The sequence below is a fragment of the Amphiprion ocellaris genome, chromosome 1 (assembly GCF_022539595.1).
Source record: "Amphiprion ocellaris isolate individual 3 ecotype Okinawa chromosome 1, ASM2253959v1, whole genome shotgun sequence".
Taxonomy (NCBI): Eukaryota; Metazoa; Chordata; class Actinopteri; family Pomacentridae; genus Amphiprion; species Amphiprion ocellaris.
The window spans coordinates 1,529,104-1,592,471 of NC_072766.1; the positions used below are offsets into that span (position 1 = coordinate 1,529,104).

Below are 63,368 nucleotides of genomic sequence, written 5' to 3' on the forward strand. Positions count from 1 at the left end.
ACACTTTTGAGTGTTATGGGAAGAGACCTTGTTTGTCAATTGAATAGTGGTATTAATTGTAGTGCAGATTAGTTGTTTGTAGAAAAGAATAAAATTAGTTTAGTGTTTGAAATTAGGTAATGATGTTAAATGGTTAGATTGTGGAAAGTTTTAATATGAAAGACAGTTTTAGTGGTAATGACATAAAAGTATACTCTTTTTGAGTTTGTTGTGTGCTATGAAGTCTGTGTTGCAGTGGTGTTGTTTTTCATAGTCCATGTTTAGAGTATTAAATAATAAGTGTTCCAGTTACACTTATATTTATGCAAAACATGATAAGGTTATGTGAATGGATTTTACTGGATTATGGTAGAGATTGTGTGTATGTTATCAGAGGGATGCAATTGTGTGCAAATAGAGCATATTCATACAAATGGTTTACAGGTATTATATGTTTGTGATATTTACATTGTGCTTATGAATTTTGTTTGGATGTTAGTTAGCAATTGTTTCTGGGATTCATGAATAATATGATAGCAAGTGTGGTTGGGTAGTAGATGAAGTTGTTATTCAGATTTGTTGTCATGAATTTGGTAGGAAATGTTTGGAGCAGTTCATTTTTGTTTCTATGTGTATAAATGTTTGTGCTACAGAGTGTGTTAGTTTGGTTCCACCATCTGTTGTGTGATTAAAATTGTTTTAATTGAATGTAAGTAATGGTATTTTGATTTACAGAAGGAGACCTGATCAGTATTTTTATAGATTTCTTACATTTAGTTTACCATAGAGTTTCTATTGAAGAATGAGTTGAGTTGAGTTGAGTTGAGTTGAGTTGAGTTGAGTTGAGTTGAGTTGAGTTGAGTTGAGTTGAGTTGAGTTGAGTTGAGTTGAGTTGAGTTGAGTTGAGTTGAGTTGAGTTGAGTTGAGTTGAGTTGAGTTGAGTTGAGTTGAGTTGAGTTGAGTTGAGTTGAGTTGAGTTGAGTTGAGTTGAGTTGAGTTGAGTTGAGTTGAGTTGAGTTGAGTTGAGTTGAGTTGAGTTGAGTTGAGTTGAGTTGAGTTGAGTTGAGTTGAGTTGAGTTGAGTTGAGTTGAGTTGAGTTGAGTTGAGTTGAGTTGAGTTGAGTTGAGTTGAGTTGAGTTGAGTTGAGTTGAGTTGAGTTGAGTTGAGTTGAGTTGAGTTGAGTTGAGTTGAGTTGAGTTGAGTTGAGTTGAGTTGAGTTGAGTTGAGTTGAGTTGAGTTGAGTTGAGTTGAGTTGAGTTGAGTTGAGTTGAGTTGAGTTGAGTTGAGTTGAGTTGAGTTGAGTTGAGTTGAGTTGAGTTGAGTTGAGTTGAGTTGAGTTGAGTTGAGTTGAGTTGAGTTGAGTTGAGTTGAGTTGAGTTGAGTTGAGTTGAGTTGAGTTGAGTTGAGTTGAGTTGAGTTGAGTTGAGTTGAGTTGAGTTGAGTTGAGTTGAGTTGAGTTGAGTTGAGTTGAGTTGAGTTGAGTTGAGTTGAGTTGAGTTGAGTTGAGTTGAGTTGAGTTGAGTTGAGTTGAGTTGAGTTGAGTTGAGTTGAGTTGAGTTGAGTTGAGTTGAGTTGAGTTGAGTTGAGTTGAGTTGAGTTGAGTTGAGTTGAGTTGAGTTGAGTTGAGTTGAGTTGAGTTGAGTTGAGTTGAGTTGAGTTGAGTTGAGTTGAGTTGAGTTGAGTTGAGTTGAGTTGAGTTGAGTTGAGTTGAGTTGAGTTGAGTTGAGTTGAGTTGAGTTGAGTTGAGTTGAGTTGAGTTGAGTTGAGTTGAGTTGAGTTGAGTTGAGTTGAGTTGAGTTGAGTTGAGTTGAGTTGAGTTGAGTTGAGTTGAGTTGAGTTGAGTTGAGTTGAGTTGAGTTGAGTTGAGTTGAGTTGAGTTGAGTTGAGTTGAGTTGAGTTGAGTTGAGTTGAGTTGAGTTGAGTTGAGTTGAGTTGAGTTGAGTTGAGTTGAGTTGAGTTGAGTTGAGTTGAGTTGAGTTGAGTTGAGTTGAGTTGAGTTGAGTTGAGTTGAGTTGAGTTGAGTTGAGTTGAGTTGAGTTGAGTTGAGTTGAGTTGAGTTGAGTTGAGTTGAGTTGAGTTGAGTTGAGTTGAGTTGAGTTGAGTTGAGTTGAGTTGAGTTGAGTTGAGTTGAGTTGAGTTGAGTTGAGTTGAGTTGAGTTGAGTTGAGTTGAGTTGAGTTGAGTTGAGTTGAGTTGAGTTGAGTTGAGTTGAGTTGAGTTGAGTTGAGTTGAGTTGAGTTGAGTTGAGTTGAGTTGAGTTGAGTTGAGTTGAGTTGAGTTGAGTTGAGTTGAGTTGAGTTGAGTTGAGTTGAGTTGAGTTGAGTTGAGTTGAGTTGAGTTGAGTTGAGTTGAGTTGAGTTGAGTTGAGTTGAGTTGAGTTGAGTTGAGTTGAGTTGAGTTGAGTTGAGTTGAGTTGAGTTGAGTTGAGTTGAGTTGAGTTGAGTTGAGTTGAGTTGAGTTGAGTTGAGTTGAGTTGAGTTGAGTTGAGTTGAGTTGAGTTGAGTTGAGTTGAGTTGAGTTGAGTTGAGTTGAGTTGAGTTGAGTTGAGTTGAGTTGAGTTGAGTTGAGTTGAGTTGAGTTGAGTTGAGTTGAGTTGAGTTGAGTTGAGTTGAGTTGAGTTGAGTTGAGTTGAGTTGAGTTGAGTTGAGTTGAGTTGAGTTGAGTTGCGCAGCGCTTCGCAGAGTGACGCAGCGCTTCGCAGAGTGACGCAGCGCTTCTTCCTGCAACAATAACAGAGCAACAACTTGCAGCGACTGACGTTCTTCCTGCAACAATAACAGAGAACCAAGTTGCAGCGACCGACGTTCTTCCTGCAACAATAACAGAGCAACACCTTGCAGCGCCCGACATTCTTCCTGCAACAATAACAGAGAACCAAGTTGCAGTGACAGAGGTTCTTCCTGTGACAATGGTTCACAATCCAAACAATTTTTTCAGTAAAGGTTTTTGTTTTTATTGACAACAAACTTGTACAAAACATAAAAAAAAAAAAAAGAATCAATTCTTGCAATTTCTCACAATAATCTATAAATACAAAAGGCAATCAATGCAGTCAAATGGAGTCGAGTGGAGACCAGAATGTGGCAACAATGACAAAACTCCTTGTGCAACATCCTCCAGGAAGGTCCGTGTCGCCTTTGAAACATTCATCAGTAGGTCAGTTCAAAATCCAGCCAGTCACGCTTAAGCAGGTGATGTATTTTACGCAGCAATAAATAAAAGCACAGATGCAATAAATAAAAGCACAGATGTCAGCACAAATGATGGTCTAGACTAAACAGTGTGTGCTTTCATTTCTTACCCATTTTCAAATTGTCTTTGAAGGTTGTTAGGTCTTCATGGCAGAATGATTTCCACCTTCGTGGAAGCTGAAGGTTTCTGCTTGAATATTTCTGATCTTCATCAGGTGTATTTGTTACCCGGTAATGCTTTGTAGCAGATGGTCTGGGGGAGGAAAACATCAAAAAAAAAAAATGTGTTGAAGTATAGAAAGCTGAAAGCCACACACTAGTGCATGTATATGAAGCACTGCATTTTATCCATGAGGAAATTCACCTGTGTGGGTTTTAAACGTTTATGAGGATTTATACATGAATAACCTAAACTAATCCATCAAAACCGGATACTTACCACGGGAAGAAACTCAGCTGAAGGGGTAGGTAGGAAACCCAAACAGGAACCGGCAGGGGTACGAGGGCAGCGTCGTGTCCAAGAAGCTCTGGTGGTCACGAGTCGACGCAGGATGTGCGCGTCCGTGGTGGAGCAGGGAGTGAATGACAGAGCTGGCTTATATGCTGGGAGGTGGAATTGCAAACAGGTGACTGGTGTGAGCCAATTACGGCAGCTGATTCTCATTGCTGCAATCAGACTGCAGGCAGGTGGAACAGTCAGGGAGGAAGGGCCTGAAAGCGGACAAGCAAAATCTGATTAGGAAAACAGACAAGACTACAAAATTCAACAAAGACTCTAAACTAACAACAGAGGGGAAATTTAAGAAAACCATAAATGAATAACCTAAACTAATCCATCAAAACCGGATACTTACCACGGGAAGAAACTCAGCTGAAGGGGTAGGTAGGAAACCCAAACAGGAACCGGCAGGGGTACGAGGGCAGCGTCGTGTCCAAGAAGCTCTGGTGGTCACGAGTCGACGCAGGATGTGCGCGTCCGTGGTGGAGCAGGGAGTGAATGACAGAGCTGGCTTATATGCTGGGAGGTGGAATTGCAAACAGGTGACTGGTGTGAGCCAATTACGGCAGCTGATTCTCATTGCTGCAATCAGACTGCAGGCAGGTGGAACAGTCAGGGAGGAAGGGCTGAAAGCGGACAAGCAAAATCTGATTAGGAAAACAGACAAGACTACAAAATTCAACAAAGACTCTAAACTAACAACAGAGGGGAAATTTAAGAAAACCATAAATGAATAACCTAAACTAATCCATCAAAACCGGATACTTACAACGGGAAGAAACTCAGCTGAAGGGGTAGGTAGGAAACCCATACAGGAACCGGCAGGGGTACGAGGGCAGAGTCGTGTCCAAGAAGCTCTGGTGGTCACGAGTCGACGCAGGAAGTGCGCGTCCGTGGTGGAGCAGGGAGTGAATGACAGAGCTGGCTTATATGCTGGGAGGTGGAATTGCAAACAGGTGACTGGTGTGAGCCAATTACGGCAGCTGATTCTCATTGCTGCAATCAGACTGAAGGCAGGTGGAACAGTCAGGGAGGAAGGGCCTGAAAGCGGACAAGCAAAATCTGATTAGGAAAACAGACAAGACTACAAAATTCAACAAAGACTCTAAAGTAACAACAGAGGGGAAATTTAAGAAAACCATAAATGAATAACCTAAACTAATCCATCAAAACCGGATACTTACAATGGGAAGAAACTCAGCTGAAGGGGTAGGTAGGAAACCCATACAGGAACCGGCAGGGGTACGAGGGCAGCGTCGTGTCCAAGAAGCTCTGGTGGTCACGAGTCGACGCAGGATGTGCGCGTCCGTGGTGGAGCAGGGAGGGACTGACAGAGCTGGCTTATATGCTGGGAGGTGGAATTGCAAACAGGTGACTGGTGTGAGCCAATTACGGCAGCTGATTCTCATTGCTGCAATCAGACTGCAGGCAGGTGGAAGATTCAGGAAGCAGAGAGACACAGTAGAAAGTTTTAATCACAGATTAAAGTGTGGCTAAATGCAAAGAAGAAAAAAAAACAGCAGGAGAAAGAGGTGAAACACTTAATCAGTCATTTACTATGGAAGTCTAAAAACAACAGAGTTAAAGCTTTATTAAACAGGATGATAAAACAAGGCTGAGTATTGAAAGATTTGATTTCACAGATTCAACTCTATAATCAGTCCTATCAGTTCTCAAATCTCTGAAAATGTGGTTTCTTACTCATTTCATTAACAAAACAGAATGAATTAAGACTCCAATAACTCTTCATTAACAAATCTGAATGTCCCTTGAGCTACTTCCTCCCCGTTTTAGACAGCAAAAAGCCTTTTTAAAAAAAATAAAAATAAAAAAGAATCCTGAACATTGGACATGTTCTTAACACATTTTTAGTCTGACTCACCAAATGTGCTGTTGCAGGTAGGTGCCTGCCATTTCCAGCAGCATTTCATGTAATATTCTTTTCCCCTTTTGCTATTCGAGCGTTACTGTTTTCCCATTTACTTTGGAAAAAGCAACAATCACAGTGCTAGTCACCGTGCTGAAAATGGCAGGCAGGTCCGCTTGGTTCTTTCAGTGAATTAGCCATTTTAATGAAGGTGCTCACTTCTATATGTACAAATGTTCCACCAAAACAAATTCCCTCAGAGGTGATTTTGCAGGGACACCATTGCTGCATGCCTAATATGATTTTGACTGACAGGGGTAAAGACATACAAAGAAACCGGGACGTATTTCCACCCACAGCAGAATAGCAATAGGTGCACATAGACCGTTCTTCAATGCTGACACATTCATCCATCCATTCATTTCCCTCCACATAACCAGTTCCAGCAGGCTAAGCAGGTCATTCCATCTGCAATTCCATTTCAAGAGAATTTCTTGCTTTTGTTTTTCAGCCCTCCTTCAAGGACTGTTTTCTGGCTCAGCTCAGTCATTCTTACACAGTGAAAGGAAAATACATTATATTAAAATATACAAAAATACATCTATTAAATAGATGTAGAATACATTACTGATTACTCATCAGACGTTCTATTCAAAGTTGATGATAAAAATGCAGAAGAAGATTTTTTTTAACCCCTTTTTCTGGATTTAAAAACATATTCACACTGCTTCTGACCACCAATCTGTACAAACAGCAGCTCCATTCTCCTCTTTTTTATCTACTTCATTGCATGATTGCCATCTCGGTAACTTCAGAGCTGCCGTTAATCGCCACCCCACCGGCCTACACTGCTGAGTTTTCACGACTCTGCCTATCTTTGGTGGAAGTCAGCCGCCCACCCACTGCAGACACTCTTCATTAAGTCTCGCTGTATATGTACAGACAGATACCAGTTCTTCTTCAGCAACACTCATAGCTCTCAGGGCTATGCATTGCATTGCACCATGAATACAAACTACATTTGTGAACAAAGATTTACATAGACTTGCAAAGAACACGTATGTCATGGTGGTCCTGAGTTTCCAGTGACTCCCGTAACTCTGAATTTATTGTCATGGAATCATTAAAACACACTCTGTCACAAAAAACAATCATGCATGTTGTTTTTTCATCGATGACAGGTACTTTGGAAATATGACAAAATCCACTGCTTCAAAAAGAATGTGCAAACAGCAATGGTAATATTTGGTTAAACATCCCTTGGTCATTTTCACCTCAGCTAGATGCTTTCAGTAGCCATCTCCAAGTTTCTGGCTGTGTCCTTGACCACCCATCTTGACAGAATCGGTGCAGTCCAACTAAATTTGTTGACTCACACAGACTTGTTTCTTCAGCACAGTCCACAGGTTCTCAATGGGGTTAAAGTCAGGAGTTAAAACCAGTCTAAAACCTTAATTCTTGCCTGATTTAACCATTCCTTTACCATGTTTTTGGTCATTGTCTTGTTGGATCACTTAACTCCATCCAAGACTCCTTCTGGCTGATGATTTGAGGTTTTCCCGAAGAATGTGGAGATAATCATCCACAAGAACCAACATGCATGAATGTTTTTTGGGACAAAGACACGTGTTTCGTTCATTCCAGCATAGAAAATTAAGAGCTATAGCAGTCACTGAAAATTCAAGATTGCCACAATATGCACGGTCTTTACAAGTGTATGTAAGCTTTTTTTCACTACTGTACATACTAACATCAGCATGATAACAAGCTTACCCTGACATTTCTCATGGTTGTTAGCGTGTCCCAGAAATGACAGATCATATATTTTCTACATTTGTTTTTGATGGTTCAATACAGTGCCAGTTTGTATTCAGATTTAAATATTTTTGTCCTCATAATTTGCCATATTTTTGTCAAAACACTCAAAGTTCTTAACATATAAGTATTTGAGAAATTCACATTTTGCTTTGATAATGGAGCTACATGGAAGCTTAGGTTTGCCCAAGCTTATTTCATTCAGAGGCCAATTTTCCAAACTACTGTTGGCACAAAGAATCACCACAGTTTTTTGGAATCATCCTCTGGGAACCATAAATGCTTTTACAAAATTTCACTGGACAATCTATCCAATGGGATTTCAGACAAGACCAAAATGGAGCGACTGAAAGAGCAACATTTTAATCCATAGAATCATATTGAATGCATGGCTAAAAAAAACACAGACTACAGCCTGGACATCAGTGTAGATTAGTTTAAACCTGGAGATCGTGCTGTTATCTTTATATTCAAATGGAATCAGGAATTAAAACGATGCAAGAAATAGGCAGAAAAGCGTGAGAGCTGGATGTGTGTTTGACCAAGAGGAGTTTTAATAAGCTGAACAAAACATACTCCTACAACAGCCTTTTCATATTCAACCCAACACTTAACTGAATGGAAGACAGTTATCATGCACACTACTTCTGGCTCTAGGCTCATCTCACCAGAATACTTGTCACTCTTTGTTTGTATAGTACTCTTTTGTATGTTATGCCTTTTATCCTTCACCGCCAGTGTTTGCTAAATAATGAAAGGATATCATCTGTACGTTCTTGTTACATGTTGCCACATTGTGAATTGAATTATGAGTAATTATGTATTGTAAGTTATCATGAACACTTTTCTGCTCCTGACAGGGATCTTAAAATAGTAGAATGTATAACAGGGGTATATTATAGCAAAACAATAGACAGATGATGCAGCTGCGTTGTGTTTAACTGATGCCACATTAAAACAACAGCTCCAGGGCAAAGATGTCTCATTTAAATGAAATGCCTGTTGCCTTGACTCCTCAGATTGCGGACGTACAAACTGGGAAATGAGATGAGGCATCAAATTGTTCTGATCAACCTCCACAAAATCATTCAGCAAAATGTGAGTGCAGTCCATGTTGTTGGCAGCATGTAAACAGTAAGTTAATGCCCTGAATCGGTCCTGTAGCTTGCTACATTAGAATAGCATGCTAACATTTCTGTTATTCTAGCTCACTCCTTGTTTTTGTTAGTTTTTTGAATTACGTTAAGTATGTCCACGTCGCAAGGTCTGGATAGCTTTCAGCGCATGTGTTTTTTTCTGCCCACATTTTGGTGATTTCAGCCTCCAGGCTTCAGCCTACTATCCCACCACCTGCTCTGTAGTTGGTTACCAAGCAAGTCCAAAGAATTTGTGCTTGTCCTCCTTGGTTTTTTTGTTTTTGTTTCTTTTTGTAGATTTTTCTGCATTGTTAAATCCTTCTCCACCTGTTATTCAGCTCTTGGGTTGATCATTATTATTGTTATTATTATTATTATTATTATTATTATTATTATTATTATTATTATTATTATTATTATTATTATTATTATTATTATTATTATTATTATTATTATTATAACAAAGCCTATATTTTGCTGAGAGAAAAACTTCCTTTGTTTGTCAAATGGAAAGGGATGCATTCATTTTGAAATGGCAATAAACTGTTTGTTTGATGTCAAACCAAAGCGACTGATGGAACAGTTCATATGCAAGTTAAATGCATTCATTTAACATTAAGAGACAGTTTGTACAGAAAAATACTTTTTACTGAGAGAGGAGTCAAACCTGGGTTATTTCATCTTTAGCTCTATTCCTGGCTGATAAGTGCAATGCATACAAATATCCCACCTCTGTTTGGTGGGATGAAAAACACATTAAAAGTCATCTCCCATGGGTATAAAGCTTTAAAACATTGACACCGCTTTGAAAAACAAAGTTATACAATAACACTGAATAAACCGTTAAAAAACATGACAAAAAAAATAGCAGAGGTAAAACAGGGAGTGATAATGAAAAACTTTGAGGGGCCCACATAGGTGAGTCCTTGGACTTTATTTACTTATTTTTCCAAACCAATGCTCAGGTAAGAAGCTTCAGCACCAGGAGGCTTAGCAGAGCCTAACGGAAGACAGAAGGGGAGCATGCTGTGCTTTAAAGCTAAATCAGCTAAATCAATAGTAAATCACAGGGAGACGTGAATGGGAGTAATGTATGTTCTTCTCCTGGAATTTGTTGAAAACCAGCAGCAGCAGAAACTGCAGTGTTAGTAGAGAATGACTAACGGGGTAAAGCAAACAGTAGATCATGCAGTAGAGCTGCAAGGATTAATCACAAAGGTGCCGGTCAGTAGAAGAAACCGTGACTTTAAAGGTCAAACACTCCCGTTGTGGGAGAATGTTAGGGGAAAAAGCGAGCCTCGATAATGAAAATCAGGGTAGGGATGCAAAAATTCATCTCCAGCCAGCTAAGAAAACCAGGAAAATATCATCAGTATAGAGTTGGAAATTAGTGATTGTGATGTTTATGAAATATGCAAGCAAATGGTGACACATGGAAGACAAATGTAGTTTTAAAACAACTGCCCCCTGTAGGACAATGCTGGGGCAACAACTTTCTCAAATAAAACCACAGAATGATTTGTCAAAATCATTGGCAATGTTTTAGAAATAAAAGCATATCCTGTTCTAATATGGCAGTGGAGGTTTGGTTACAATAGTTAAAAATACGATTGATTTAGTTTCACTTTACTAACTAAGGGTAGTTTATTGGAATGTCTGTTGTTCTCAGGCCTCTTTTGAAAAAGAGACTAGATTAAATAACGTTTAAGGAGGGCTTTTATTTCACATTTAAGATAATAACCACTTTGTCAAACATGAGGACATATCACAGTGAAAAACTAATTTCTTCCGTGTGGATGAGCATATGACGTTTCAAATAACTTGACTGCCTGAAAGATTTCCCACACTGGTTACAACAATGTGTTTGTAGACTGATCCAGCTCTCCTTTACTGAAACCACTCCCACCCTCATCAAGACATCTGTACAGATCCCAGCAGGTCTGGTCCTATGGAGCAAAAAACAAAGTGTCAGTCACAGCAGTGCAAGAGGACAATAAATGGCAAATGCTACTGAATTACACAGGAAGAGGTAAGGGTGTAGCAGTACACAAAAATCACTGTTGGGCACACACACACTCAGCTTTGAGATCACGGTTCATTATGTTCAGAGCGTAAAATGGGAACAAGAAATACAAAGCATTACAGTGCTTCTTTTATCCTTTATTCAAATTAAACACGGGTGTGATGAACAGACTATGACTGCATTTTCTCAAAAAAGCCTGTCAACACTGCTGTAAGTGGCAGCAACTTACGAACAACAAAGTAAAATTTACAAAAGTAAATTCAAATTTTTTTTTACGCTATTTTTTTGGCTTTTTATCGGCTTTATTTAGGCACAGTGAGATAAAGACAGGAAACAGGGGAGAAGAGTTGGGGGAAGACATGCAGCAAAGGGCCGCGAGCGGGAATCGAACCCGGGCCGCTGCGTCGGGGGCCAGCTCTGTACATGCGTCACCCGCGTAACACGTTGAGCCATACGGGTGTTACAGCAGGGCCTTGAAGCATTTGGAAGATTATGGAAGTGCATATTGTGCTGACCTCAATATCATCCAAAATAACCAACACAAATGTGTGTAAAATGTTGATAGCTGTTTTATACAGCTAAAACAAAGGACACCGATGCGTATAATATGTGTACAGGACATTGAAAACATATCATCATGTTCATTTTATGTTTACCCAGTCGTCCTCATCAAATTAAGAAACGTCATTAAATATGAAGCAAAAAAAAAAAAAAACCGTCAATCATTTATTTAGAGACTTTAAAGATTGAATGGAGTCAAATTGACCCCAAAAGTAATAGGAGGGCTAACTATATAGAGCAGTGATCATCAACTGGCAGCCTGTGGGCCGAATCCGGCCCGCCGAACCGTCCAATCCGGCCCCCGACTGGATTCCAAAATTGTGAGGATCAAAGAGAAAATATCATGCGGTCCACACTATTAAAGCAACTGAAAACAACAATAACTGAGACTCTTAACTATCAGTAATCCCCACCATTTATGACTCTATTTAGGCTACATTCCGAAATGAGGACAGACTCGCTGCACTGTTTAACATTTATTGTTTCACACAGTTCTTTTTTTTAACATAACTTTTCCTCATGCCCTTACTTAACATTTGGTTTTTATTTCAAAGTCTCAACAACAAGCTTCAAACTAGTAGACTTCTCAGGACAAAAAAAGGAGGAAAAACCAACTGGCATAACTTAAAATAGCATGGTAAATAAATACTAACCTGGTACCAGAACAAAACAGGTCACAAATAATGTTCGCACATCAAATAAAACGTTAAGTGGGCTATAGCGATTTCAGATCACAAGGCTGAAATGGGCTCCTCACACTGCTTAATGGCTGAAGTTACATTTCCCCTCTGACACCAACTTTTTCACATCAGGCTTGGCCGCTGTCAGACTTATGCGCAAACAGTCCTCCAAAGACTGGTTTGACAGTCGGTTCCTCTCGTGTGTTTTTATCGAGTTCATCTTGGAGAACGCAGCCTCGCAGGTGTAGGTTGAACCCAACATGGTGAGCACATACATAGCCAGCGTCTTCAATGTGCCATAGTCCTCGGGACAAGACATCCAGAATGCGCTCAGGCTTTCAGCACCATGGAGAGCAGCCTGGATTTCAGCCAGCTCGCTCTGAATGGACGCCTCGTCCAACGGCATCATTTTCACTACGTTTTCCGCGGTGTTTGTTTTTCAAGTGCTCTATAAATAAAGTTGACTTAATTGAGTTGAGGCAAAATATCTCTATCACTCCTGGCTCTGGCTGGAAATAGTTTGGTCATCTACATAATTACGAAGAAACGCGCTATCCAGACGGCCACGGATATTTTCATCTGCTCCCTGGCTGTCAGCGACCTGCTCATCACTTTCTTCTGCATCCCCTTCACTCTGCTGCAGAACATCTCGTCTGAGTGGTTCGGAGGTGAGTTGACTTTTTCAAAACCATGTCACGGAGGAAAAGGGGGGACGGAAAAAATATCTGACTAATGAAAATGAATGCAAAAGCTACTGTGGTGAAACAGACAGACTCACATTTAAACTGGAAAATCGGACTTTTATTGAAATTCACTGTGGAGAAAATACAAAAACAAACAAACAAAAAATGACCTTTTTTGCTGTTTGCATTAGATTAAACACTCAAATGCATAAGTTCACAGAGCACATGGATTTAGAATAATAATGCATGCAAAAGTAGAAGTCTGTCACCCATATTAGTTACGCAACTTGGTGCAACTCATATCCAAATAATGAGTGAAAGCCTCAGAGCCATAAGCAAACAGGTTGAATGATCTCAGCCAGAAAGCAAACACAGCATATTGATTCCTTCAAGGAATGAACTTTAAACGAAAACCCAGAATGCCTCAGCAGGAACTAATGCATCTAAATGACACATGAGCTCTTGTGTCTCCTTAGGGCTAAACTATGGAGAGAGAGAAGAGAAAAAAAGATCAGAATGCCTATTTTGAGGCAGAAATCTATGGGGACAGACGACAGGAGGGAGCTGCTTAAGTGCTTCTGGCTCCAACCGAGCATCCAATCATGTTTTTCCCCTCAACTGTATGGAATTTGAGATGAGGAGAGAAGTGATATGTAACCTCTATTTACGGAAAAATGAGTAAACTGGCATGACAGGAAAAGTCTTTAACATTGGCATATTACAGGCAGCTTTTCTTGATAGAATCAGTCTTCTAGCATGATGAAAGATGTGGATGAGGGACAACTGTGATGCTCGTATCGAACTTTGAACACTATCATCATCATAAAAACTGCAAAATGAAATATCAGGACCAGCTCAGAAAGAACCCTTTCAGGCCATAAGTTGACAGATTTGATTACAAATGTTAATTTCAAAGTGTATTTCACATGTTTTAAGTGTAGACTGAATGTGAATTCTGCCTAGTGAGTGCAAACATCAGCATGCATAGAACATGATACATGATAAGAGTAGGAATAGTATTATGCTAATTCCACTACAGCAGTGTTTCTCAACTGGTGGGTCGCGACCCAAAAGTGGGTTGCGGGGCCGTTTTTGGTGGGTCGCGAGCCTTTTTCTAAAAAGAGAGAAAAATAAAGATAATCCAATTTAGTGGCGAGTCATTGTAGTTCCCCTCCGCACCCGCAGGGGGTCGTCGTGTCAGCAGCGACCGGTGAGGACACTCGTATTACTGTAGAAGAAACTGCATGTTTTCATAGCAACAGCAGCATGGCTAAACGCAAGTACGACAGCGAGTACATTAAATATGGATTTTCCTACATCGAAGACAAAGGAGTCCAAAAGCACGCATCTGAATAAACTTTTCGAGCGGTTTAGCGACTACTTTCCCGATAAACAACCCGAGGACGACTGGGTGCGCGACCCGTTTGGAATAAACATGGAAAGCATCACGTTGCCTAGCAGCGATGAATGTCAGCTGGTGGAGCTATCATGTGACCGCACTCTCAGAAAGAAATTCACAGAGGTAAGCCTTTCCCAGTTCTGGTGCAACGATGTGATGAGAGAGTATCCCTCCATTGCTAGTCGAGCTGTAAAAATCCTCCTACCATTCAGCACCACATACCTCTGTGAATGTGGCTTCTCAGCTCTTGTTCAGCTGAAAACAAAATACCGAAATAAACTGAACATTGAGCATGACCTCAGAGTTGCTTTATCATGCATACAGCCAGATTTTGAGACTCTTGTAAAGGCCAAAAAGCATCCTCAGCTAAGCCATTAGAACTTCATGTAGTTCTGCAGTACTTTTATTGTGACTTGTGACTTTTGTTTATTTGTAAGTGCTTAAAAACACTTTTCTTTCAATATTGCACACTATTTTTTTCCCCAAATATTGGCTTTCAAATATAGTTAAGCCCTTTGAAAAATGTTTTATTGTGTTTACATTTTGAGATTGATCAGAACATTAAGCATTTCTTCACTTTAGTAATTTGTTGAATGCACTTCATCAGTTTTCATGTTTTGGACTCTTTTGCACATATTTCTATACATCGTTTCTCCAGCTACAACAGCAATGTTGCAGACTTGTGCAGTATTATGAGAAGCTACTGGTTTTGTTGAATTGCCCTTTTTTTGTAGAAAAAAAAATGCACTTTTATATATCCTGAGAACTACTTGAGGCTATTGTTCTACTTGTTTCAAAGTCCTCAGTACTTGAATTAGTATTGCTGCTTGATTTTGAGTTGTTGTGAAGTACTTGAGTTCAGGTTTAAAAGTTTTGTCTTCGAACGCTCAATCAATAAATTGTTGATTTTTGGAGAAATATTGTTTGGGTCACGACTTGTCATTTCAGTTTTATGGTGGGTCCCAGGCCCAGACCAGTTGAGAACCACTGCACTACAGGAGAGACCTAATGTTCTCTCTGCAGTTGGGTGGAAGAAATCTGCATATATATACATATATATATACATATATATATATATATATATATACATATATATATATATATATATATATGTATATATATATATATATATATATACACGTATATATATATATATATATATATACATATATATATATATATATACATATATATATATATATATATATATATATATATATATATATATATATATATATATATATATACATATATACATATATACATATATATATATATATATATATATATATATATATATATATATATGCTGAAGCATTAATGACACAGCTTTTTCCCCAGTGATTCTAATTGGAGGTTGGAGACCCTCCAGTTAGAACAACAGGTGCTGTCATCTCACCATGTAACAGGTTGTTACTATTGCAAATTATTGGATCTCATCACACTTGGCAGCCTTTCGGTTACTGTTTCAACACCTGACAACATGTAGCATCTTCTGTGAACAGCAAGTGATAATTACCAGCCTTACACTGCAAATGACTGCATGTCTGCTTAACACTTCTCATCATTATGACTAGCAGCGGGTATTCAGTGTATCATGGCAAAACCAAAGCAAGCTCGAAGCATGTGCCTCTATTGAGAGGCAGTCACAATTAGTTCACAGTGCACCATGGTGGGCTTGTGTGTTTCTGCTCTGTGCTTCATTATGTGTGCAACATGTGATTGCTCTATTCTGTAATCAGCTATGATTGCACCGTGATTTTAATTCAATTCCCCACAGGAAGATTAAAAAGGATCAGGAGGAGCTCATGTCTGAGTCCATTCTTCAACCCGACAACATGAGTGATGCAAACTGTTAATAGAAATGTATGTTTTGTGTCGTTTCTCAGTAGGCCACTGTTTAATCCCTGTGTCTATTTCCTGTAGGAGTCCTGGTTTGCAAGACAGTTCCCTTTGTGCAAACCACAGCCATAGTGACAGGAATCCTCACAATGACCTGCATCGCCATTGAGAGGTACCAGGGCATTGTATTCCCGCTGAAAATGAGGCGGCAGTACTCGTCCCAAAGAGCATTCAAGATGCTAGGTATGTTTGCAGGAGTGGCTTATTACGCTTTTAAGAGCGCAACCTCTGCTCTGTGAACAAACGAAACAAATGAAAGATGGAGTCGATTCACTGAAAGTAAATAAACAGGTGTTAGGCCTCTGGTGTACTCGCATCGAGCGACATCACGTGTGCACGTTGGCCATTTTGCTCCTTTTATGTGTTCTGCACCCAGCACGAACACTGTACTTACACAAAATTCAATTAACAAAAGAATAATCCTGCAGAATAAACCATGTCTGTGGACGTTCGAGGAAAAAGCCTTCAACGAAAGCTGAAATATGCTTCTCCTGGTTGCATAAAAACAAACATACACAGGCTGCTTTGATGTTTGTCTTACACTTATATGGATTCATAAAAACGATGCTTGCATGCTTTTCATTTTACACTTTAAAGCCGCATTCCTAAATGGAGATAAATTAACTGATCAACTTGTCTTATGAGCAGACCTGATGCATTGTTGAGGTGGTAATTGTGTGTTTCAGTTGCTTTGCAACCTAGAGTTACTCATGGCAACCTTGAAACAGAGATGTTAAGATTGCAAAAAGCCATGCAAGTAGACCACAGACAACAACAATGCAAATGCCTCTGTGCACATCTTTAGTTCCGCTGTAATCCCTCAAACAATCCAGGTGCCACATTTGTGTGTTAATTAAGCAACAATTATGTGAAGTCGAGGTTGTCCATTAAGATGTCGCTTCAGCTTTCTATGCTGTAATTTCAACCAAAGCAACATATTCACCTCCCAGATTCTTACCACGTTTACTTATGTTGATGCTGTGCAAAACTGGAATCCACAAAAATGCTATTTTTTTGTTTACCCACAGATGACAGGGCCCAGTTCTGCCCAGTAGAGGATTTAGTTTTTTTAATCCTCCATGCACATAAACCACTTTTACCTTCTTACTGGTACACAAGCAAGCATGTAAATTATGCAGCTTGCAAACACCTCAAGTGCTGATAACAATTAGTAGTCAGTATTGGTGTCTGTGTGTTGTTGGTTGATATGTAAAGAGAAATGAGTAAGCAAATGTTACTCACGCTGACTTTCATTAAAGAATATGAGTATAATTTTGAGGAAAAAAGGTACACTACTGTTCAAAAGTTTGGGGTCACCCAGAAAACTGAAAATGTTTTCCATGAAAACTCACTTTTACTCATGTGCTAACATAACTGCACAAGGGTTTTATAATCATTAGTTAGCCTTTCAACACCATTAGTTAACACAATGTAGCATTAGAACACAGGAGTGATGGTTGCTGGAAATGTTCCTCTGTACCCCTATGGAGATATTCCATTAAAAATCACCCATTTCCAGCTACAATAATCATTTACCACATTAACGATGTTTAGACTGGATTTATGACTCATTTAATGTTATTTTGATTGAAAAAAAGTTTTTCTTTCAAAAATAAGGACTTTTCTAAGTGACCCCAAATTTTTGAACGGTAGTGCATATATTTCTCACATCTCATTAATAATGACATTTGAGACTTCCATGCCAAGCGTGTTGATCATCTACCTTTTGGTCTTTAGTTAAAGTAAGAGTTAAACCATATTCCTTCACAAGAGAATGAAAAATTTGTGCACTTAAAGCGTTTTTGTATGTGAAATGGTGAGACAAAACTTATATTCATATTTCAGATAGCAAAGCAAAAGAGCAAAATTATGCCTTAGTATTTTGGGTTTGCACTGTTGGAGTTCATAACAAAGATCTGTGGAGGAGAAGAGACGACGCTCCAAATGACTGACAGGTTCTTAATTATCCAAGAGAGGAATTTAATTTTGTAGCTGCTGCGGCTCCGGTTTGGCATTAATCACACAGAGGTTGCTCTCCTTGATGGTCCTTGGCAGCCACTGCATTTATCAAATTGTACATCCTGTATACTCAGTGTATTGGACCCTGCAGATTGTATCTGACCATATTACATATATGTCTGCCTCCTGCACGCAGGGATTGTATGGATTGCCTCAGTGATAGTGGGTTCACCAATGCTGTTTGTACAACAGCTAAAGGTAAGTGCCTTTCAGAGCAATGACAAAATTGCTTTCTATAGCCTCCTTCAGCTGTGACTGCACAGCATAAAAACCACATTCTTGATACGAGTGAATGTCAGAAGCTTGATTCAGCTCCAAAGAGCTTAGAATTATTTTCAGTATCAAGACTGATAATCTCACATTACTGTATCTTGCACAGAAGAATACAGAAATTTCTTCAGAGGAGTTCACATTCCTGATAGTAGTCCCTCTGCACAGAATGGAGGAGGTTCAAATAGGCAGTAACTGAACATTCAAGCCTTAAGCTTACAGCAATGGGTGAATGCCTCTGCAGGATATAAGAGTTTTAAAATGTGGCTCCATTCCTGCAGTGGTACACTGTTAGTGATGTGTTTTTGTCAGCTAGCACTGATTAATAGCCAGAGCTCAGGAGGGGTGCCAGCGTTGGCGGAGCATATGGCGGAAAAACCTAGAAAGTGTCCAAGAAAAGTTTCTGATGCTGCAGATTAAAAAGAAACATAACGTTCAATGGAAGAATTACAATCTAAAGTAGAAAGTTATGAAAAGCCCAATCCTGTTCTTTGAAATTTCAGCCTGTAAAAATATCCTCATACTGAGTCAGCAACAGCTCTACATTTTTTACTTCCAACTAATCAAAACTGCAAATTACAGCATAAATAACAGTATAGTAGTGGGTTACTGATGATCAGAAAATTCTTCACTGGAGCATAAATTTGATGAGACAGAAATGAAACACATCAGTGCCACATTTATATTAGCCATAGCAGTATTGGGCAGCCTGTTCAGTGAATCCTTGGCAGTGAGTTGTGATTTAATAATAGATAAAGTCCAGCCTTGGTGGAGACACTACTGAATGACTATTGTTGCATTTCTATTCATAGACACACTCCTACATGTAGAAGGCAGTGAGTGCACAGTCATGTAGATTACATTCACACATGCATGCGTGCATCGAAACCCACTTTAACCCTTTATGGGGCAAGTGATCATATTTGGTAACTTCCACACACATTAAATATCTGCTTCTCGGTGAGGTCGAGAAGCATGTGGTCTTCACCCAGCCAATCTTCGAAGATCACTCTACATTACAGAACACGATATTGTGGCATTTGACCAATCAGCAGAGGCCTGGAACATATCAAACTTTCTTTTTTCTCTGAAGTTGGAAAAAGACAGACTTGCGGTTCGATCCTCTTCCATATTTTCGGTTGAAATGTCAAAACTAACCATGGTTGGTTGATGAAATTCACACATTTTATGACTGAGTAGTTGTGCTAAGTGATGACATGCATTTCTTGGAATTTTTGATTTTTGATTTTTTAACCACTAACAGGCAAGGAACCATATATGGTAACTTCACTGATTTTGAGTTTCAACATGAAAATTAAAAATTTTGAAAAATATCACAAAAGTGAAAAAGTCTTATATCCACCAATAACACTCCAGGGTTGAAATTTTGAATTTCAAAGTATTTCAATGACTGCTCTTTAAAGGGTTAAGAGGAATTTGCCATGGGCTTTGTGAGCTGCTCTACCACCTCCTATTGGCTGTCTGGACGTGTCTATCTAAACCCTCCTGAGGCACTCCAGATTTTGTAAGAAACAAACAAACTGTCCATCATATGGGTCCCAAAATATCATGTTAATACCCCCCTGTAAATCAGAGCATTCATCTGTTTTAGTTGTTCTCGCAGGGCTAAAAGCTGTTCCTCCTCCCTCTGTCAGGTGAAGTACGACTTCCTGTATGATCACTACCACGTCTGCTGCCAGGAGAGTTGGACATCTCTCACCCATCAGCAGGTTTACACCACCTTCATCATGGTGGCTCTCTTCCTGCTGCCTCTGGCCGCCATGCTGTTCCTCTACACGCGCATCGGCATCGAGTTGTGGATCCGCAAGAGGGTTGGCGACACCTCGGTCCTCAACACCATGAACCACAGGGAGATCAACAAGATCTCAAGGTGGGTTAGGAAACCGAGGTGACCACGCAGAAGTGTTTTATCTAATCATCCTGTCTCTTGATAGATAGAATATCTTTTTATTTTGGTTTGCATTGCAGTTAGCAAAATTGCCGATGCTTTTGGGTGGGAACCCAAAAAATGGGTCAGTGGTCCATGTTGTTACATTGGTGAATCCACTGGTTGGACAGGTCAAGTGTCCAAAGAAGTTACACGTTCTGCACAGTTTGAACAGTATTGTCACTTAATAGTGAAGCAAAAAGTAAAGTTCATCCTAGTTTAGCTGAAAAGTCCCAGAATTCTTGTCACGTGCAGGTTGGTCACAGCTGAGTCTCTAATGGCTTCTTGGTTGCACAGAGTAGTGAAGAATTTTATAGAGGTTTTATTTTTAGTGAATTTTTAAATTATGTAAATTAATTTAAATATTCTGATTTTCAGCTTAGATTTAGATGCAAACCTGCTCTCCACTGTTTAACACATATGCTGTACATCAGGGGTCACCAACTATATTTGTCAGAGGGCCAGAATTTTACCGGACAGTCACCTTGGGGGCCGGACCCTCAAACAAAAACTAAGTAAAAATCAAATTTTGGCATAACATTATTATTTGATGTTTATTGTTTATATTTTTTTCCATTTCATTACAAAACTGAAGGCATTTTTAGCCTTTATGAGTCAGGCTCCTATCACCTATACCACAGTCAACCACCAGGAGTGATAGAGATATTTTGCCTCAACTCAATTAAGTCAACTTTATTTATAGAGCACTTGAAAAACAAACACCGCGGAAGTGAAAGGAAAAGGCCTCTTAACACAGGTAAAATGGCACTCTCAAAGGCCATGAAAGGAAAAGTTGATGTGGAAAACAGATCCTTTAATAATGACTGGACTGAAAAGTAGGCATTTATCATGCCAACCTTCCGAAATGCGTCACCTGTATGCCTCATTTGCTACGAAACTGTTGCTGTTGCAAAAGAATATAATCTGCGCCGTCACCACAACACTAAACATACAAATTTCAAGGATTCATATCCTGAGCAGTCAGAGGCCCGTCAGAGAAAAATGGCCACATTGAAATCTGCCTGCACCCGTGCAAATGGCATTATTACTGGAACTTTAACTGATCAAGAGAGAGTAAGGTGTGCATCTCTGCAGGCTGCCTGGGTGCTTTGCAAACATAACCGGCCTTTCACAGAAAGTGAGCTATTAAAGGAGAGCATGGTCACCGTTCTGGAGGAACGGTGCCCCCGACAAATCCATGGACAGAGTTATTGCATCTGTCAAACAAATGCCTCTCTCTGCTTCAACTGCTGCACGTCGTGTCCACGTCTTGGCAGAGCATGTCCAGCCAGCTGTCATTGACGGGATCAAGGAAGCCAAATACATTTCACTGGCTATTGATGAGTCCACTGACAACACGGATAGTTCACAGTTGTGCGTTTTTGTCAGATACTTTGATGGCAAAGATTTCCGAGAGGAGCTGCTGGCATTGCTTCCGCTGGAGGACAACACCACAATTCTCCACAAACGTAGTGAAAATGATGCCGTTGGACGAGGCGTCCATTCAGAGCGAGCTGGCTGAAATCCAGGCTGCTCTCCATGGTGCTGAAAGCCTGAGCGCATTCTGGATGTCTTGTCCCGAGGACGATGGCACATTGAAGACGCTGGCTATGTATGTGCTCACCATGTTGGGTTCAACCTACACCTGCGAGGCTGCGTTCTCCAAGATGAACTCGATAAAAACACACGAGAGGAACCGACTGTCAAACCAGTCTTTGGAGGACTGTTTGCGCATAAGTCTGACAGCGGCCAAGCCTGATGTGAAAAAGTTGGTGTCAGAGGGGAAATGTAACTTCAGCCATTAAGCAGTATGAGGAGCCCATTTCAGCCTTGTGATCTGAAATCGCTATAGCCCACTTAACGTTTTATTTGATGTGCGAACGTTATTTGTGACCTGTTTTGTTCTGGTACCAGGTTAGTATTTATTTACCATGCTATTTTAAGTTATGCCAGTTGGTTTTTCCTCCTTTTTTTGTCCTGAGAAGTCTACTAGTTTGAAGCTTGTTGTTGAGACTTTGAAATAAAAACCAAATGTTAAGTAAGGGCATGAGGAAAAGTTATGTTAAAAAAAGAACTGTGTGAAACAATAAATGTTAAACAGTGCAGCGAGTCTGTCCTCATTTGGGAATGTAGCCTAAATAGAGTCATAAATGGTGGGGATTACTGATAGTTAAGAGTCTCAGTTATTGTTGTTTCAGTTGCTTTAATAGTGTGGACCACATGATATTTTCTCTTTGATCCTCACAATTTTGGAATCCAGTCGCGGGCCGGATTGGACGGTTCGGCGGGCCGGATTCGGCCCGCGGGCCGCCAGTTGATGGTCACTGCATTAAAATATATGTGAAACATCTATGGAATCTTTAAAGTAATATCTGACTGGTTTCCCTGTTGGAATCTGTAAGCAGAAGAGGAGTTATTGATCGATCTCAACAATAACCAACCCCTGTGACTTGGAAAACATAAAAAATGCTACTTTTAAACTGTCTGTTCAAAAAAAGGGCAGTCCTTTCAAGTGTGTGACTGTCAGGACTGTGTTTTTTCATGTTGATTGTTGCTGCTCACTCCAGCATTTCAGTGGGAAAAGAGTGCCATCATTAATATTAGCTGCCTTTGTTACTTTCCAGCTATAACAGGAAAGACTTTCATCTAGTTTCAAAGAAAGATCAGATGATTTTTTGCTTTTACCTTCTGCAGGAAAAAGAAAAGAGCCGTTAAAATGATGATCACAATTGTGCTGCTATTCACAATTTGCTGGGCTCCGTTCCACACAGTCCACATGCTGTTTGAGTACTGTAAGTATTGCCGGATGCATTAAAGGTCAATGGGAGTTGTTGATATAGCTCAAACCTCACTGCATGCATCAATCTGAGTCCTCTCTGTGTCTGTATGTCCAGATGACCTTGAGAAGAAATACGACGGAGTCACACTCAACATGATCATCGCCATTGTTCAGGCCATCGGGTTCTTCAACAGCTTCAACAACCCCATCGTCTATGCCTTCATGAACGAGAACTTCAAGAAGAGCTGCGTCTCCACGCTCTCGCACTGCGTCCGGAAACCCAACCAGCAGGTCGACGTCATGGTGGCACCCAGGCTGAGCGTGCAGTTCATCAAACCCCAAAGCAGAGAAGCCTTCATAAAACCGGACGACGGCAACAGCTTGGAGCTGCCCTCAGCGGAGAAAGGCCCTTCAACTTCATCGCAGGGAGAGCGCTCGCTGGAAATGATAGGCGAAAAAATCTCCACCATCCAAACGGAGCTGCCAGCAAATAGCTCCAGTCAAGTCAAATGAGGACGAAGTGGAGCAAAGTTCAGGTGTTTCAACTGTTCAACTCGACCCTCCTGTTTGCTGTCGATCCCTGGCGCTTGGCACAAGCAGCCACGAGCACCTTAGACATGATTTCAAGTCTCACAGTTGCAGTTCAGAAGGCTCAAAAGTCCAACAGCAAGACAACAGACTGTATCTCTGCAGTGGCAGGAGCTAGAATCTGTGTTTTCATTCTGGTCAGAAGTACAGCAGGAGAACTGGGAATGGATATTAAAAAGAGGCAGCTTTACTATAAAAACTGGGAGCATTCAGGAACAGTGGTCCGGCAGGTGATTTATGATTTTTTGACGGGAGGACAGCCAAATAAGAGCACTCTGTTGGCAGGTTAACAAGCGGGAAGCAGTTTGGTAATTTCTCCTTCAATATCTACTCATCATCCTTTCAAATCGCCCACTGACCACTCTTGAAAATTGCAGGACATCCAGCCTCTCCCATACCTATCTTCCACCAAATTATTTCTGGTTCTTGAACTGGTTCCATTCAGGATTCTTGAAATCTTGGTGTCAAACAGTGAATAGGCTCCTGTCTCCACCAGTGATGGATCAGTGTAATTAAGAACACACTCAACAACAATAGAGAAGCATTGCACATCCTTTTTCTTTCCAACCAGTAGGGTCTGACACTCCCACTGATGTTGTGGCATTTAAGGTAAAGGAATAAAGCTGGGAACCTTCCAGGTTCTGAACCAATTCTTTTTTGGTTGAAACGCTCCTAGTGGCTAAAACTAGATGTGCAGATCAGAACAGAATGTGTTTCCTGTTGGTGGTGAAGGGCTTTCAGTGAGCATTTAATGATGCATGAGAGGCAACCATGCTCAATGTCATCCTGAATGAGCTCAGACTAGAAGTACGGTGTTCTCGTAGAAGGGAAAATGTTTGGAAATGTTAAAATGGCCCTCATTCATTCAGCTGCTTACATGCACGTTTCAATACCGACCCTCAAAGTTCTTCTCTCCTTTGCCAACATGTTGTTCATTTCACACACAAAAGAGAAACCTTGCAGCAACTTGTGTGTCAATCAGAACAAACAGAGATGAGAAGCCCAACGGGGAATACATAAAGCAGCTCTGTCTAATAGTTTTTAATGCAAAAAAAAAAAAAAAAAAAAATCACCTGATCTTTTTTTTTTTTGATTGTGCATATGAAATTATTTTACCACTGATAGGCTAAAGAATGTATGTAGCGTGTGCAAATCCTGCTCATTATGAAATTCAGTCACATCTCTACCCCCTATAGAATGTACTCAAATGTATTCTGTGGGTACAAGTCATAAAAGTGCAGGATAATAGGTTTCACTGGGCCTTGGATTTCATGCTTTACAGAATCCATAAATCCTGTCCACATTGTCCTTTTTTGAAAATTCACAACTGCTGCCACTGGTGAACGTACATTTACACTGATTAGTCAAAACTAAGGATGACCAGATCATGCTTCTCTCCCTGGTTCCAATTGGATTCGTTTAATATTTCGTATCTGCTGATACCCAGTTATAATCAACACCATTTCCCAAGAAAATAAGCACTTAAAGTCCATTAAATTCTTATAATCGATCTGATCTATATGCTTGTCAACTTAAATGCTAGGCAAAGCGTGAAGAAAATAGCATGAGCTCCACAAGCTCCAAAAGACAGCAAAATCCTGTATTCACTACATACATGTCAGAACATGTATTATACATTAGCTGCAGCACTTGGAACCTCTTACTGTTTGACACTGTAGTGACCTGAGTGGACTACAGGCAAGCAGAGAGCATTGTAGGAGTTCAGCTAGCAACAGGCACAATGACAGAGACATATGTGACACTTCATGTCACATAAATGCCTTAATGTTTTTAATAATGTGTTCCAACACAACTCATACTTTTTCATTTTGACATGTGACAGTGTATGACAACAAAGAATCAGGCTTCGAAAAAAAGCAGATACGGGTAAGTTAAAAGATGTTAATGATAGACCCCGAATTGGACTGATGATATCAGCTGGGGCATCCCTGGCCAAAACATTGAAATCATTTAGCAAATATTGTTTAGTCACTTGCTCTTACCTGTAAGGTCATACAAATGAACCCTCTGGTGGCGTCCTGTGGTGTCTGGCTATAGTAAATTCTTTAGCTCCTGTGGGTTGTGGGGTGGGACGTCTGTGGATTAGTCATGTGGATGCTCGATCACACTGGGACTACTAGAATCTGGAGGCTGGGTAAACTCCTTGGACTCTTTTTATGTTCCTCAAGCAGTTTTTGTGGTTGCCCTTGCTGAGGGAGGAAAAGCAAAACAAAATTATCAACGTAATTCACTTAATCTGTGTATATTTTGGCTGATCAGTGTAAGTGCCAACGGGAAAAGTCCTGTTAGCAAGATGAGCACCAGCAACAAACAAAAGAGATGACATTGCAAACTACAACTGTTTTCACATTAACACTGAGATTCTGAATATCTTCACAGCGGAAGGAGTTTTGTGAAAGTTCAGGTTGTGTTTGTATGTGGATGAAAACGCATTGAAGTTAACTTTTAAAAAATATCTGTGTATGTGTGGACAAAGCCTCGGTTCAGCTTCTATCATTGACACATCCTGGTTTACAACATGATTAGAATTTCAACTGCAGCTTTTATCCTCTGAGCAACTTTAACTCCTCTGCATTTTGAAGACAAATTATCTCTTCTTTTATGTAAAGTACAGATGAAAAAAAAAACAAGACAGAGCATAAAAGCAAGTCTTCCACTTAAATGGGGAACATCTTGTTTTTCTTTTCTTCTTTCTTTGAAAATTTGTGTCTCTCGGTGTGGTTATAATTTGGGAAATGGCTGTCCGTATGAATACATATGTGCAAAAACTAATGAGTGTTGCAGCATATAAACATTTTTCAGATCCAAAGAGATTGTGTTTTAGTCAAATTTGCATTCATAAAATGTGAATGTGAAGTCAATGAATGCTTTGTTGTGAAATAAGTGTGAATGTTGAGTACTTACTGTGAAGGCGAACTCAGCTTTAAACATGAGGTTTCTCATCCATTCCTACAGTGACAAACTCTTCATAAGCTGCCTATACTCACTTTGGAAACTGGTCAAGAATCTTTACTGCCATCATGCAATTAGTTTTCACCAGTTACATAATGAAATTTTGTTGGTAGTACCGGCTTAAAAGTCAACATTAAAAGACATGGTCAGTAAAATATACAGTGCATTAAAAAATAGTAAAAATACATTAAAAGTAAGAAAATATACATGCAACAGACTGATTTAAGTGCAGCAGAAGAAAATGGATGGATGGATGGATGGTAGTCAATCTCTTTGAATATCAAATATGTGGGCTTGAGAGGTGACTGTAAAAAAAATAAACCTATAGCATGGTCCTTTGTGGAAGTTATGGATTCCAGCGGTGACCCAGATCTAAAAGGAAAACAAGTCAAATGTAAAGTTCCTTAACCACTACTGTATTTCGTCAAAGGGAATGATACGATGAAGACCTTCACAGCCTTCTAAAGTTTGTGGCAGGATTTTTAAATGATCAGAGAATCAAATTCACAAAGCTTTCCACTGACAAAGGAGTGTTGTTAGATGTACTTTTTGTCTGATATGTTCAAATTTAGAATGCTGTCTTTGGGTGGTGCCAATCACAGGAAAAAAAAATCAGCCTCTTAGGGTGAAAAATAGGGGTTTTATGGTTGGTGGAATATTGAAACAGAAAATAATGGACATTTTTTGACCAAATTTGCAACATCATACTACTGGTTTGTATTATTTTATCAAAAGTGGGTTGTATCATTGAAGATCACATTCTAATCAATTAGGGTGCAAACTTTCAGGACTCTAGCTACATTATGTCTCAAGTTACGGCACTTCAAACATTGCTCTACAGAATTTTACACTCGAAGTTTAAGAGCAGTGAGAGTTACCTAATGACTACTTAATATCCGTCTGCACAAAAAAAAATATCTGACAAATATTAAATGGTCAATTGAGTTGGAATGACCCATCCTGATTATAGTCAACTCATATTATCTTTGAGTTTAACAGGAGACTCTGAAGTACAAATCAGTAACTAGTAACTACGCTTTTGACAATCCCACATTTTCACTCATTGACACATCCAAGCTGGTGAAAGTAAAAATGGCTAGAGTGATCATCTGGGGCTACTTGAAGTTTGGTTCATTGCTAAAAGACACTTCAATTAAAAGGAGCCAGATGTCAACTCACCATCCAATCCACGTTTCTTCACCTTTACCTTCAAGAGGAGGCCTATTACACTGAGAGCCATACAGTAGTGCTGGAGAACAGAAAACCTCTTTCAAGAGTTCCAACAATAGCCCATGTCATTTTTGAGCAGATACAGAGCTGGGGAACATTTGTTTCAGGTTCAAGTGCTATAATATGGAGCAGGGGAACATGGGAATGAATAGGGTGCACCACTATAACCAATTCTGAAGCATCAGACTATTGAAACACTGCACTTACAAAACAGTAACAGTTTGTCTGTTTTTAACAGCTGCAATAGCGTAGATTGTATGTTCAACTACCACAAAGATGCTTTTGAGTACTTTGCCGGGTATTTATATGTTGTCTGTAGTCCAATTATGTCAACAAGAAACACAGAGCTACATAGTTGAGATCAAATTCAAAGCCCAGTTCAAAGATGATCTGACTCATGATTACTTGGTGCCTTGGTCCAGAAAAGGCATCACAACTCATGTGATCCCATAACAAGATGTTCAGTAGTTTCATTGAGTGATTTATTTTTTACATTACATACATTATTCCATGAGTAAACTTCTTACAGGATGTAAAATCTCAATTTCAATCACCCTCTACTAAGCTGAGTCTCGCCTGAAAACCAATACTTCACATGAATGACAAACTAATCTTCATACCCAACATGTGTTTTGCAGTGTGAGTACCATTTTTTATCAAATGGAAGCCACAATGCTATCGAACACGCACCTCATACTATTGTTCAAAACCAAGTGCCAAAACAGAAGAGATCCAGTCTACATCCACAGTGTTCTGAGCCATTTACACTGTAGGAACATAAGATTATGTAACATTGTAATAACCAAGGAAACACACTCTTCTACAAACATGTAAAAACCCAGAGAAGCAGTTAAGGATAAGGGTTTAAAGCAGCAAAATCTTTCTTCGATCTCCTCCCAGTTAACCAAATTACACTGAAATAATAGCGATTGTACTGTCTTCCCCTTATGTGCTAACAAATTTGCTATTGTAAAATAAAAAGATACCTTCTTAGTGTGTGGCATTGGCACAGAATGCCAAAAAAAACAGAAGACAAATCGATTTTCTGTCAGATCTCACAAAAAGGGTATGATTTGACACTTTGGCAGCACTTTTTGTTTGAGGATAATCTTACTGTCTGGAGATGCTATGAATAAAAAATTTTCTAAATTTTCTATTTCTGTCTTGCTGCTATGTGATCAGAGGGTATATGGAAAGTCTGGAGTGTCAATAGTGGAGAGGCCTTTTGACTGGGAGGGATCCTTGTCAGCCTTGTGCAGAGTTAAACAGTCCTGTTCCAATATTCATCGGAATCCCCATAATGATGCACTCAGACACACCTGAAATAGAAACACAGGAAATGTTAATACCTAATTAAGGACTAAACTTAGGATTAATTACAGAGATGAAGCAGCAGTTTACCGCAGACGGAGTCCTTTTGTCCAAAATAGGCAGCATCGAAGAGATGATCAGCTGTTTTCTCGAAGGAGGCCAGCATGAGGACACTTTCCTTCATTTTGGCTAAACCAAACCTGGTAATTCCCAGAATCTCCCCCTTTATAGACAGAAGACAGGAGTGAAGTACTTTATACTGCACATTTTTTTAATTGAAATTCAAGCAGTTCAAATCCAATGAACAGCTGAAATGGTACAAAGGTAAGTGGCGAACTGCCGGAGGTTTTAAAAAAAAAAGGTAAGATTACTCAAAACTCAAGATTAATGTACATTTCAGAATTATACAAAAGGCCTTTTTCAGGGAACAAGAAACGGGTTAACAACTTAAAGGTGTTGTGCAGCAATGGAGGTTTATTAAGCCTTGAAAGTTGGTGCTACTAAATCCTACAGGTGTCCCAACTTTTCTTGATGACTTACAACCCCCTCTGTCTGCATAAAGTAGTGTTGGAACACACCGTGGAACCATACCTTCAATACTGTTATTTGAACAGTACTGTACTGCAGAAAGTAGTGTGTTGCTCTAAAAATTGGCAAGGACAAGGCAACAATAGAAGACAGACCATTATAACACTTAAAAATTTAGGTTTTTCCTACAGACAAATTGTGAAGAAAGTCGAGGTGTCGATGAGTACAGTTTTCTTCACAATTAAAAGGCTCAGAAACTGGAGAAAACTCTGACAGGAAGAGGTCTGGAAGAGCCAAAACCACAACACAATCAGAAGACAAGTTTCTGAGACTCAACAGCTTGGTGATAGGAGCTCACAGGACAACAGCTTCAATCAGCTTCATCATGGTCGTAGGATGAAGTCTCTGTTTCAACTGTGAAGAGAAGATTTGGAGTTGCAGGTTTGACAGGTGGAGTTGCAGCAAGAAAGCCATCACTAAGATGTCAGAATGAGAAAAAGAGGCTTGTCTGGGCCATGAAACACCGCTAATGGACCACTGAAGACTGGAAGAAGGTATAATGGACTGATGACTCAAAATGTGAAATCTTTAGTTTATCACGCAGGATTTTTGTACGCCGTCGAGCAGGCAAAACTATGGTTCCTCAGTGCGTGACATCAACTGTCAAACATGGAGGAGGAAGCATCATGGTCTGGGGCTGTTCTGCTGGATCCAGGGTCGGTGACTTATACTGAGTGAGAGGAACCCTGAACCTAAACAGCTACCACAGCATTCTGCAGCTCCATGCAGAACCCTCTGGTCAGGGGTTTATCCTACAGCAAGATAATGACCCAGAACATCAGTCCACGCTCTGCCAGAACTACTTTAGGAGCAAAGAACCAGACGATGAGCTTGAAAACATGGAGTGTCAGCACAGTCTCCAGACTTCAACCCCATGGAGCTGGTTTGGGATGAATTGGACAGAAGAGTGAAAGTAAAACAACCTACAAGTGCCACACATTTATGGGAACTTCTGCAACAGGGTTGGGAAGAACTTTCTGAAGAATATTTGATTTCTATTGTTGAAAGAATGCCACGAGTGTGTTCAGCTGTTGTATCTGGCAAAGGCGGCTACTTTGATGAGTCAATAGTTTAGAATACATTTTGGTTTCTAAATAGGTTTTTTTGAACATCATTTGTTTATGTGTTCTATGCTTTCATTTCAGAGTACAATGAGACATGAACATGCATACTTTCCAATACAGAACTGGAAACATTTAGGTGTTCTAAAACTTTTGACCAGTAGTGAGTGTGTGCGCGCACACACACACACACACACACACACACACACACACTCATGAACGCACACAGGGAGAGAGAGCAATGTTTCATACCTTATAGGGCATAAGATCAGCAAGAAGCATGACGTGACGCCGGTCGATGCTCATTCCGTGGTTGACCATGGTGTACTGAATCTCATTGATGATGGTGGATCTTGCAGCCTCAATACCCAAAGTCCTCTCAACCTGAACAAAGACACAGAGCAGCTTGTAAAGAAGAAAAAACATTCTGACATTAGTCTTGAGGCTGGATCCACAAATAAATCAATCACATGGTATTTTCTCTTATGATGTAGGGTCTTAATCTGCCATCTAACTTCTCTGGCACTTTGGCTCAACAGCCATTATCTTAAAGGTGCTGTATAAATAACGACTTGACCTAAGTTCAAGATTAATTACTATTTTTTATAGGAGAGATGTGAAATCATCATCACATACACATTCGCCTTTACCTAATGTAAATCAAGCTATCAGCTTCCACCCACAAACATTAAAATCATTTTCTTCCTTCGACAGTAAGTAACCTGCACTGGGCTTCAAGCTGGGACAGTCTAAGGGACTAGATACTCCTGAGAGACCATAAACCAGGCCAAATAGAGCCAAACAGAAACCTCTGCAGAACAATAGTGGTCATTCTACAACTGGTAAAGGTGTTTGGTGTTGTAGAATGCAGATCTGTATTCTGCAGACTCCTGACTCAATACAACTGTCCTGCTATAAATCACCTTCATGTAATCTTGCAGACCAATGTTGGAAAATACCTCTCATTTTAAGACTATCCCAGTTTTTGAAAACCTCTTTCGTTCAAGGGAAATAAGTAACAGTTGAACACAACTTATCACACCTTAAACTGGATTAAAAAAATCCAACCTACTACAGAGGGACAGTGTGTCAGCATTAAGGGCCGTTTAGCTCTCTGTTCTTTTGTAGCTTCAACCAGAATGTCTGCTTCGTTAGTGCTTAGTCTCACTCCTGTGCTCCTGTTTGTACAATCATCGTTTGTATGTGATCACATGCAAACTGAAACGATCCTGCTTCACACTAAAAGCTTTCCAAAAAATTTTTCGAAATGCAACATGTTTATTGCAGTTAGCAGTGCTTCGTTAGCAGTGTAAGTGAACTATTTTAGATTTCTGTGCAGTGCAGTGAAAAAAACTGCAACACAAAACCAGAAATTATTTTGCAAAAGCTTTATGAAAAAGTGAAAACATCCAGGTTAGCATACTGCTTAGACAGACAGCAACCTAAAGCACGACTGGCTTTAACTCTCCACTGACTCTTACCTCGTATGTGTTGTTTGATGTGGTCCTACTCCCATTCACTCCGTGAGTTGCCATGACAGCTCTCAGATTGTCGCCCTCCACCAGAAGTTTGTACTTGTTCTTGCCACTCTGTTCGTCAATGTGAATAACTGCTCGGGCGACCTCTGGTATGCCTTGAACCACCACCAAAGAAGTGAGAAATGACATCAGTGTTAATTAAAAAAAGCAGTGACTAATGCAGGGCTTTGTGCTTCCTTTTCATAGCAGAACACAAGTAGTTCTTTACTTGAATCATATCTCAATTTATGAGAACTACGTAAATTAACATAACAGTACAGATATTTTTTTCCATTTTATTTGTCTTACTGCACTGTGGTTTAGAAATAATACAAAAGATAGAATGATAAAATGTGAAAGGTGTTGCTTTAACAAACCCCCCAAAAATTATAACCTGACTTTTTAGCTCCAACATTTCAGCTTCTTAGTCATTTTGATTTTCCAGCCAATTATTTCGCCATTTAAGCAAACTCTCACTGCTCTCAGCAGACTCTTTCTGGCAGCAGCTGTTTTCAGTCATATAACTGCACTGCAAACCACCTGTTTATCACAAAAGGGCAAACACACAAAGTTGGTTGCATTTTCTAGACTTACATTTTCTAGAGGTCAGCAGCCTTTTAAGAAAATAGCAGCTATAATATTTATTTTGGTAAAAGTGTGCATTTCAGGTTTAGAAAAAATAAAGCCGGTATGCACAGAAATCAGTTTTTTAACTTTATTTTTAACTGTCACATCAGATTCTCACCTTAGGAAGTTCTTCTTTTAATGACTGCAGCACATAGTACATGGAGCTTTTGTTGTTTTCTCGTGGAGACACACATACCACCGCCTCGCCGTGCACAGCAATGTCTCCAGGTTTGACTCGTAGTTTAGACATGCAGATGGAATAATGCACTGTTTCTGCATTTACCTGAAAGATGAACAAAAAATATGCAAACAAAGCCCCTAGTGCTTTTCTTATCACGCATTGGAAAAGCACTACTCTGTCATACTTTATCAGGAACACACAATGACGTGTGAGAGCACTCTGCTGCAGCTGCTGTTGGTAAAGCACATTTCACATGTATTGCATTATGCAGAACAACAAAGACTTCAGGGACTGAACGGCTCAAAATAAAGGAAGATGGTATTCTCTGTATTGCCTAACAAGATGTATATGTATCCATGGCAACCAAATCACTACTCGAATGGATAGGCTGCAAATAAAAGATGAACGCAGCAACCGCCACATCACCCACTGGTTTGTGGACTAACATTGTGAAGTTTGGTATTTGGCCGTCACCATGTTGATCTTTTGAAGCCGATCGTGTCGAGTGAGTGGTGGATCTGACTGGTAAAAATTTGAACTGGAGAAAGGTCAGATCATCGACCGGGCCCTGTACTACTAACTCTATCCAGGCGATGCTATCCCTTGCATATACGGGCTGCCAAAAATTCACAAAGAGGGCGCTCCTCTGAGACCAATTGTAAGCAGCATCAACTCTGTGACATACAACATTGCTAAGTATCTTGCCACCATCCTTTCCCCATTGGTGGGGGACACCCCCCACCACATAAGGAACTCAATGGACTTTACAAACAAGGTCAGAAAAATCAGCTTAGACCCTGAGGAAACTATGGTTTCATATGACGTGACTTCGCTTTTTACTTGCATTCCCACTGGAGATGCAATACAGACAGTAAAGAGAAAACTGTTGCTTGACAACTCTCTGTCTGAGAGGACCAACCTCTCCCCCGAACAGGTGTGTGACCTCCTTAACCTTTGCCTCAGCACCACTTATTTCCAGTACAACAACGGTTTTCTACAGGCAAAAACACGGCTGTGCCATGGGATCCCCTGTATCCCCCATTGTAGCTAACCTGTACATGGAAGAAATGGAGATTGTGGCACTGAGAACATTCAGTGGCCACTCCCCGAGGCACTGGTTCAGATATGTGGATGACACATGGGTCACCATCAGGAAGGGTGAGGTCGAACCTTTCACAGAACACCTCAACTCGGTGGATAAAAACATCAAGTTCACAAGAGAGGATGTCCAAGACAACTGTCTGGTGTTTCTAGATTGCGTGGTACGCATTGAAACCAATGGGGAACTCAACATTGGGGTCTACAGAAAACCCACTCACACAGACCAGTACCTCCTGTTTGATTCACACCACCCACTAGAACACAAGTTGGGGGTGATCCGTACCTTAAAGCACAGAGCACAGAACATCCCATCAGAAGCGGATGGAAAAAGAAGGGAACACAAACATATTCACTCTGCTCTTCAAACTTGTGGCTATCCAAACTGGGCTTTTATCAAAACAGCAAAAAAGCGCAGGGAGGATAAGAAAGACGAGGACCACAAAAAGAGAAACAACATTGTCATCCCCTATGTGGCAGGAATTTCAGAGAAACTCAGGAGGATCTTTAACACCCACCAGATCCCAGTACACTTCAAGCCCAGCAACACTCTGAGGCAAAAGCTGGTCCATCCCAAGGACAAAATTCCAAGGGAGAAACAGAGCAATGTGGTGTACGCAGTGCAGTGCAATGAGGAATGCTCTGACCTGTACATTGGAGAGACTAAGCAGCCATTACACAAGCGCATGGCACAACACAGGAGGGCCACGACCACAGGCCAGGACTCAGCAGTCCACCTCCACCTCAAGGAGAAGGGGCACTCCTTTGATGACCACAAGGTGCGCATTCTAGCCAGAGAGGACAGATGGTTTGAGAGAGGGGTAAAAGAAGCCATTCATGTCAAACTAGAACGGCCATCTTTGAACAGAGGAGGGGGCCTCAGACACCACTTGTCTCCCACTTACAACGCCGTTCTTAGAGCCCTCCCAAGGAGGTGCAGCCATCTGTCCCACTTGCAGTCAGGTGACCCCCAACCACCCTCCTAGAGGGCTGGGAGGGGTAACGACCGCCCATCAAAGGCTAACGACTCACATTAACACCTAACGAGTCTGTTGGTTTCGGGTCTTTGTCCACTTGTTTTTGCCACCACCCTCCTGGTGGATAAATATCTGGTACTCCCCACCAGGCTTTCAGAACTGAAGAAGCCTCTTGGATGAGAGGTGAAACGTTTTCGACTCACACGAGGTTAGTCCGGTTGCCATAACTTATGCTTGCTTGAGACTTATCATGACCTGGATGACTGAGAACATCCACAGATTTATATTTGGCCATATTTTGCTTTTATTGGATAGTAGATAAACAATAGGGTGAAAAAGATGGGTATGATCAACTACAAAGATAAGACCCAAGCTGGAACAAAACTGAAAAAATTTCTTATGAATCTAGGTGGGAAAGAGGGGATGTGTTTGAAACATTCACAGAAAGCTGTAGTAACAGTAAGAAAGTTGTACCTCCAGTCGCAGCAGTCTGATTCTCTCCAGTGATAATTTCACCAGGATGAAGCAGTCATCTGGAAGAAAAACCTCTTCTATGTACTCAGAAATCTATAGAAAACACGAGAGAATTTGACTTTATTACAGCTCTCTACTTCTTCATGTCTCACACAATGCCTCTTCTGGAACCACTTATCAGTTTTTTTATCTGATGGCACTGATCAATTAATACAAAAGGGAACAAAGCAGGTCGGAATACCTCTCCTCGAAGAGTCTTCTCAATTCTCCCCTTCACCAGCCTGGCATAGTCAGCGTCGTCTTCCACATCCAAGTGAGCCGTGATTATAGGGGTGCTGAGTGATGAGTAGAGCATTTTCAATAGAATACTCAAAACAGACTATATTCGTTACTGTGCCTCAAAGATATTTGCTATGGCCCAGCAGAGCTGATTCTGCTCTAATTCCATGTTTCAGCCATGAATTCAGGCAAATGATCAACATTATGCTTTAATGAATGCAGTGCAAAGCAAAGCAGTGATGTCTAGCAGCAAATTTCAAACACAAGAATTGCTTCTATTCACTCAAGGAGACAGTTGTCATTAATAAGCTCTGGAATAATTTCCAGACACATCAAGACAAAGCCTGTTGCCACCTTTGAAGAATCAAACAGCTTCTTTTTTTCCCCATGTTCAAATGACAGAGAGAACATAAATGTCTCTGTAAATACATACCTGATGTTCTTGGAAGCATTGATGATTTCCTTTATGCGAGGAACCCCCAGAGTGATGTTCATTGAAGCTACACCGGCGAAGTGAAAGGTTTTCAGTGTCATTTGAGTGCCAGGCTCTCCGATGCTCTGAGCACACAGGGCACCTACTGCTGAGCCTGGTTCCATCTGGGCTCTATACGAGGAAGCACATCAGAAGGATCAGTCTTGAGCCGAGTCAACTTTCATTAAACTGATTAGTGAAATTTGGCAGTCATGATGCTAAAATAAACATTTAACCGCATCTCAGCATCAATAAATGATCATGTGGGAACTAAATTATCTTTGTTTTAAAGTGTGCTTTTAAAATGATATTTCATTAAAAAAATGTGGGTGAAAACATGAAAACTATTCCTCAGCTTGAACATAAATGCATAACTTCAGTGATAGCAATCTTAGCCAGCTATTTATTTCACTACTTTGGTTCAGAATGAGATATTTCAACAACGATTAGATAGATTTCACTAAATTTGCTTTAAACGTTACTAGTTTCTGGGGTTTCTGGGGGATAAAGTCAACTGGCTTTAGGGATTCCTGACTTTCCCTCTAGCGCTTCCGTGTGTTGTTTTGAGTAAATGGTCTCAACAAACACTCAAACGACTGTAATGAAATTTGGTGCAAACCTGCACATACTGTTCTTTACGGGCTTAGAGGGATTTTGAAGTATGATCAGCACCTCATTTCAGTTTTTCCCATGGACTTACATGGATTTACTACATCAGTAAACATTTTCCTGAGAAGGTCATGGATTCAAGTGCAAGTTTCAAGTCTCATTCAATACAGCACTGTGTTCATTTTGTAAATATTGGTCCCATTTGGAGTAAACTAGACAATAAAACGAGGTATGTTTTAGTTCAGTGCTACCTTGTGATTGCCAGGTTGCTACCTCATGGGAGTGCATAGTGTCCTTCAGTTTAGTCAGATCCACTCTTGCCATTCTGATTTCAAAAGGCTAAAACAGCAATAGCAAAATGCCAAACTTAACGTTCTAAAACCGTTGTCCACAAACCAATGGGTGACATCCCAGTTGCTGTGTCTGTCTTTCATATACAGTCCATGGTTTTTCCCCAATTATCTCTTCATGTTCTATTAACCAAAGGTCCAGCTGATAGAGAACTTTTGGCTGCAATACAAGATAGAAAGAAGAGCAAATAAAAGTCAGATGTCAGCTTAAGCCTATTGCTGCATTCAGCACATTAAACTACACTGTGGGGCCTACCTCACTAGTGCCGTTGTCGTTTATGCCGTACTTGTCTCTGGTCTTCTTGATCCTTTCTGAAACACCTTTAATGAATTTCTTTATCTCCTGTAGGTCGCGGAGGAGAATAAATGCCAGACGTTAATTCCAAACTTTCACTAAAATCTTTTAGAAGAAACAAAGTGTGACTGTAAACCACATGATACACTCATGCAATTGTTAGACATGACAGTAAAACTGTTTCTCAATAAAAGAAACTGAGCAGTCTATTTGAAAACATCAGCAGTCCTTTAAATAGCGCAATCCAGTGTTGGAGCATTAATGAGTACAACGACGAAGGTTGTTTCATTGTAAAACAGGGACAACAGGGTTATTCAATAAATGATTGATCTTGTCCAAATCTCTGGCACACCATTCTCAGGTTCAGCTAAACCACACTCCAGCATGCTTGGTCACTGTACCTCCAAGTACTTCTCTGAGCCTGTGTCAGTTAATTCCTTCACAAAAGGAGGCAAAGGTTCACATACATTACAACCAGCACACCCATTAACTTCATGTAATTAGCTCTGACCTTTAATATTTAATTTGCATGTTATTGCCCAATGGTAGCATATTGTCAAAAGCTAATGAATACTCAGTGAGTTAAAGGATACCCTTAACTGCATTTTCCTGTGTACTTAGTATGTGGTCATGGTTTACCACAACCTCAGGAGGCGTGATAATCATAGTTGCAGCATTAATAAGCTACAATTAACATTCTATGGGAACATAACAACAACAAAAACACAGATTACTTCTTATGTGCATGAGCCTTTCTGCTGAAATAGTAATGCATATCAAAAATTAGGCTGTTGGGTAAAGAAAGATTTGCTTCTGGTGGAGATGCTAGAATTGTGTCTTTCATGGCAATTTTGCAAGATACAGTGGGCACCTTTTGAACGTTTACAGATTTATTTTTTTCCCAGCATTTTCTTTTCTCTAACTTTACAGAGGTTTGAAGTCTTAAGGCTTTCTAGTTTACGGTTCTGGTCATCAGTGATGCATCAAAGCACTTAAGAAACCACTTTGCCTTTTTAAGTCAGTTTAATATGATTCAAAAATGCATTTCGTCACCAGACCGTCGCTACAAGTACTTGCATTTCCACTGCAGAACTAAAAAAGAAGGAAAATCAGGTGCTCGTGGCACTATTAGTGCTTCTCTCTTAATTTGGAAAAATATAGAATGTTGATAGACAATGTGCTGTGATGAAATTACCTCCAAGAAGCTGTCTCTGCAGCACAGGAAATCAGCTCTTTTCATGATAGCTTCTGCAGTGAGGACCAGCTCATTTTGACTGAGTGCAGGCTCATCTGAACATGCATAGACCGCCTGAGGGAACAGAGAAGATCAGAAGCATCATTCATTATGATCTCCATACTCAAGCTTTGTGAGCACGTACGGTACATCAAACGTTTGCTACTATTACATGTAATCATACCTCCCACTATATGGAGGGTGAATGCTGTACTGTGAATTGGTTCAGACAGATGGATGACAGACACGTAATGAACCACTTCAATACATTCAATCTCCTTTATTAGTCTTTGATTATTTTTTTTGCAATCTATAAAGCCACTTGCATTGCTCTTACAAATGAAACATGCCAGGTAAAGAAAATGACTTGCCAGTAAGAAATTAACTTGAAGCCGAGTTATTTCCTGCAGATCTCACCATCTCTGAGATCAATCTTTTCTTGCAAACAGGCTTTTGTTATCAAGTACCACACACTTGACAAGCTGCTAATTAAAATATAAAAAATACAGAAATGCCAAGGGACTACAGCCAATTTACTCTGATTACAGTTATGAAAAGACTCTTATTTGTAGGGTTGTATTCATAAGTATATTTTGCCATATTAAGAACTGCAACTCACATTTGTCATTACAATTGAACATATGTATTGTTTTACTGCTGTTTACAACAATTATAGATTTAAAAAATGACCCTCAACAGCAGCAGAAAACATTAATAACCTCTACTTCAAGCCTTGTATTTAAAGAGCAAATCTGGGAGGGAAAGAGGCTGTAATCCTGCAAGTCTATGATTTCCATAACGGTCACAGATTGTCCCCTTAGCAAAACACCAAGCCAATGACATCAATGGTGCAAATTAGACTGAATAAACCTGAGAGAAGGCAGGAAGGTAAATCCTGGCAATGAAAACAACCAAGAAAATCAAAACTGAAAATCATCCCTACACTAACTACACTATTTCCCTATGGAGGAAATGGATTTAAGATCCCTGTAAATGGATGCAATCAACTACAGCCATGCTGTTAATTGGCTGTAATTTCAATCATTCATTTCCTGTTTGTTTTTCACAGAAGTTTTATAGACAAATGAGACGCTTTCCTTAAGCTACACTTAGACAATGGTACTAGACAAAGAAAATCACAATATGATTATTGTTTATATTTTCTTTAAAAAAGCATGAAATCACCAACTGATGTGAGATTATGATCGACTAGGCCCAGTGTTGTTCTTCCTTATCTGTGAGCCAAACCACCAGCAGAGAAGATTACATTTTTAATCCTAATTCATCTGGGCTAGGCTGCAAGAAGACTTCACTCTGGGAAGTAAACTAATGATATTCTGGTTAGGAGAAGTTCCCTGTTTAGATTTGTTTTGTATTAAGCTAGTCAAAGACAACAAACTAAATATTACCAAAATTATAATTGATATACATATATATAAATAATGAACATTTCCTTTGGTTTGTGCATCTCTTAGTGTATGTAAAATAGTGTAAGCAGGGCTGCAGGAAAGCATGGGTGTGGCCATTTTCAGTGCAATACAGTAACAAACTATTGTTAACATTCAGGTAATTTAACTTACCCGAATGTTGTCCAGAACTCTCTTAAACTCCAGCGGCTCATCCTTTCCTTCCATTGCAGCAGGATCCAGGCCGTCGCCGCCATAAATAAATTGGATGATGTCACCCGTGGAGCTGCGTACTGTCAGGTCGTACTGTGAGCACAAATCCTCCAGAGACTTCACTAGACGTCTCTGTCCAAACACAGACAAGAATACAAAAAATGTAATAGCAGCATGTGCAACAGACACGCATTTAAAAAAATAAAAAACAATAACACAGTGAGCTGCTATGGAAATATACTTTCAGTCCAGGTAAATACTGTATAATACGAGAAGCAATTCTGTGAAAGTGTTTCATTGTTGAAACTTTTAGAAATGTAATTAGCAGATCATCAATAAGTAGCTGATTAATAGAATGTAAGCATATTATTCAATTCTGACAGAGAAACATGGTTTGTGTATTTTTGAATCTAATATCTTTAGGTTTTGCACTATTGTTTGAACACTATTAGCAATAATGAGTTCACCTGGAGCTCTGGGAAAATGCAATGACCATTTCCCTTTATTTTTGACAATTTAATTTTATTATCTGACTAATGAAAAGTAGCCGAAATAATAATAATACATCTCTGACACAAACTCTACCATTGTAATCCATAATATACAGTAACCTGTTGTTTTGTTTTGAAGGTATCTTGCTCCAAAACAGCTTCTAGGCTAGGAAAAGATTTTCCTAAACTGGTAAGGGCTTGTGGGAATGGTGGATGAAAAAAAAAAAAAAAAAAAACAACAACAGTATAACCTTGTGTGACAGAACAGTCATTACTTGAACCGGTTTACTTGCTCAAAAAACACACATAAGCATTCAAATGCTCACAACAGTCCAAAGCACAAACAAAGATCTTACAGGATACAGCAGACAAACCTGCTTTCATACAGCCGTTTGACAACAGCATGACAAGTGGAGTAAACATTGGGGAGGATAAAAATCCACAGACATTACCTGCATGTATCCAGTCTCTGCAGTTTTCACTGCAGTGTCCACCAGACCGTCTCGGCCTGCCATGGTGTGAAAGAAGAACTCTGTGGGTGTCAGACCAGAATAGAAGCTGTCCGCCACAAAGCCTTTAGCAGCAGGAAGCTGCAGAGAAATCATGAAGCCATTAAGCGTCTGATTAAGCCAAAAATGTGCGAAACGTGCCAACTGCTGTTACTGCTATCTAGTTTTACAGGCATGGCAACAGCAAATTTTGATTTCAGCTGAAAATGTTCAGTATACAATCTTCAGGGGGGGTCCAGGGGGGTGCAGCCCCCCTGAAGCCGAGAGGTTTTCAGTAAAATAGAGGTGATTTAGAACGAAAAACATGCATAGAATTACAGAAGACTAGATTGTAATGAATAAGTTAATTTCATGAAAAGTTAACTTACTTTTTCTTCAATGTTGTCACTGCATTTAGTCCTACAATTTTTACAGTTCTATAGGTCTTTTAACACTATTTACACTGGAGTTCTACACTGGTCACAAAGTCACTTCTAATGTCACAGTTTCCTCTATGGAGTCAGCTGTGTCAGTTTTTTTTACATTTCCAGAACACTCTTTAAACACTATCAGGGATTCATTTTGCCCTGAGTCATGAGTCAAATACCCAATGTTTTGTTAAATGACTCAAATATTTTACTTATAGTGAGTACTTCTGACTCATGGCTTGAGAAATCAAAATGATTATTTTAAAGCAAACTGACCCACTCTGATAATATTTGACTCAAGGTTTCAAACTGTCATGTTTTCACCTTTACCGTCACTTTTCTCTCAAGCCAATTCCATTGGAACTGGTTTTTGACACTTTTATCTATTTCTAGCACCAATGACTCTTGATCTTTAGCTAAAAACCTCATGATTCCACCGAAAACGATCCCAATAGCTCAAAATTCCAACATGAACATGCCGCCATGAATTGTAACAAAAGAATGCATCGAGCAATTTGATTGGTCCAATCGTTGGCAGCTAACCAATTTCGACCAATAGCAAGGCCTTTTACAATGCAGCAGGAGCTAGACTGGTTCTAGGGGCTTTCGACCGGGGTTGAGTCCGTTCGGAGTCGGAGCCGGTGCCCGACTTGGCGCCGGTTTTCTGTCTTTCCACCACCGGAGCTGCGGCTCCGGGCTCCAAAAACTGGGGCTGTTTCGGGCACCAACTCGTTGCTGGGCCAGACTTGGCCAGAGTTGAGAGCCGAGCACGTCACGGGCAGGGGGCGGGGTGACATCTAAAAACATCTAAAAAGATAAACATAGATATGATCATCAACTTATTGCGCGTGTTTAACCGCTAAGTAATCAATGCAAGCTAGTCGAAGCTAAGTAGCTAAGCTAACGCTAGCACGTTTACTGTTAAGTATCCAAACGTCTTTGATAATTACCTTTCTTCTCAAACGTGATCGCCGGGCATTGGAACGGCGACGCCGATGGGTAACCTCTAACAGAAGGTTTTGCTGTTCAGCGATGGCGAGACACACTAGTAAAGCCATGAACACCACTCCAATGAAGTCCTCCATTGTTGTTGTGTGGGTTTCCGTACGGCGTGAACGCTGTTGAACGGCTACGTACGCAGTACGTACACACGTTTTGTGGTGGGGCAATGACGCAGCTCCAACTTTGCTCCTTCCGAATGGAAACACAAACCGGTTCTGGGGCGGCACGAGATTTGAACCAAAAAAGCACTGGCTCTCAACTTTGAACCAACCTAGCACCTGGTGCTCTTTGGTCGAAAGCCCCTACGCTGCGGGAGAAACGCCGAGCGCTTCTCAAAAACCGGGAGCAAGAGTAACAAAAATATACCTCACCCCCCCTAAAATTTTCTCAACGGATTTGGACGATTCACAGAAATGATCAATTTGAAAATTAAAACGGCGGATTTCCGCGGAACGGCGGAAAATTGCCATGCCTGGTTTTAATGCTATTTCTTCACTGATTTCATTTATGATACAAAACACCATAGAAAGCATTCATGCTTTTTAACTTGGTCAACTGAACACTGGGTTGGCTTAATGAAGAACAACCAAAAGTAATCAATTTCACAGCATGTCAGAGCTCAGTGTGAGACCTGGATGTGACACATCACACTTCCAATTAAACAATTCAGAATTCAAATAATGAGATACGAAACACGAGACATTGGCAGTGAAGAACGCTCATGTCATTTACAAAAGCTCAGTAACAGTAATTAATTTGAAAGTGCTACTTAGTTTATCCTGGTAACAAAATCCAGAATACAGTGTGTATAACCCCTTTGAAGGATATAAAGGAAAACAATTGAATGAAATAAATTAGATCTTGCCTTTGAGTGTTTTTCAAAGTGAGGCAGGGAGCGATTCTCAAAACCATCAGGTACTCGAGAGCCACTTATGGCCTGCTGGCCCACACAAGCAATCATCTGAGAGATATTAATGAAGGATCCTGTGTGTATAGAGAGAAGACAGATTAAAATGTGAGAACACAAACAAAATATGAATCATAATAACAACACAAGACACAGAACACACACAAAGGTTCCAAATTTAGCATCAATTCAGCAAGTCAGATCAGTTCCATTTATTTCCAGACAGACAGCTTCATTCTACAGTTTCATTTAGCAGATACTTCTATTCAAAGCGATGTACATCTGAGAGTAGGTACAACATGAGGCGAGTAGGCAGGGCAGCACTAAGGACCTTGTCTAATAGTCCTAACTTCAAAACTGCACCCTGACCAGAATCTGAAACACCGATCTCCTGTGCCAAAGTCAGGGGTTCATAATTCACACCTAATAATTCTATTTCACAACCAGGCACACTGGATTAAACCACACACACACTGAGGCTAATGCTCACTGCCGTTTCCAGCAAACCAGACCCCTTTCCTACGAGCACAGATCAGACAATGTGTCTGGTAAAAATGGACAGCGAAGACAACAATGAGCTGCTGAGTCACTTTTGTTAAATGTCTGCATATACAACAAGATCATATTCTCAGAAACGTATGGGGCAATTTAAACCAATAATTTTTAGTCAGGGTTTCCTTGAAGCTGGCTTACCTTTGGAGCCACAGAGGGCCATGATCAGAGGACTGTTACTTTTGTCGAGCTCCCTGAGACAGGCACTGCCGGCTCGGTCTCTGATTACAGACAGCTCTCTCAAGATCAGAGCCTATAGAAAAACACAAACAAAATATAACAACCTTGAGAGACAAACATATTGACTCTTTTCTTCTCCTACTGCATACATATTCTAAAGTCATGGCCAGTCATTTCTAGCATATGACCCTCTGTGCAATATCTACAAAAGACCTTTGAAAGTCTCTGGCCATAGCAAGAGAAGCAAAAAACTAAGAAATAAATGAAAAGAAGACAAAACAAAAACCGAGACACTCAAGATTCATTTTCTCTCCCAATCACCTAACTTTATGGAAGACTCAAGTGTAGTATTCTGTTCTACAATCGAAGAAAATGCCCTTTCAGTGACCGCAAAAGCACCAGTGATTTGATTTAGTCTTGGCTAAAAGCTTTTCAGACAGATGAAGGTAACCTGTCAATGTAGATCTTAATCAGTCTCACTTAGACTGATTACAGTTTTTGAACTACTTCTGTCTGATGTGCTCTGTAGTATTTGTGTCCTGGCCTGCAGTACACTTTTTGAGAGTTTGCTACCTTATTTTTTTTGTACTAATTTATCTTGTAGTCAGATATGTTTGAAATGGGGGGCAGAGAGCGGGGAAATGCAGCTAAGGTCTAGCTGGCACATAATCCAACTGCAACAAACCAGATCAGGACAAACACGGCATTCGCTAAAGCTCTGAAGTACCTGAAATTATGAAGAGGAAATCTCTTATTTTTGGGACAAAAAACAAGACAGAGTCTGGTTTGAGACAGGATATCAAGGAGACACAGTAAAATGAGATGGGGAAGGACTTCAGAAAACAGAAGCTTGTGAATTTTTTAGCAGTCCTTTACTTTATGTGGGGTTTGTTTTTTTGAGCATATTGTTGGGATTTCTTTTTAGATCCCTACATACATACAGGCTTTATTTAATAAGAATCTGGTTTGTATATTTTCGTGGATCACCTATGTACAAGTTGTGCAAAAGCTGTTAAAAATTGTCTCCTACATATATTGTGGCATCATGTGTGCATGTTTATAAGAGAGAAAGCAACGGTGGCTTGTTTAGCTACATCAGGAACATCCGTGTATATACTTCTAAGTTGTAGTCAGTGTGCAGTCTACTGCCAGTTGACATTGGACTGCATTTTTGAGGCCAAATCCAATGCCAGTATCAATATATGGGGGTTTAAAGGTTCCTACAAAAAGGTACAATTTTCACATGAACACAAGCTACACACAAATGCTCTTTGATAAGCATTCCAAAAAATTGGGTTATTATAGCAACAGTCTCAGTTTTGATTGATGATCTGTTCCTCTATTAGTCTTACTTTCAATAAAAAAATTTTTTTTTTTTAAAAATAGGACCTTTTGACACTGCTGATAAGTCACCACTGGTGTTACGTTTCCGTACGTAGAAGGAACATGTCAGCTACAAAAAAAAAAAAGCACTCAACACCATGTCTAGGTGTCCATGTGGCTAAATAAATGAGATGCTGCAGTGAGAATCTTTCCTACCTCCAGTGTCTCCTCTGCTGTGCAGCCCGGCTGCTGCTGTAACTTGCCCGTCTCCAAAGCTTCGATGTACTCATCACACTTCTTGTAGCCGTCATCCAGCAGGTCCTGTTTGGCTTTCAGCAGACCCTGTCCAGGTGTCACGTCACCAATTCCAATAGAGAAACCTCTGTTGGCTGAAATTACATGGAATATCACAATGGATTACCCACTTCCTGTTGTTTCCTGTTGGATTTAAAATTCCCCCAATGTGTACCATGTTGTTACAGAGTGACCACCTACAGAGATACACCGGAGCCAGTCTCGCCAGGCGGGACATGGCGTTAGCAGCCTCAAGCTGTCCCCAGTCTCTCAGCAGGATGTAAAAAATGTTGTTCTTGGAGCCGGATCCCAAAGTGCCCTTGTCCATGCTGCCACTCATCAGCTCACTGTTGTGAATCACCACAACTGGGGATGTGACAAAGGTTTGGGCAAGAAATGACACCATTAGGCTGAGAATATTGACACCCAGAGGATAGATAAAACACACTCACCTTGAGGCATCTAATGCTGTTTGACTAGCTAATGCTGAAAGTCATTCAGCTTAGCAGAAAACAGAAATCACTGAAGGCATTATGGGAAAGCTTTTCTATCATGCAAACAAGTATTATTTGTGGAACACAACTGAGAAAATTACAGTCTCCTGGTGATGAAGCTGTTTTACAAAACAATGTTACCCAAATTAATGATTGCAAAACTCAAAGCAACAAAATGGATTATATTATTTTCAGTTCTGTTTATGCGAAGTGGGTTTTTTTTCTGTCATCCATGGATTTGGAGCAGGTCAGTGCATTTTATGTGTTTTGATCACACTAACCATCTGTAAAGCTTCTTCCAAAGAATTCATCAGTACATAGCCATATTTGTTATCATGACAATTACTGTGAATCAGCATCTAATTGCAATTTTCTTTTTAATGAGTTTCAGCAGCAGCACACAAGTGTCTATTTAAAAAAAAAAAGACCTCTGTTATGATGCAGTTACTTATAAATAGCATTAATTTTCATTCACCTTGCAACAATAAAACATTTAAAGTTGGTTTGTTGAGTGGACATGTTTACTAAAGAGGCTCACAGGAGTCATTGTGACAGAGATCCTCTCCCTTGCCGCAGTACTGTTTGCCTTTGGTCCGCAGGTTGGCCTTCACTGGACACTCCTTACTGGGCTTCAGAATCATGCTGAAGATCTGTTTTCCGGTCCACAGAGCCATGGGCTGAAGGATACGCAGAGGAATATTAGCGGTGTGCCACAACACAACAGTTATGTAACAGGCTTACAAAGTGTTGTACCTTCATGATAGCGGGGCGCGGGAGAGAGATCTTGATTTTCTCATCTTTTCCCACAAGAATTGATGCCACTATCTGACAGGCTTTTGATCTGTCAAAGAAGGTGTCCTTGAGCGTCAAGAGATAAGCTCCTGGAAGGGAGAAATGTGCCGTTACATCAGTGGAAAATATACTTGCCTATATAATAGTGTACCCCATGAGGTAGAAAATGAATATGCTTTCATTTAATGTCAATACTCCTAAATTATTCAGTTTTATTTAATAAACATTCAATGTTATTCCAGTGCTTCAATAACATTTTCATATACCATCAGTGACCTTGCCCCTGAATTTTATACATCATATGTGCTTTTCCAGACACATGCATGTGCAGGAAATAGTACTTTTTGCTCGTACAACATAAAGGTCTGCAGCTACCGATTATTTTCACTGTCGAATATTCTGTTTATTATTCTTTCAATTAATTGATTCATTGTTTGATCTATAAAATGTCAGAAAATAGTTAGGAAATGCTGAGCAGTGTTTCCCAAAATCCCAATATATTGCCCTGAAACGTGTGTTTTTTGTCCACAACCCACAAATGTTTAGTTTAGTGTTATAGAAGGGTAAATAAACCAGAAAATATTGAAACTGAAGAAGCTGAAATCAGAGAATCTAGACTTTTTTCGATTATTAAACCAACTGCTGGCTAAGCAAAATAGTTGGACAGTAATTTAATAGTTCACAACTGCTAATCATTGCAGTTCTGATCAATTATATTAAAAAAAACCCTACATCTGGGAGCTCAAAGAACTTCACATCATACAAAAACCGAGCACTGTGATCTGCGACTGGCTGCTGCACGTGACTGCACTGACCTGTCAAAAAGTCCTGAATAGCAGCAATCAGTGGTTCGCCATTTCTTGGAGTGACGAGATTAGCTTTGGTCTGGAAGAAAAAAGACAATCATTTGTGTCAACCTGCAATTTCTCAACAATACAGTTCCTGGAGAAAGCTTTTCTTTGTTGGACGTCAGCACTGACAAGATGTGCATATGGACAAGTGCTGGGACAATACGAACCCCCATCAGGACCAGGGCCTCGGCTTTGGCCTCTTCAGTCTGAGGTAAGTGGAGATTCATTTCATCACCATCAAAGTCGGCATTGTACGGGGTGCACACACACTCGTTGAACCGAAATGTCCTGTGTGGTTTGACTCTGGCCTGTGAGTTGAGAGAAGAAAAAAATCAATTTCATACAGAGAGAAGCAACTAAACGGGGACTTCTGATGACGTCAAAGTAAAAAATAGTCAAACTTTGGAATCGTTACAATAACAACACTTTACAAAAACTCTAAAACACTAACTGATTTTGACTGATTTACTAGGACTGATTAAACCAGTCTTAATAATAACTAATCATGTACAGACTGTGTCTTAGTAAGATGTTGGGAACCTATGAGCTGCCATGCAGTCAGCAGAATATGACTGGAGGAATGAAACCCCATTATTCCAAAAGATGTTCCTTCATTTTAATGAAAGTGGTGTAGAGTGCTGTCGAACACGTCAGTCTAAAACCTCAGGTGTTTAATTGGATTGAGATCTGGTGACTGTCAAGGTCCCGGCATATGATTCATATCATTCTCATACTCATCAAACCAGACAGTGACTGACTTCAATCAGGACAGAAATGCTTCACCATAGAACAAAAGTAATCACTCAGAACAACCTAGTAATAATTTACTGTGATCTTTCCTTCTAAGGGGATAAGCGGACCCAAAATATGCCACCAAAAATACCCCCACAACACAATAGAGCAACTGGATGCCCTCAGTGTAGGAGTCAAGCCGGTATTCAGACCTTTTCAATTCTCTCAATGAACGTCAGACACTCAGTCGCCCACTTGTTGAAAACATGATGAAGGATGAGTCAGTTGATCACATCACCTTTTTCCACTTTTTTCTCTGAAGACCTGTGGTCTATTCATCTTTGTAATGAGAGGATTGTGCAACCCAACCACCATATCGCTGTGAAAGGAACTGTTACTGATTGTTCTGCTGACATTGACTTTGTCATCCAAGGAAGAGTAGCTCTTTAGTTTTTCCTTACATATCGCAGTAATGCACAAGCATCACAGCTTTCACAACCAAATGTTTCACGCTATTTATTTGTCTGTCCCATATAATCTAAATGTAGATGTCACTGCAGTCACTCTTCTTACCCAGCTTTGTCACTGCCAACAGTGTCCCTGCAATAAACTCTTGTTTAAAGTCACTTAGATCTTTTCCTCTCGCAATCTGGACACAAATTCAGTATAAACTGGGTGTGTTCAGCTTTTTATTCATGCCACAGTGCATGATTGGACGATAATTGCTTAATCGTACCATGCAGTGCACCTGTGCCGAAACATCTGAGTTTGTTTTGTTTCTTGCTTCATTTATTCGGGTTTTTCATTTATTTTGTCACCAGGCTACATTTTGTTCCAATCTGTCATAGACCTCTGCCAGGAAGTTATGACTCATTAGCGTGCAACAGATAATTGATTTGGTTCAGAAGATAATGTCACTGTGGGAGCATAAAAATGCGTAGAGATTCTTCTCTTATTTAGATTTATCCATTTTTTCAGCTTATGTAAAATGCTTCTACATGTGTGAACATTACAAAACAGCCCCAAAGCAGGGACTTTCGAGCCTAAGTGTAAAAACAAACTTTGTCAGCCAACTGCAAACAGATCTTTGTCAATAATAATATGTGAACTAAAGTGAAGGAGATGTTAAAAACTAGAGTCAGAAGAGGAAAGATGTTAACAGCCCTGTAAACAAATTTAAAAACTCATATGCACACATTGTTTTGAGTGTTGGAGAACACACCAGAAAGGATACTTTCTCAAATACTTTCAGTAAAACTATACTTACAATGTGGGCCATGATGCTGAGTTTGTGCAGAGAGGGCTGTCGATTGAAGAGCACAATGTCTCCATCTATCAGGTGTCGTTCCACCACGTCACCAAACCTCAGTTCCTGAGCAATCTTTTCACGGTTTCCATATTTTAAAAACCTGACAGAAAGACAGGATACATTTTTTGGTCCTAGAGCACATCAGGTAAGCACTGCTATTAATTTAGACGAGAAGCAGGCTGCCTTACCTCTTTATCTGTGCGGTACGGTTCTGGATGAAGTTGGCTCCGGGGTGAACGTCCGGACCATTGCGGACAAGTTTCCTCATTAGCTCCAGATTGGCTTTGTTTACCTAAACGTAGATAATGTAACATCGGTAACAACATCAAAGTGGTTGCATATTCATCGTAGCCGTGGAGAAGGGCTTACCCTCTCTGGATACGTCAGGATTTTGGCCACATGCACAGGGACGGCCACCTCGTCGATCCTCAGGTTCGGGTCAGGAGAAATGACAGTTCGGCCGGAGAAGTCCACTCGTTTCCCTGAGAGGTTTCCCCTGAATCGACCTGACATAGCACAACAAATACATCAGTCTGTCAGCTATTTTTGTCATTCAGTTGTACATGCAGAGTACAAAATTAATACCTGCAGAGTGCTAAATTACTGTCATGCATGCTGGTGACATCTGGGATGATAAAGTTTAACTGCCAAAGGAAACGTGTTTCTATTATAGTGTCAGTAAATTTTAAAATTATTGTCTGATGCAGTCTTTTACTCAATACTTGATTCTAAACAAAAAACAAGCAGATGTTAATTAGTTGACAGAGAGTGAGTTTACTGTTGGTATTTGAGTCAAAGAGGTGATTGTGCATACTGGGTCCTACAGCAACAAATAAACATATATTTATTGTACACCATACCTTGCTTTCCCTTGAGTCTCTGTACAAAGCCTCTGGTCCATTTCTTAGGTGCCATGTTGAGGGGGATGCCAGAAAGTTCACTGTTGATATAAAGGGCACACTGCAGCTGGAGGAAGTCTCAGTCCTCCATGATCATCTGGGTCTTCGCCCCGGTCATACGATGCTGAATGACAAAAGAGTTTGTTTAAAGTGGGTTGTCTAAGTCAAAGATAAGACATCTGACACCACATTTGCATTTATAGTTGCAAAGTCGATTAATAAATTTCAGATGAAGGAATCAGATGTTAACCTTAAGCAGCTTTTAGATGGTTTGAATTTGCTGAGAAACAAACAGCTTTAGGAAAATATTGGGTATTTTCAGTCCTCTGGCTTTCCTGCTAACACAGTTTCTGCTGAGTTAAGTTAAAATTATTAAAGCTGCTTCAGTAATGATATGTTTTCCTTTGCTATAGGCTAAAAACAATGGCAGCTTTATCTATTAATTATTGTTTGGTTTGAAGTTTGACATTTTCAGAATAGAGTCAAAGGTGCTAAAAGTGCTTCCTGTACACGATTAAATATACTATCGTTTTCCCTCGTCAGTGACAGCTACCAACCTTTTTGATGACGTCATTAAGGAAGATTATCTCCGTCAGCTTCATGGTGAGGTCGTCCTCATTGGTGCCCGACTTGAGGTCGCTGACCACAGAGGGTCGGATGCAGAGAGGAGGCACAAGGAGGCGGGTGATGATGAGGTCTGCGGGTTTCCCTGCTTCAGGGTTCATCAGCAGCAGGGGGATGTCTTCTTGGGGAATCCTTTTAAACATGTTCAGGACCACCAGAGGATTCAGGTTTTCCTAGAGTGGATATTAAAATCAAGGTGAAGAGGCAAAGTTCTGAGGAAACGGGGTGAATCCAACTGCATTACTTTTGATAATAATACTTGAAACAATATTTATTTGCAGAAGTTAATTTGGGGAATTTAACTATGATTTTTTTCATTTTGCAAAATATTCCAAACTTGTACAAGAAAGTCAGTTATTGGTGTGTGAAAAAAATTAACAACCTCTGATTTACAGAAGATATGAATAAATAAAGAAGGCTAAAAAGATCTGACCAATCATTTCAAACCAATTTGAAACACTTTTTCTATCAGTAATCCCCTCGGGTTTGATACCCAGCCCGACTTTTGCTGTACTTTTTGACTCTAAACAGGACCGTCAATTGCCATATTGCAGCAAGCAACACTAAGTGTCAAACAAGCAAAAAGGTCACCTGTGCTCTGGTCAGCAGAGGCTCGACCAGTTTGTTATGTTCGATGGCCGTATCAAAGGACTGCATGAATTCTGACACAAAATGATCCACCACCTTCTTAGTTGTTTTATACTTCTCATGGATGATCTTCAGCAGGCTGCACTTTTTCACCGGTCCTGAGGAGCAAAGGAAACACATTTCTCATCTTTTTCAAACTATCTAGTCAGGACAGCTGACAAGGAAAGTAAATATCTGAAAGGTAAATGTCGCTTTTCACCATTGAAAGCGGCACAGTTTAGACAGATTGTCCTTTTGCGGCATTTATCGGAGATCTTCTTCTTCAACCCCCGTTTCTGGAGATAGGCCAGGTTAGGCCGCTTCAAGAAATCCATGAACTGCAGCTTCTCCTCTTTCGTCAGCATTATGCTTGAGCACGTCTTGCAAATCATCTGGATATGACAAAAGCATACTTAATTAGAATGAGGGAACTGAATCAATGTCTCACAGAAATGCTTAATAATAAACAGTAAAGGAATGACTAGAACAGTTTGACAATTTAAAAATACAGTAAACAATAACTGTGCAAAGTCACAACATATACAAACAATAAAAAATAAAACCTTAACTTACTTTACCTTATTGATTTATATAGACATGCACTTATTTATACAGACACTTCTTGGAAACCCCATATTCTACCTGTTCTAATTTTGACACTCTAGTGACACCTACAGGAGAAATGACACTCCTGCTGGTGTATTCCAAAAGGAAATACCTTCTTCAGATTTACTTCTCAAGTATCACGCTGTGCACAATAGCAGCCTCATGACTGAACCTTAATCTCAGTACTGATTATATTACTCATCTGCCTGGCCATGCCACAATGTTTCAGTCTTAAAGTTTGTGTGACCTATTATTTTATGCATATAAACAGTCTTAATAATCAAAAAATAATGTAAATTTGCCTGCAAGATTCCTATGGTGGCTTTGAAATAGCCAACATGAAAACATGGGAGCTCCAGGTCCAGGTAGCCGTAATGTCCCAAACAATCGGCCAGGTTCTTCCCACATGTCAGACAGGGCCTGTCCTTCTCACTGGTACCCTGCAGGAAACATAAAATTAGTGGGATACGTCTGTTAGTATGAGGATTCATTACAGCTACTTGTGGTTACTTCATACTTACAAGGGATGACAATATTATACTACTTCTCATGTATTTCCACCCTAAATATTTGCATCTTGCTCATTTGCATCAGAAGTTCCACAAGCTTTAAGCCAATCCATGTATACCTGCAATAGTTTGACTATGTGGAGAACTGATACTGCAAGTCCTTAAAAAAACAAACAAAAAACAATAAAATGAATAAAACACTGTGAAGACCTCAGACCTATAAGATGATTTTGAAAATCCAAATAAGCTGACCTTCTGCTGCAAGCAACATAATCTTGTTACATAAGCTGAGAGGTTTTAATATGTATAAAAATGTATGCGAAAAAATGAATATATATTGTGAAAGTGCTGTTGTAGATGAAGTCATAAAGCAATGTGGGGACGTGTGCTCATTTTTTAATGAAATACATAAGGAGAGGTATGATTGTTGTACTGCTGTAGTCAGAATATGGTTTGAGTATGAGATAATCATAAAAGAACACTCAGTGGAACCATACATGTTCTGCATGTACGCACAAACTGTGAAGCCTGTTTCTGATAATAGTCCTAGTGTGTATATTTACCATACGGTGGTCCAGCACTCCATAGGGCAGTGGGGAGTGTTTGGTGTCTTGGCTGTACAGGTTCTTACTGACCACCTGGATGTGGGCCTGCTGTCGCATCTGCTCAGCAGATTTCATCCCAAAGCAGATGTGGCTTCTGTAGAACAAACAGAGAAGCAAAGAAAACCAAAGGGTTAATATCTCAAGTTGAAAACAACAATCTGAGGTCTGCTTTCTTGTCTTATCAGCAGCACTCCACCAAACAACCGGACATGCAGCCCTGCTGTGACAAAAAGTGATGAGAAGTAAACAGGATTTTCTTTTTTTTAATCTTCTTCTGTTGAAGCATTTTATTTAAATTCCTTGGTAGCTAACATGTTAAAAAGTACTACATATGCTAACACTTAAACTGTATTTGCCATACATTTCAACGAAGTGTCAAAGTTAGCTTCGTGAAATTGCAGGATTACATCTAGTTACGTTAATGCACGTATAAATGAGCTATCTGGCAGTTTGTTTGAGTCACTGTAGTCTATCTGTTTTTACATTAACGAACTAAATAACTTGTAAATAGCTTCACTGCAACTGTGTAAATGCGGCTAACCGGCGAGCTAACATGCTAGCTAACAAGTTACACTTACATTTTTTTCGCCACATCTGTCTCTCTGAACTGCTCCTTCACCATTTTGGCAGCTTCTAATAAACAAATACCCACACAAGAAATTTAACTATGGATCTGTCTTTATTCCAGCTCGCTAGGGTTTACGGATAACCAGCATGCCGTCACTTCGTCTTCCCATGTTGTGGAAATGCTAGCAGCCAGCAACACGCAGTGTGTTGATGGCATGTGAGCCACCGTGGTGCCTTCAGGTCCTCATGTTGATTTAGGTTTTCATCATAACTCATAAACGTTAACGGGTTGATGGGGATTTTAGGAAACGTGAACGGAATCTGTGTAGTTTCTCACTCAGAATTCTCATTTTTATTTGTCAACCTGTTTTAAACATGAGAAAATGACGATTAATGTTTCACCTTAAACAAAAGACGCGAGCAACTACATTCAACCTGACTTAATCTTAAAGTGTCAAACAATTTTTGCTCGTATTATTTTAATATTTTCTTATTATTTCCATTTACACCTCCTTGATTATTTGAATTTACCGGCAAGTCCCACGAAAAGCCGTTTCGATTACTAACTTCTCAGAAAATCAAGCTTTTATGTAGTCCTTGAAAGCATCACACGCGTATAACCAACAACTGTAAGCAAGAGAAGACAACTGAAGCAAGAGCATCAGTAGGGAGTGTGTGCTGACACCTAACGGCAAAAATGTGAAATGAGTCCACAGAGGTTAGGTTCGAAAGGTTATTTGCTTCCATCTATAATGGTTAAAACAAAATAAAACACTGGAATCAGATCTTGTTGTAATATCATCACTTGAAGTGTTGACAGTTGCATGCTTGCAGGCACAAACACACATTAGAATGTTAATGTCCACATCCAATGTGTAATATGAGTATCAAATCAACCAAAATCTAAATTATTTATACAGCATGTTTAAAAACAACCTTTGCTGACCTAAGTACTGTACATGTTATCCGAGAGGCAGCAAAAATATGTGGCCAAGACAAGATAAAATTTGTAAAATCAGCCAGAGATATCAACTTGTACTTCATTAAGCATGGTGGAGTATGGGGCATGGGAATTTCACTGTGAAACTGAGATTTTTGCCTTATGAGTACCTCTTTACACACAAGCTGGCCACAATATTTTAATGCCAATCTTGTTCAACATTATTACTGGACATAATAGGAAATACGCTTATTTACATAACAAAATGGCAAAATACAAAGGGAAAAAGAGAATAAATAATGCCGTTTTGTTAAGTTGCTCTACTATTTTTTCATCACTAACAATCAGAAGATGTCTGCACAATATGATAATATAGTGTAAACCTTTAAAACCATAATTAATTCGTTAAATTTATTTGGGTGGAATAAACCTTTAAAACTATATATTATATATTTTGTTTGAAAAAAATAGTTAAAACCATAACTTGCTAGTTATATGTATTATCTGAGTGGAATACACCTTTAAAACCATAAGTAATTGGTCAAAAAGTAGTATTTGGGTGGAATAAACCTTCAAAATCATAAGTACTTGGACACAAAGTAGTATTTTGTTTAGAATAAACCTTTAAACTCAAATTGTTTGTTTAAAAGTATTATTTGGCTATTTTGGCTAGTAAGATTTAAAACTGTGACTACTTGGACAAAAAACAGATTTTGAGATGAATAAACTTGTAAAACCATAACTCAGTTAAAGTAATAAACCTTTAAACCATAAGTAACTGGATACAAAATCACATTTTGGGTAGAATAAATCTTTAAAATTATTACTTGTCAGCTAGAAACTTCTATTTTGGGCGGAAAAAACACAAGTTGCCCCAGTATATATTTTATTGGCTTTAAGTATTTGGTTGATGTGTAAAACTGGCTCGACAGAGGACCGATTTTTGTGGTTACAGGCCTCAGAGAAATAGCTGAGATTTAAAATACATTTAAGTGAATGAGTTATGCTTGAGGTTAGAATCAGGGAATGAATGTACTTTCTTAAATATCACAGCATGCAGACATGGAAATGCCTAAGCTTGGTGTGTATTACTATACATTTTAATATGCATTTTTGTACTTATAGCTGCATTCATATTATCCAATGGCAAAGTGACCATAATCCGATTATGAGGATTATTTCCAAAGGCATATTTCCTCATTCACTTACGTCACTTTAAGCCTGTAAGTCACATCCATGTATATTTACTAGTCCGGCCTCTAGATGGCACCAAGAGTATTTCTAACAGCTGTAAAAACGCAGAGCCGGAGGAGGTACTGAGCCTAAACAAAGCTGCTGTTCTACCTGTGTTGTTTGGTGTATTGGCATGGAAGCGCTGATGGCCACTGATGACTTCCTGATGAGAACTTCCTTCCTCTACATGCTTGTGCTGATTAATTGTTCTGTCAGCCTATAACTACTGACAGTGAAAATTGCCTGCCTGGATCTGATTTTCCATTTTTTAATTTTGCTGCCACTTATATCTTAAGAAGGCCTCTAATTGAACCTCTAATATATCTTCCAACATGCTCTGGGTTTTTTCAATTTGTCTGTGGAGACAACAGTTCCCCTGAAGACCCTTTTCTCTGTGTGTGGATGTGGATACACAGATATATCTGTCTGTATGTGAAAGAGCATAAGAAGTGATCCTCAAATACACTTGAGGGGTTTCTGCCAACAATACATCAGGGGCAGCTCTGGGATCTCCCTTTAAAGTGCCTCTTGAGCATCTTCTGTGTACGAAACTGCGTATCAAATACAGTGGAGAGGGCTAATCGTCCAATCATGGGCATAAGCACTCACATACGTTTACACTGAGTAGTCCCACTGGAGGAATTAAATATCCCACACCACTCAGATCTGCTCAGGAAAACTGTCTCTCTTAGGACCAGGGGATCCAGGGATTTGGTCCCCGTCCCTGTTTGATAGCATTATATTTAGATTCAGATAAATGTCTTACAGGAATTATGCAACTTTTTCATTTGTATGTATTAAAAAGACTGTAACATACTGTCGATGTCATACTTTCGCACTTCTGGTTAGATGTTAAACTGCATTCTGTAGTCTTGGTACTGTTAGTTTTATCTAATCTTAAAGCTCTTCTGGTATGTGTTGACCAAATAATGTACAATTTACACCAAATCTGCATAATTAGTAATAAATAATAATAAAAATAGTTGTTGCAGTCATTTCCAGATTACCTTTTTCTCATTTAATTGTCTAAACATGCAGTGTTTTTATACAGAAAATGGTGCAACATCGTCACATTGATTTTTTATTTTATCTGTAATTTTTAATATTTGTATTTTAAAAATTTTGTTTAATTTCATAATGACTTGTATCTTGTTGAATTATCTAATTCAATATTTTGTCTGTTTAATAGAGTTAAACATTAAATACAATTAAATTATATTAAACAGACAAAATATTGAATGAGATAATTCAACAAGATACATGTCATTATGAAATTAAACAAAATTTTTAAAATACAAATATTAAAAATTACAGATAAAATATTGTCCACCATTAAACATTTAAAAAAAATACAATTAAACAAGAAGAATATTAAACATTTTTAGAAAATGCAAAACATTTAATTAGATTATTAAACCTTTAAAAGACAAAACACGGGCACCCGTATAGCTCAACGGGTTAAGCGGGTGATCCATGTACAGGGGCTGGTCTCTGACGCAGGGACGCTAGGGTTCGATTCCCGCTCGTGGCCCTTTGCTGCATGTCTTCCCCCGACTCTTCTCTCCTGTTTCCTGTCTGTCTCTCACTATGCCTATCCAATAAAAAGCTGAAAAAGGCCCCAAAAAAAAGACAAAACATTTAATTAAAAAATTAAATGTTTAATTAGAAAATTACATCTTAAAGACAATAAAACTTCAAATAGGAATTACACAGAAAATACAATGAAGCATTTAAAAAGAAAATTAAACATTAACAGGTGGTAAAACATTTAAAAAGAAAAACCTTAAAGATTTAATCGAAACATTAAATTTTGGGAAAGAAAAATAAACTCAAACAAGCCGATAAAACATTTGAAAAAACAATTAACATTAAAAAGACAAAACATTTGGAAATCAAATCAAAGAGCAAAACTAAACATTTAAGAAGACTCAAACTAAAGATGAAACATTTCAAGAGACACCAGTTAAACTTTAGAAGATCAAATTAAACAGAAGAGACAATAAAACGATCAAAAAGAGCAAAAACAGACAAAAGTCAAAGCGTTTTCTAGTCTGAAACGAAAACATCAAGTTGTTTCTTCAAACATTTCCTCTTTCTATGTTCTTGGTTTGATTGTGGACAGATTTACTAAGAACTCATTTCAGAAAACTGCTTTCCAGATAAAGTCTACTAGTAGTTGAAGGCATCGATCAAACTAATGTTACCTTCTGATCTCCACAAACTTTACTGTTCAGTCAAGAGAATCAAAGTTTGTTGAGGATTTCTAAAAAACCCACAGGTGAAGGTCTGAGAAGAACTCAGATGGATGGTCTAAATGTGAAATCAAGACTCATGGTCACAAGTTTTAAGGCTTCTGTTAACCAGAAAGTTCAAACTAACAGAGAAGTACTGAGAAACTTTTAAAACTTCAGTCCTCAGACTGTCTGAAGGTTCAAACTAACAGAGAAGTATGTCGTCCAAAATGGGACAAAAACGTCGTAGGTTAGTATGTCGTCCAAAATGTCACCAAAAACGTCTGTAATGAAGGTCAACTTCATTACTAGTACGGAGTTCACATTCACAACATGAAACACAAGACAATGACTGTTTTATTGATTTATTGAGTGTGGTTTTGAGGCTGGCATGTGCTGCCATGTGCTGTGTGGTGGCTTCTAGTAGCATTGGGTGAAAATCTTGGTGAGGCCTACAGGAAAGCAAACATTAGTTTAGTATAATGGTTAAGTGATTGACTTAACTTACAACTGGATGCCAGTTTGAAGTGGATCTGGGACATTGTTTTAAGAAGGTATCAATTGAAAAGTGTGTTATCACTCACCTCTCTGTTGCCACCACAGGTGTTGCAGCCAAAAGAGTCCCCTTGGGCTGGAACATCTTTTTAAAGGTTCTGGGTGGGAGGAACCAAGCGTAGGTGAGGAGAGGGAGAGAATAAATCTCGTCGAGTGATGAAATAAATACATTGCTAGATGAGGATGTTAATAGTTACTTTTAGGAAATGGCTATGTAGTTTTAATGTTTGTTGTTACAGTTAAAATTAAATACATATTTTTATGAAATTCCTGTGTTTGATTATTATTGATTAACCCTTATGTTGGTAGGCCTGAGGGGTTGATTAGGGAGAGGCCTATAAAAGACTGGCAGTTGAGAGAGAGAGGGAGCACCACAACATGCCAGTCACTGCCTTCTGCTGTTTGTGTATTTTTACTATTACATTGATGAATAAATGCCAGGTTGACCTGCATCTGATCTCGCCTCAAGCCTCCTCTCTTATCCAACCGCGAAACGGTCATCCTAACAACGTCATAGGTTAGTATGTCGTCCAAAATGGGACAAAAACGTCATAGGTTAGCATGTCGTCCAAAATGGGACAAAAACGTCATAGGTTAGCATGTCGTCCAAAATGTCACAAAAACGTCATAGGTTAGCATGTCGTCCAAAATGTCACAAAAACGTCATTGGTTAGCATGTCGTCCAAAATGTCACAAAAACGTCATAGGTTAGTATGTCGTCCAAAATGGGACAAAAACGTCATAGGTTAGTATGTCGTCCAAAATGGGACAAAAACGTCATAGGTTAGCATGTCGTCCAAAATGTCACAAAAACGTCATAGGTTAGCATGTCGTCCAAAATGTCACAAAAACGTCATTGGTTAGCATGTCGTCCAAAATGTCACAAAAACGTCATAGGTTAGTATGTCGTCCAAAATGGGACAAAAACGTCATTGGTTAGTATGTCGTCCAAAATAGGACAAAAACGTCATTGGTTAGTATGTCGTCCAAAATGGGACAAAAACGTCATTGGTTAGTATGTCGTCCAAAATGGGACAAAAACGTCATAGTTTAATATGTCGTCCAAAATAGGACAAAAACGTCATAGTTTAGTATGTCGTCCAAAATGTCACCAACAATATCATGTCACATAAAGTGACTAACGTTGGTGCTGTAACACTGACCACACCTCACAGAGGTTATAAGCTGAGGCAACATCAACCACCACCAGAACTGAAGAAGCCTCTTGGATGAGAGGTGAAACGTCTTCAAGGAACTTTCTTAAAGTCCAGTTGGATTGATTTAAACAACCTTGGATAACCATGACCTGGATGAATGAGAAACTACACAGACATGTTGGTGCTGTTCAGCTGCTCTTTCTAGCAGGGAAATTTTAATTTATGATTCTTCAAAAGCCACCACACTGACTAAAGCAGTCAGTTTCCCTCTGCATGCAGAAGCTGTATTTCTTCTGCTGCCGCAGCTTTAGTTTCTTAGAGTTATTTTGTGACTTTGGTGCTTTAACCTATTCATTCAGATCCAAACTAATAAAACCAGCTGACTGATGCAGGTATCTCCTGGATTACGAGATAAAAATGATTGTTTTTAAAGGAGTCTGATGGCTGCTTCAGTTCCCTGTTGGACAGAAATGTAAAGCAGTTCCCAAACGGCATTTATGAAAGCAGCTTTTCAGATGAATAACCCCGTTACGGACTGTGTGTGACGTTCTGATGATACAATACTGACTCTTTCTTGTGCAGGACTTTGGCGGCCTTTCCAACCTTCAGGTCACTCAGCCAACCCTTGGGATGAACTTCAAAACACCACGAGGACTGTAGCATCACATGTGAAGGCTCTGAATAAAGACAAAACTATTACTAACACTGCTCCCTTGTTTTCTGTTTGACCCAAACTCTCTTCTGTTTTACTGCTGATGTGAAGTTCTGCCCTTCAGTCCAAAAATCTGTTCTGTAGTCAACGGTGAAAGACACAAAACGTCTGATTTGGTTTGAATCCTCCATGATGTACACAGTCAATTCAAAACTTAATTTTGAGGTCAAGAAAGTGAGTGAAGTCCTGTTTATTTCTGTGTTAAGCTGCTTGTTATAGTATACAACATCACCATGAGTGTTAACGTGGCATATTCTAGATTGAATTAGAATTAAAACAACAAAATCCAGTTTAGCATTTAACCATAAGTATAAAAGTAGCAGTAAGTTCAGTAAGTGAACATATTATTAAAATGTCCTTAAGTTCTCAACGAGATCCAACTCTTGCTTTTGACAAATGGTTTCAAAACACTAAAACTTCTAAAATCCAGACTTGAGGCTTCTAAAGAGAATATCTTTTATATCCAGTCTGTAGTGAACACACAGCATAACACTGTCAAACTACTCACTAGTTTCCAAAAGGTGATATTTTCCTCATGTTAATATCAATAAAAACATCTCAGAACGTCAGCTGTTCTAATATTTTTCTACTTACCGCTGAGAGCTGCTGCTTATTCACCGTCTTACTGGAACACCTTTAGGAAAGCAAGTCAAAGTGTTATTCTCACTAGTTTTTAGAACTACAGTTTCTTAGGGTGCTAATAATAAAATTCAGCAGAGTGGAACACAAGTCAGTGCATTTACTGAACTACTGAAGCACAGACTGGTATCACAGTATTTTCCCTTTATTTAGCGCTGCTACATGAACCTGGCTAACCAGATTTACGCATTCAGAAGTTTCAAAGCGCTTCAATTACGCAGCATTATGAACGACCAAATCTGAAATGATTAAACCAACAGAACAACAACAGTATTATTCCGCCAAGGAGCGCGGTGAAGTTATGTGACGATCGGTGTGCGTTTGTCCGTCCATCCGTCTGTTAGCAACATTATTCAAAAACGGACCAACGGATTTGGATGAAATTTTCAGTGAAGGTCAGAAATGACACAAGGACCAAGTGATTAGATTTTGGCAGTGATGCAGCTTATAGTCTGGATCCATGGATTTGTTAAAGATTTCTGTATCATTGCCAGATAGAGGCACATTGTCACTGTAACCATGACAACAAGTGAACACTACATGATCACATGATTGTGATCCTACTACAGATCCACCGCTGAGGACTTATCCATCAGAAATGATCCAAGGAACAATTGATTAAGTTGTGGGGGTGTTTCTGAGTCCCATCAATTCCCACTACATATTTTGGTCACGTGATTCGGTATCCGTACATAACGTACACATGCAGAACACACGTCTCTGCTCAGAGCAAGGTCGTTTTTTATTAAAGTTTTCATCCGTAGGAAATGACACAAAGACTTAGAAGCCTTGAAGGAATACTGCGCTCCAAGTGCTTTTCTTGTTCTAATAGTTGTTGAGTTGTTTTTAATGCAAAGAAAAACGTGTGGGATTTGTAAATGTGAGACCTGTCAGGTATTTTAAAGGTGTAGTATGCGACTTTCAGAACACCTGAACGCTACCAGATCACCAGCATCAGAACAAACAGTCATATCAACCTCATCTCCTCTCTCCATTTACAACCAGGAACTTTCTACTTTCTTTACCAACGATCCACCCACAGCCATTAGCCCACGCTAGCATCATAACAAACACTGGTCAAAACAAATTGTCAACCTGACATCAGCTGTTTCATGATTACAGTAAACATGGTTAAAGCACAACAGATAGAACAGCAAAGACAACGCAGGAACTTTCACACCGGGCTGAAATTAAAACTAGTGCACATGAATTAGTTAAAAAAAAAAAAAAAAGCATACTTGCCATGCGGTTTCTACCCTGCAGTCCATCTGGATCTCATTAGCGAAGGTCAACTGTTTCAATGGGAGGCGCTCATATGCACAGGAAACCAGCTGCTAAAACAAAACAGAATCTTGGAGTACAAAAATAATTTGGAATAGTGCTTTATT

The 63,368-nt window shown here is 39.5% G+C and overlaps 3 protein-coding genes and 1 long non-coding RNA gene across 4 annotated transcripts; 1 reads left to right on the forward strand and 3 right to left on the reverse strand.

The window, feature by feature from the left end:
• Nucleotides 1-2,513: 2,513 nt before the first annotated feature.
• On the reverse strand, nt 2,514-4,289 carry LOC129348621 (uncharacterized). Its single transcript, XR_008601238.1, has 4 exons — nt 4,024-4,289; nt 3,609-3,880; nt 3,280-3,422; nt 2,514-2,698 (listed from the first exon to the last, which is right to left on the reverse strand). It is a non-coding gene; the product is annotated as an uncharacterized LOC129348621 (long non-coding RNA).
• Nucleotides 4,290-12,096: 7,807 nt separating this feature from the next.
• LOC111564424 (pyroglutamylated RF-amide peptide receptor-like) lies at nt 12,097-28,455 on the forward strand. Its single transcript, XM_023263978.3, has 7 exons — nt 12,097-12,178; nt 12,230-12,418; nt 15,759-15,917; nt 17,890-17,951; nt 19,679-19,914; nt 22,666-22,763; nt 22,866-28,455. Exons 1-7 carry the CDS (start codon nt 12,097-12,099, stop codon nt 23,261-23,263), a joined length of 1,224 nt encoding a protein of 407 aa, XP_023119746.2. The 3' UTR covers nt 23,264-28,455.
• A 317-nt stretch (nt 28,456-28,772) lies between these two features.
• On the reverse strand, nt 28,773-32,168 carry LOC129349160 (DNA-directed RNA polymerase III subunit RPC1-like). Its single transcript, XM_055011617.1, has 4 exons — nt 31,983-32,168; nt 30,754-30,885; nt 28,943-29,075; nt 28,773-28,860 (listed from the first exon to the last, which is right to left on the reverse strand). Exons 1-4 carry the CDS (start codon nt 32,166-32,168, stop codon nt 28,787-28,789), a joined length of 525 nt encoding a protein of 174 aa, XP_054867592.1. The 3' UTR covers nt 28,773-28,786.
• A 3,207-nt stretch (nt 32,169-35,375) lies between these two features.
• Nucleotides 35,376-54,698, reverse strand: LOC111564416 (DNA-directed RNA polymerase III subunit RPC1-like). The gene is given in 27 exon segments (XM_055009404.1): nt 35,376-35,468; nt 35,617-35,710; nt 36,088-36,258; nt 37,132-37,245; nt 37,342-37,428; nt 37,782-37,817; nt 38,576-38,689; nt 40,195-40,365; nt 41,177-41,314; nt 43,508-43,626; nt 44,243-44,354; nt 45,821-45,993; nt 46,100-46,264; nt 46,931-47,069; nt 47,146-47,273; nt 48,000-48,069; nt 48,203-48,343; nt 50,035-50,176; nt 50,265-50,368; nt 50,446-50,582; nt 50,937-51,099; nt 51,533-51,772; nt 52,191-52,345; nt 52,447-52,618; nt 53,135-53,272; nt 53,905-54,040; nt 54,525-54,698. Coding segments are annotated over 26 exon segments (3,354 nt in total). The 5' UTR covers nt 54,569-54,698; the 3' UTR covers nt 35,376-35,468; nt 35,617-35,665.
• Nucleotides 54,699-63,368: the final 8,670 nt, after the last annotated feature.

Coding starts and splice junctions, on each gene's coding strand:
- LOC129349160 (XM_055011617.1), bottom strand. CDS start 32,168: ATGTCATTTCTCACTTCTTTGGTGGTGGTTCAAGGCATACCAGAGGTC. Junction 29,076..30,753: donor CTGATCTTATGCCCTATAAG/GTATGAAACATT, acceptor CTGTCTATAAAG/GGGGAGATTCTGGGAATTAC. Junction 28,861..28,942: donor ACAAAAGGACTCCGTCTGCG/GTAAACTGCTGC, acceptor TTTCTATTTCAG/GTGTGTCTGAGTGCATCATT.
- LOC111564424 (XM_023263978.3), top strand. CDS start 12,097: ATGGAGAGCAGCCTGGATTTCAGCCAGCTCGCTCTGAATGGACGCCTC. Junction 12,179..12,229: donor TTTTCACTACGTTTTCCGCG/GTGTTTGTTTTT, acceptor AATTGAGTTGAG/GCAAAATATCTCTATCACTC. Junction 19,915..22,665: donor GAGATCAACAAGATCTCAAG/GTGGGTTAGGAA, acceptor TACCTTCTGCAG/GAAAAAGAAAAGAGCCGTTA.